This window comes from Hyperolius riggenbachi, chromosome 8 (assembly GCF_040937935.1).
Source record: "Hyperolius riggenbachi isolate aHypRig1 chromosome 8, aHypRig1.pri, whole genome shotgun sequence".
NCBI classification, from domain to species: domain Eukaryota; kingdom Metazoa; phylum Chordata; class Amphibia; order Anura; family Hyperoliidae; genus Hyperolius; species Hyperolius riggenbachi.
Window position 1 is genome coordinate 268,353,945 of NC_090653.1, and position 50,814 is coordinate 268,404,758.

General features: G+C 45.6%; 1 protein-coding gene across 1 annotated transcript; it reads left to right on the forward strand.

Annotated features, from left to right (window-relative positions):
• The first annotated feature begins 5,904 nt into the window (after positions 1 to 5,904).
• On the forward strand, positions 5,905 to 45,892 carry LOC137527486 (bile salt-activated lipase-like). The gene is made up of 12 exons (XM_068248002.1): positions 5,905 to 5,981; positions 6,917 to 7,004; positions 16,388 to 16,541; positions 18,109 to 18,231; positions 21,194 to 21,391; positions 23,339 to 23,469; positions 29,141 to 29,248; positions 31,580 to 31,697; positions 36,451 to 36,637; positions 41,723 to 41,929; positions 42,420 to 42,617; positions 45,693 to 45,892. Exons 1-12 carry the CDS (start codon positions 5,905 to 5,907, stop codon positions 45,865 to 45,867), a joined length of 1,764 nt encoding a protein of 587 aa, XP_068104103.1. The 3' UTR covers positions 45,868 to 45,892.
• The last annotated feature ends 4,922 nt before the right edge of the window (positions 45,893 to 50,814 follow it).

The window sequence follows — 50,814 nt, forward strand, 5'->3', positions numbered from 1 at the left end:
TGCACATACCCATGTCTATCTCATCATGTCACATCGGATGTGTTTTAAAGGACCATTATCTCAAAAATTGTAAAATTTAAAATACATGTAAACACATACAAATAAAAAGTATGTTTCTTCCAGAGTAAAATGAGCCATAAATTACTTTTCTTCTATGTTACTGTCACTCACAGTTGGTAGTAACAATCTGACAGAACCGACAGGTTTTGGATTAGTCCATTTCTTAATGGGGGATTCTCAGCAAAGCTTTTAATCTTTATAAAGACATTCCCTGAAAAGGATTTATACAATGATGCTGGCCAGCCTCCATGCTTGCTGCACACTTTTTTGGCAGTTGGGCAGAGCAACTGCCATTTGTTAAGTGCTTTTGAAACCAAACAAAACCATTAGAATCAGCAACATAGGAGAAAAGTAATTTATTCTCATTTTACTCTGAAAGAAACGTATTTCTTATTTGTATGTGTTTACATGCATTTAATTTTTTACGATTTCCGCGATAGTGGTCCTTTAACATGAAAATGAACCTGCATAAAAAATAGGCTTAGCGAGTTAAATCATCCGGCCGGCATAAATAAAGTTTTATTAAAGATATTCCACTCCTAGCCTTAGTATAGCATAAGAAAAAAAAAAGTGTTAAAATATCAGCAAAACCCTTTTGGGACCGTGCGGCTCTGTCCCCTTCAAAACCAGAGCCTTTTTGTTTTTTTCAGATTTTGTGCTGTGATCACTATGATTGGCTCACAGTTATCACATGACACGGAGCCAATTAAATCAGCTTTTGACCTGCACATGGAGCCCAGCTGTCATTCAGACAGCTGAGCAAGCGGGGTGTGGCAACGGGAACGGGTGAAATCTACGGGGCAGGGCTTCTTGGCGCAGCTGTAATTCGTGGTTCTGGCGATTGCCGGACCTTGAATTACTTCTCCCTTAAAGTTGCTATGACTTGGAGGGGGAATAGTAATTAACGCCGCATGGAATTTTACCAGCAGCAGTGTGAGCCATCATAGGGCAGATTGCCATGGATCATGAAATCAAATGTCCTGTCAGAGACTGACAGGCACAAACAGGACATAGATTTTACCTATGACGATACAGAAGGGGAAAAAGAGGCACTGTAATGACATATAGTAGACTGTACTACATTATTCCAGATACTCAAGAGGACCTTTCCTGCTGTCGAAAACTATAATATAGTGCACCACTGCTCTGCCTCATAGGGGTGAGAGGGGCATGGGGAGGGCCTGGAGCACTATATGAGACGAATCACTGAGTGGAGGGGACGGTGCCCTTGCCCAGAGCTCAGGCATTGGGAATCATGGGCCACTGTACACATGCTTGATTCTCGGCAGAGGTGGACATTGGCTTCCACGCCCAGTTTAATCATTTTTGCCGCTGGGACTTGAGCGTCACGTCCGCAGCGGCAGCTGCTACATCCGCAGAGACGGGATAGTCACGTCCCTGCAGCTTGGGGGGCTGTGTGGGCGATCGTGCGGGCAAATGCCCATGACCGCGATGTTGCCAGCATCAGGGGGGATTGGCTGCAGGGGACAAAAGTCCCCTGAGCCAATCCGTACATGTCCGCCGAGAATAAACACTGTTTTAGTTCAAAACCAGTGTTCATTCTTAAATAGAGCCGCTGCCCTTTCTACCGCTCGCAGATTTCCGTCACTTACTGCCGCCGAACGTTAGATTTATGAATGGGAACAAAATTCCCATTCATTAATCTCCCCTCCAGGCCACTGTGATCACAGGCATCTACTTCCCTAGTTACAATGTAGCAACACGTTATTTCCTATAGCGTACTTATTGTACGCTAATAGGAAGTACTGAGCGGTGACATCTTGTGGCAAAATAGTACAATCACACCTACTGACTTTAGGGAATACATTTTTTTTATATGTATGTCAAGAGGGCATATTATTGTTAAATTATGGGCAAAAATTAGTGATGAATGTTAAACTGAAAAAATGCACCTTTATTTCCAAATAAAATATTGTCACCATACATTATACTAGAGATATAATTTAAACGTTGCAATAACTAGGATAAATGGCCAAATAAAATGTGTGGATTTTAATTAGGGTAGCATGTTTTATTTTAAAACTATAATGGCTGAAAACTAAGAAATAATGGATTTTTTCAATTCTTTTCTTATTATTCCCATCATAATGCATTTAGAATAAAATAATTCTAAATTTAGGAGGTAATAATGTACCACCCAAAGAAAGTCTAATTGGTGGCGGAAAAAACAAGGTATACATCATTTTGTTGTGATAAGCAGTGATAAAGTTATTGGGGAATGAAAGGGAGGAGCGCTGAAATGTGAAAATTCCTCTTGTCCATAAGGTGAAAAATACCTGCAGGCTGAAATGGTTAATCTAAGGTGTGTACAGGATTTTAGGAACAAGGGTAAAATGGGGGTGAGCCATTGTGTTTAGGGGAACAAAACTGTCAGAAACTACCGCGTGCCTAGTTACCGGTGATAAAATAATCACACCTTGTTGCACAGGGGCGAAACTACAGAGGAGCAGCCCCTGCTACCGCAAGGGGGCCCAGAGCTGTATGGAGGAGGCCCAAATTACTACGGTACTTGACTTTCCCTGATAAAGGGTCCATCCTTTAGCTCAGGTGTGTTTGTGGCTACACCTTATATGGGTGTGAAGATTATGATGGCCACAGTTGTTTTATGGCCCTTGAAAGATGCACCCCAATGTTGTGAGGGTCATCTGACTAAGCAAGGGCCGGGGCGTAACTAGAAATCACTGGACCCCCTGCAAAACTTTGGATGGGGCCCCCAACCCCCCTGCTTCCTGCAAGCACTGCACACACTTTCTCTATCAATTAAATTAACTTCTGTGATAAAACATGCATGGTTTCACACAATCACAAACATGGTGTGCAGAAAACGCATACAAAAAAACGAGAGATGAATGTGCTCCCAGCCTGAGCTTATTACACTCACTCTGTCCATCTCTGATGGAGCAGAACTGGCTCTGAAGACTCCTCCGGCATCACTACATTATAGAGCACTTTGGGAGGGGGTAGAGAGATGGGGGCTGGGCGTTGAACACAAGAGCCACTGCACAGAGACTGAATAGGGATTGTCTACAAATCTTTGGCTACAAAACTTTGCATAATTCCTTATCAGTGGCTGAGCAGAGGCAGTCATTAGAACAATTGTGCAGAGAGCTTTTTTTTCTCTGTGCTCTTAGTTGTCTCTCAGGACAGGGAAAAGAAACATCTCCCCCCAGGGGCCCCCCTGTGGCTTCTGGGCCCCCCTGTGGCTGCATCCCTTGCTGGTGGCCCCATCAAACTCTCGGGGCCCAGTGATTTGTAGTTACACCACTGCCCTAGTGCACCCACGAAAGTGGCAGCAAGATGCCTGGGCTTCTGTAATCAGTCTGTGGGATGGTTAGGTGGCTAATACAAACAGACAGAGGAAATTACAAACAAACAGAAAGGGAATTCTTTTATTTTGAGAAAAAAACAGAAAGAGAGGGAATGGTGCCATATGCTGTGTATCCCAGACAGGTGGAAACAGAGCAGCTGCAGGAATCTGAGCTGTACGGGTGACATTGAACCTTCATCCACCCATAATCCATCTGGGCGAGATATCAGCTGCTTTGATACAGGAATGCACCAGTAACCTGTCCCTGGGCCGTTTTTAGTACTTATTGGTGCTCTACACAAGACAACCAGCAGCCTTATTTATCTCGCCCCTCGCCCGTGGCCAGAGCCAGATTCAATTCATACAGGGCCCCAGGCAGAGCAATGAATTTGGCCGCCCCCTTTCTAGCCTCTCAGTTTATCGGATAAAAGGGGGCTCGTGCAAGTTGGATGGTCTTGTGCCAACTAACAATGGGAGACTGCAGTTAATCAAAAGGAACCCGAGGTGAGACCTATGGAGGCTGCCATATTTATTTCCTGTTAAACAATACCAGTTGCCGCCTGGCAGCCCTGCTGAACATTCTGGTCAGTAGGGTCCAAGTTGCACTCTTGAAAAAAAACAAGCAGCTAATCTTGTCAGATTTGTCATATAGAAAAGGCGCTTACTGTAAATCTTGGCTCTTAACACAGTGAGGCTCTTGATTTGGCCTGAGGAAGTGGGCAAGGACCTCACGAAACGTGTTGCCAGTGCTATTAAAGTTCATTTTATATGACTTTGTCCTCATTAAGGAAAGCCATCTCAAACTTTACACTACATGTTGGTGACCACATAGCTGTTCAATAACCGTAGTGAAGCAGAAAAAAAGCCAAACTGCCTCTGTGGTAGTTTAAAGTGAACCTCCAGACTAAAAATCTACTCAGCAGCACTGAAAAGGCTTGGTGTTTCTTTAACAGTTTCACAGCATCAGAACTTTGTTTTTCTTACCCAAGCATCATTTTTAGCTGCACAGATGAAAATTGCCCGGGCATTTTTCCCCTGATGTTGTGCAAAGCATGATGGGATTTCTGATGTTCTACTTTTGCTGTTTTGGCGCAAATTTGTTTTTTAAATGTTGAATTTGAGATTTGAACCCTAGTGTGCGCAGCTGGGAGGGGTGATCAGGACACAGGACAGTTGGAACTGTCTCATGCTTCCTGTCACCTTTCAACCAAAAAGATGGCTGCCCCCATGAAAAAGATGGCTACCCCCATGAAATCACAAAAATTTGCCTGTTCTTTTAAAACAGGGTGGGCAAGAGATTAATTTACCTATTTATTTTAAAATACATAACTAATGTAACCTAATGACAGTATGTTTGTTTAGGCTGAAGTTCCCCTTTAAAGGGAACCCAAGGTAAGAGGGATATGGAGACTGACATGTTTATTTTCTTTTAAATAACGCACATTGCCTGGCTATCCAGAGGATTCTCTGCCTCTAATACTTTAAACCAAAGACCCTGAACAAGCATGCAGAACACATCTGATCTAGATGCTTGTTCAGGATCTGCATGCGGCAAATCTTGTCAGATTTGTCATATACCGTATTTTTCAGATTATAAAACGCTCCTGACTATAAGACTCACCTAGGTTTAGAGGGCAAAAAGCAGGGGAAAAAAATTATATACTACAATTGCGGAAATAAATATGGGTAGCGCTGAGAAACGGGAATACCCAATTAGCACTCAGGGATTCCTCTTGGTCCAGCCCTCATATAGAAATAATTTGTGTGATGTAGACCCAGGCTCTTTGATATGAATACTAGAAAAGAACATCCTATAGGTCACATCATGAAATCCTGAGGTTCATCAAGACTTTCTTCTGTATCTTCAATTCTTGGTCTCCCAGAATTGAAATGCATTCTGGGAGACCAAGTATTATTTCTACTGACTTCGGAACACACAGGTAAAGGAAACCTGGGAAATAAAAATATAAATATATACTGTATATATACCTAGGGCTCAGAACCGGGACAAGGTCCTCCAGCACCCAAGGCTGAGACACCAAAGTGCGCCCCTCCATCCCCCCTCCCCAGACATCACACACTGATTGCTATTAGACTAAGAGGCACCCCAGGGCCCCAACACCTTAATCTCTAGTTATCTGGCTTGCAGTCACTGCCAGGTATCCCTTTTTCTTGTTTGTCTTTGCTTAAAACATAAATGGGGAATGATAGCTGGGTGAGTTGTGCGACCCTCCTACACAGCGCCCTGATGCTGGAGCCTCTCTTGCCTCTGCCTCAGCCCGGCCCAGTTATGACTTCCTCCAGCCCCCTCCAGGCTTATTGTTCCCTCGCCATCTTCTTCCGCCTCCAGGTTCTACTGCACTTTGCCCCGCAACGTCCTGTGGTCCATGGCCAACTGAGCATGCATGGCTAAGCCGCGTGCGTTCATTGTCTGCACAGTTCTACTGCACAAGCACAGTGACGGGGAAAACACAAGGCTGGACTGTGACTGCGCCGACTAGACGATTTTCCGGGGCATGTTGCAGGCGAACCAGGCGGCGGAGGAGGGCGGTGATGGGGCGATAAGCCTGGAGGGGGCTGGAGGAAACCCCAGGTATGTACATGTTTTAAATTTTCCATCTCCGGTATACTTTAAACATTCCCTGTAATGCACTTGCCAATACTAATATGGAAAACTGGGGGGAAAAAGGAGGTGCCCCAAATGCGGCTTGATAGACAGAGCGGCACTTTACTTGGCCTGAGGAAGTGGGCTGGGTCCCACGAAACGCGTTGCCAGTGCTTAATTATTATTACATTTCTTTTTCTAAAGTGATTTGTGTAACAATCTGCTAGGGTGTGAGGGACACTAGCAGACAAACAGATATCTGATGCTCCCAGGAGGGGAAACGCCGTACAATAAAGACAGTGAACATTAGAAGGCAGCACTGACACTGCAATACAGATACTGAGAGTGGTCAGGAAAATCGAGTCAGCAACAGATCAGATAGGAGAGGTACAAAATCGGCAGGCAATATCAGAGTCATAAACCAGGCAGAGGTCGGCAACAAATCAGATTGGCAAAGGTACAGAATCGGTGGGCAAATCAGAGTGTGTAATAAGGCCAAGGTCGTCAACAGATCAGATTGGCAGAGGTACAGAATCAGTAGGCAAAAGGATAGTCGAGAACAGGCAGAAAGTAAATAATATCAATCACAAATAGTATTCAAGGCCTGAGCTAGTGTGTAATCCCCGGGGTCCTGCCGGATCAAAGCACACAAGGATCTGACTAAGGTCTGAAGCCTTCACAGTATGTGTTAGCTAGAGTAGACAACAAGCGAATGCCAGAACAGAGCTTAAGAAGCCCGGGATGAACAGATTGGCACGCCCCCAGCCTACCCAGCCAGTCAGAGTCCGGAGGTGGAGCAATGCGTGTCAGCTGACCAACAGTCAGCTGACACGTCTTCTCAGGGCATAAAAGGTGCGCCACTGACCGCGCGTGCGCCTGCCCTCATCTACAGCCCGCACACCACGTGACCGGCCCCCTGTCAGAGCGCCGCCGATCTCCTCCATAGCAACGTGGCTGAAGCCGCCGGAAGTCACAGATCCGTCGCCAGTAGCAGCGGCGGCCGCAGCAGAGGTAAGCTCTGCATTTCTGACAATTTGTCGTCTATGAGGTAAGCCACCTCCTCCTTTCGAATTTTATTGTTTTTAAAGTGTTTTATATACCTATTGGACGCCTCTTCACCTCCTGTTGCCAATACTAAAGATGTCACCACCTGTAATAAATTTAAGAATGTAAATCGGGGTGATGAAAGATTTAATCATTTTACAATGGGCAAATACTGACTAAAAATGTATAAAGTAATATTGTACAAGAAAGAACCAAAGTTTGAGGACCTAACCTGAAACATTCCAGTCTAATTAATCAAACTCCCAGTTAAATAATCAGAACTTAACTCTAATGAATAGGTGGTATAACCTACAGTTTTTTCAGCTTAGCGATTGGACTGATCCTCTCACTGATAAACATATAAAGAAATCTAATTTAGAGGATAGGATTTCTTTTAACCCACAACTACATATGGAATACAACTAAATGATTAATTTTCCCCATACCTATGTCCATAAGGCTACATCTATATTCCATTATTCTCCTATTTGAATTTGATTTTTGAACCTGAGATGAACAAAAGAAAAAAAAAGCTTCCTCCAGCCCCCATGGTCCTGACATCACACTGTGGGAGGGTTTTCACCACAATATCAGCTATATGATCTACTAGAGCAGGGATCTCAAATGCAATTTACCTGGGGGGCCGCAGGAGGCAAAGTCAGCATGAGGCTGGGCCGCATAAGGAATTTCACAATCGCGGCGCATCACCGCCTCTGCCTGCCCCTCTCACTCTTCCTTCACAGAGAGGGGCGGGGAGAGGCGGCGATCCGTGCGGCGATTGACGTCAGGAGGGGAAGAGTTGAAGCTGAAAGCTCTGCCCCTTCCAGGAAATGCCGGCTGATTGCCCCTTAGGCGATTTGGGGGCTCTGCAGCCCTCGTTTAGCGGCGGGGATGCGGCGGATTACTTGGGAGCACTGAAGCGAACTATAAGGAAGCTTTTGCCGGCGAGGGCCACAGAATATTGTATCGAGGGCCGCAACTGGCCCGCGGGCCGCGAGTTTGAGACCCCTGTACTAGAGGAAAGGTAAAGATTTGTCATGGGAAAGGGGGTAACTATCAGCTACTGATTGGGATGAAGTTCAATCCTTGGTTAGGATTACTCTTTAAAATTCTGATAATTGCAGAGCAGATCCTGTTAGTTGGTATTCGTTTGCCAAACAGAGATTTAGAGCTTGAGGTTGGACATTTGGCACTTCAAACTGTACTTGCTAAAGTAGTAAAGCAATCAGCATAAATTGTGTCTAGGATCACATGAATTGATTTTTATTCGCCACAGATAAGTGATGATTAAACTTTTATCAATTATGTATCAGCTATGTGGCCACTGCCAAATCTCACAAAGCAGCCCATGCTTTGTCAGATCTGGCAGTGGCCACATAGATGATAAAAGTTTAATCAAAACTTTGCTATGGGGCCTCATGGTTTCTGACTATGTAGGTAGAAACCAACATTTTGGCTGCCCCCTCCCCCCAAAAAAAGTTATAAGGCACCTTTGTGCTCCTCACTCGCATCCACACATACCAGTTTTAGCTTGCCAGGGGGCGTACAGCCGTACAAGAGAAATCGCCGCCGGGAGACTTGGGCGCAGGATACAGCCTATATTCGGCTTACCCTGCTCCTGCACAAGTCCCAGTGGCGTTAATTACTATTTCCCCTCCAGGTCCACGTGGATGGTAGGGAATGATGTAATTCAGCTTCCAGCTATTGCTGGCGGCTGAATTACAGTGTTTTAAAAGTAACTTCAGCTCCGTCTTCTGACGGCGCCGAAGTTACTCACTGTGTGCCGCTATAGCTGTAATTCCTATTACGCTCTATGCACACTGCGCCCAAATCTCTTGCGCTCTAATCGACGTGCTCGGCCAGAGGTGCCTCCCAGAATTGTGAAACCCCTTAGTATTGGTAGCCAGAGGTATCAGCTAATCAGCTATATTAAAGCGGTATTGTCACCATAAAAATCTAATTTCTACAGCAACTGGTCTGAGTGTATTAAGTGATAAAGATGCTAATCCTGCATTCAAAACTTTTTCTGCTGTTATGGTTTGTAGTTATCACATACTTTAGGAGCACTGGCCCTAGTGCCAAACAGTGCCAAAGAGTTGAATGCTGGGAGTTCTTTTTATCTATAATATATTCCTCCTCTTCCATTTATTTCCCTGCCTAGCTTTCTTATCTGAAACACCCTCTGATTACTTGTGTTTACAAGCAAGGCTGAGGTGACTCAGTGATTGGATGTGTAAATAAGACAGTGCAGTTGTTAGTATACACCTCAGTGGGAGTGTCTGAAGACTCTGGGAGGAGGGCAGCTATTGAATACACAATAAGCAAGAGAACGGAGGGGGGGGGGGGGGGGGAAGCAAGAGTCAGGGAGGATATGATGTCAGCATTAGCTTGGCAAAATGGCCACTGCCTAGAATAGGATTTTCTGCTTTTTCTTTATAAAATTCACAGGAATCATTACGTGGATAGCACAATACATCTGTTATGTAAGTAGAGGTAGTATTTATCTACTTATATATGTGTTTTTTATTTCTAGGTTAGCATGGGTGTCGCTTGTTCTTTAAATATCCAGCCAGAGGGGGCCCTCAGTATAAGATAGCCCACAGTATGGATGACTTCTCTACATTGCTCTGTTCACTATACTCTGCACCTGAGGCTCCAGGGGCTTACTGAGGACACCATTACCACTGTCAGCCATTACCACTGGGCCCCCTTGGCTATGGGCCGCATAGCAGCAGCTATGGCTGCTATGGTGATCCCTATGCCACTGTCACGAAGCGTGTTGTTTTCATCCCTGCCGTCCACTAAGGAGCAGTGCTGAGCAGATGGCCTTCAGATTAAACAACAACAACCAATCTATGATTAGGAATGTTATTTTATAAAAGCTGATATTGTTGACTAGTGCACATGGCCTGAAACAAAATGTAAATAGGATATATATATACAGTATATGCAGCTCAGGGCATGATTGATACGCTGTGTGTGCAGCTGTGAAGGCTCTCACAGTCTCCTAGAATGAGGTCTACATCACCCTAGACTAGAAGCTTCATAGATGACTATAGGGTGATTGGGCGGAGAGATCTCAGCTTAGGGCTGTAGGTAAGCATATATATAGAGGGCGTCACCCTTTGAGTTCGGACCCAGAGATGGCTCGCTGGTTAGCTCTTACCTTGGCCTTGGCCAGCCTCCTGGCAGCTGCCCATGCGGCATCGGTAAGACATTTTCAGAGCTTTCTAACATTCTTTGTACTTAACCACTTCAGGACCACAGGATTAAACCCTCCTAGTGACCAGGCTATTTTTTACAAATTGGTGCTCTGCAGCTTTAAGGGGTTGCTGCAGAGCCATCCAACTTAGCACACAAGTGATCCCCCCCCCCCCCTCCTTCTCTGCCCACCAACAGAACTTTCTGTTGGTGGGCTCTGATCGCTGCTACTACGTTTGTTTGTTTGTTTTTTTATTAACTTTATTGTGATTATTTTTAATTAAAAATTGACATTTTCTTTAAAGGGACTCAGAGCTCCCAAACAAATAAGGTTTATACGTACCTGGGGCTTCCTCCAGCCCCATCAGCTTGGATCGCTCCAACGCCGCCGTCCTCCAATGTCTACAGCGCCGGTACTGGGTCCCCGCACTTCCGTCAGTCGATCCCCAGCAAAACATTCCCCCAGGACTTGACGCCAATTGGCTTTAGGCAGTCCTGGGGAGCCCACCGGCGTGACACAGTCGTTAGGAGGTTAAAGGGTATCTGAACAGACATGGGACATGCTAAGGCCCCATTTACACTTAATCAATAATCAGTTGCACTCTGTTACAACTGAAAGGACAACTGATTTTCAAAGTAATGGCAATGTTTTCCTATGGCTTAGTTTACACTATATGGGTTTTAACTGAAAGATTTTTCATAATGATCTTCTATGAAGAAGAAAACAAAAACACGTAGAAACTGATTAAGTGTAAATGGGGCCTAAAGTACGGTGACCAGAGGTCCCGCTTTAACCGGGACGCGTCCCGGATTCAGGGTCCCTTGTCCCAGGCCGAGCGATGTCCCGGGAAACGTCCTGCTTTTAGCCGCGGGACGTCCCTGCCTTGGGACTCTGGCCACCGTCCGATTGCAACTGGCCACAGCGTCTAATAGAAGCCGCAGCAGTTCATAGCCTGCAGCCCCGCTCCAGCCTGCATAGTCTTCCGGCAGGCAGAGCAGGGCTACGGGAAGATGGCGTCCGAAGCCCTATACTGGAGATTATTTGTGTCTCCAGTACAGGTCTTCGGGCGCCATCTTCCCGTAGCCCTGCTATTCCATTCAGCGCGGGAGATATGCAGGAGCAAGATCGTCCGGGGAGCTGCGCGCCAGAGGCTGGCCGGGAGAGGAGACTTCTGCCAGGTGAGTAAATTATTTTTTTTGCAGGTGAAATGATGCCCACATTGCGTTATTTTCTGCTGAAATGTTGCCCACATTGCGTTATATACTTCTGAAATGTTGCCCACATTGCGTTATTTTCTGCTGAAATGTTGCCCACATTCCGTTATTTTCTGCTGAAATGTTGCCCACATTGCGTTATTTTCTGCTGAAATGTTGCCCACATTGCGTTATTTTCTGCTGAAATGCTGCCCACATTGCTTTATTTTCTGCTGAAATGTTGCCCACATTGCGTTATTTTCTGCTGAAATGTTGCCCACATTGCTTTATTTTCTGCTAAAATGTTGCCCACATTGCGTTATATTCTGCTGAAATGTTGTGCACATTGCGTTTATTTTCTGGTGAAATGCTGCCCACATTGAGTTATTTCCTGCTGAAATGTTGCCCACATTGTGTTATTTTCTGCTGAAATGTTGCCCACATTGCGTTATTTTCTGCTGAAATGTTGCCCACATTGCGTTTATTTTCTGGTGAAATGCTGCCCACATTGCGTTATTTCCTGCTGAAATGTTGCCCACATTGTGTTATTTTCTGCTGAAATGTTGCCCACATTGCGTTATTTTCTGCTGAAATGTTGCCCACATTGCGTTATTTTCTGCTGAAATTTTGCCCACATTGCGTTATTTTCTGCTGAAATTTTGCCCACATTGCGTTATTTTCTGCTGAAATTTTGCCCAAATTGCGTTTATTTTCTGGTGATAAACACCAGGTTGAACCCAGAAAAATCTAGGATCAATGTGAACATATGTTGATACAGTCCCAAGCCTACATAACACTAGGCTGTGTTGGTTAAGAATCCAGGGCTAGTACGGACTAATTCCACACTGCCCTGCATTGCTTTCTGCTCCCTGTCACATGTTACCTTAGATAGTGGGTGTGTCTGCTCCTCCTCTTCTCGTTGTGTCTCATTTACAGCTAGGACCACATTGCTGATATCCTTTTACCTGGTGGGTCCAAGATTTCATAGACTATTGATGTATGCTGCATGCATAGGCACACACCACCCAGCATTAAAGAGCAGTGCTGCTCATCCAATATTCGGGTATCCAAACTACCCAGGTAAACCGAACTTTTTTCACTATCCGAACTTTGAATAGGAATTTGGATATTTCATAAAATCCGAATAGCACTATCCGAGCAAACTTGTATGTTAAAATCCGAAATCCGGTCGGATAGTCAGTTTTAGTATCCGAGCAGAAGCCAAAATCACCTTCAATGGCAAAAATCCAAGAGAGAGAGAGAAAAAGAGAGAGAGAGAGAGAGAGAAAAGAGAGAGAGAGAGAGAGAGAGAGAGAGAGAGAGAGAGAGAGACAGAGAGAGAGAGAGAGAGAGAGAGAGAGAGAGAGCGTGAGAGAGAGCGTGTGAGAGGGAGAGAGAGAGAGAGCGTGAGAGAGAGAGAGAGAGAGAGAGAGAGAGAGAGAGAGAGAGAGAGAGAGAGAGAGAGAGAGAGAGAGAGAGGTTTGGAAGCAATTTAAGCCGTTTTCAGGCCACTTCCTGTTTTCTATCCGGATATCTGAATACGACCGGATATCTAGGATAATGGGTTCGGATATCCGATTTTACTCGGATACCAAAAAGTTTGGATCCGGATATCTGGGTCAATTTGGATTTTTAAAAGGGGTATCCGAGCAGCACTGTTAAACTTCTACTTTTAAAGGCAGAACCTCTCATGCAAAGATATGTCTTAATGCTGCAGTGCGAGGTGGTCTCAGGGCTAATAACTTAACCGCTCGCCTGTAATTCATTACACAGGTGAAGCTCCACCCCCTCCAGCAACAAAACAGCCGCAGCCATTTTTTCAGTGTCTTGTGAAACTCTGGCCCCCTCAAACTGTGTTTCCGTGGCCCGTCCCAGCTTGGCAACCACTAATTAGGCTGCGACTACTGAGCTGGAGGCAGGCTGCGGCAACGCAGGTTAGGGTGGCCAGAGCTTTGTCAGACCCCCGATCCTGGCAGCATTAAGACAGAACCTTACATAACAGGCTCTGTCTCTTACACAGGAAGTACTCCTTAATTTATGGGAGCTAGGACTGCTGGATGGTAATGATGCAGTCCTAGCTCCAGAAGGGTGAATGGGTGGATGCCTGTGAAAAGGGGAGGCTGCACAGTCCACTACCTATGGAAAGAGTGGTGACAAATTAAAGGGAAGTTGAAATGAGAAAAATACAGAGGCTTCATTTGGTTATATACAATACCGGTTGCTTGGCTGTCATGCTCAGCTTTTGGCTTTAGTTATTTTTGAGTCATACACCTGCAACAAGCATGCAGCCAGTGGAGCCACACCAGGGTCACAGCATCAGGTCTGCACGCTTATTCTGGGTTTGTGACTTACAGTATTTGAGGCAGAGCATCCGCTCAGAAGTCAAGCATTGTTTATTAGAGAATGAAGATGGCAGCCTCCCTATTCCTCTCATTTCAGGTTCCCTTTAAGGGTCATGCAGTGAGGCAATGAATTAGTCAGCAGTAACTCTGGTGTGCAAATGTTCATATGGTCTCAAAGAGTTGGAATCAACTAAATGAATGAGGAGGAGAGGAGAAGGAACTCTGATATAGATTTTTAAACAATATTTAAAGAGAATTTTTTTTGCTATATTTACCTTTTAATTAGCTTCAGAAGTCTCATCAGCGGTAAACCGCCGCATCCCCGACGAAACACGAGGGCTGCAGACCCCCCAAACCCCCGGGCAAACATCCACGACCAACTTGGTCGTGGATTGTGCTGCCCTGAGAGGCAGAGCTATGAGCTGTAGCTCTGCCTCTCCTGCCATCAATCGCCGCACGGATCTCCGCCTCTCCCCGCCTCTCTCTGTGAAGGAAGACTGAGAGAGGCGGGGAGAGGCGGCGATTGACATCAGAAGAGGCAGAGCTGCAGCAGAGAGCTCTGCCCCTTCCAGGAAGCGCCGGCCAGATTCCCCCCCGGGGATTTGGGGGGTCTGCTGTCTGCAGCCCTCGTTTTTCGGGGGGAATGCAGCGGTTTACTGCTAATGAGAGTACTGAAGCGAATTAAAAGGTAAATGTAGCAACAAATTTTCGCTTCAGACTCTCTTTAAAGAGACTCTGAAGCCTCTTTAAAAATAAGTTTTTACCTTTTATTTACTTTATGGATCCTTGCCAGACCTAAAACGCCGCATTCCCGCAGCCGAACGAGGGTTTTATCGCCCTCAAATCCTAGGGCAAAAATCAACGACTTTCCTGGTCGTGGGTTTTGCTGCCCAGGGAGGCAGAGCTTAGCGCTGTAGCTCTGCCTCTATTCGCGTCAATCCACCGCGGATCTCCGCCTCTCTTCCGCCCCTCTCAGTGGAAGAAGACTGAGAGGGGCGGGGATAGGCGGCGAGCAGTGGGGATTGGTGCGAGGAGAGGCAGAGCTACTGCAGAAAGCTCTGGCTCTACCAGAAAATGCTCCCCCGTTTTTGCCCCGAGGATTTGAGGTTGATAAAACCCTCGTTCGGCCGCGGGAATGCAGCGTTTTAGGTCTGGAAAGGATCCTTAAACTAAATACGAGGTAGAAACTAATTTTTAAAACGGCTTCAGACTTTCTTTAAAGAGAAACCATAACCAAGGAGGATTGAACTTCATCCCAATCAGTAGCTGATACCCCCTTTCCCATGAGAAATCTTTACCTCTTCTCAAGCGGATCATCAGGGGGCTCTGTATGGCTGATATTGTGGTGAAACCCCTTCCACAGTGTGATGTCAGGACCATGGTGCTGACATCACACTATGGGAGCCTTGTTGCATTGTGGGAAATAACTGTTTCCAACTGCCAAAAAAATCAAGCAGCAGCTACTTCCACTGACATCACCTACCAGTAGTAAAAATGTTGCCATGTGAAAATGTCAGAATGTAAATCAGGGAGAGGAAATAGGCAAACACTGATTATCTCATCATTGGGAGCGTTCTGCACACACAGGGCTGCTGGTGGGATCCATTTCGGTGATGGCTGGATAGCTGGCTGGTGGGATCCATTTGGGTGATGGCTGAATGTCTGGCAGATGGGGTCCATTTAGGTGATCAAAATCAAAATTTGTATGGCCAGCTTTAGATATTTGCCTACCTCAGGTGATAAAATGAAGGCAAGCAATTATAGAAACCACAATTATTAAGCAATGATACATACCACATGTAAACGTCACAAACAGAACTCAAAAGATTTTGAGCAGAGCAGGTTGTCCAAGCTATTAGGGAAGAAAAGTCACCTACACATGTACTTGGCTAGTTCGCTGGCATGTTTTAATCCTTACTTGCTAACAAGCTGCTCCTGCGTGGACAGATCACAGACAAATCATTTCAGCCCCCAGCCTGTGTATCACGACTCTACAAACAAGGTAGAGGGGGAGAGGCAGGAGGGAGTGAAACTCTGTGTGTCTAATTCCTTATCTCAGTAGCTAAGCATTGCTGGAGACCGGAGCTTGTATTTTACAAACAAGACGTTTTGACTCAGGAAAATACCATTTATTGGCTAATTTTAAATAAAACAATATGCTTTCAGCTTGTAAGCCTTCTTCAGAGAGATTTTTGTGCAAATAAGTGTCATCCAGATACATTAATTACAAGGGATCTTGCAAGGATTGTGAAGAATTTATGGCAAAATGGATAAGACCCTTGGTTTTAGGTAATGCCTACATAAACTCAGGCTGACATGGAGAGTTTTTTTACACACCCTATCCTGCTTGGTGTATGCTCCTGGAGCCTGGAAACAGTTAACTTTATGTTACTGAACCAGGGGGAGCACTCAGGGGGCCCAGTGCCCCAGTGTAGCAGCGCCACTATCTACTTTAAGCTTCTCAACACCTGGAGGAAAGGTTATTTTTTAGTTGGAGGGCTTTTTGGTCTTTTAGTTTTCTATACTTTCCTAGTGGTTCAGAGTCACCATGATTTGCTTGAGTATTCTGCATCAAATAGTGTGCATTTACATATATTTTTTTATTCCTTGCAGCTGGGAGTGGTGCGCACAGAAGGAGGATATGTGGAAGGAAACAACAAGAGAATTGGCATCATTAATCCAAGTTTCATCGATGTTTTCAAGGGCATCCCCTTTGCTGCTCAGCCTCGAATGCTTGAGAAAGCTCAGACTCACCCAGGATGGTCCGGTACGTCTTGTAGAGACTCTTCAGCCATTATTGTGTAATTCTGTCCAGACTCCCGCAGAAAGGAGCATATATAAGGGGCATCTAAGATCCAGAAAGATTTATGAAAGCAAACCTGACCCCCGGCAAAGCTACCTAAAGGTAAGCACATAGGTATGTAGTGTACATGCTGGAGCTGCATACCTCTGTGCGTTGTCCACTACTGCTCATTCACCCTTTCCTCCCAGGCCACCTGGATCCTCTGCTAGGCAGCCCAGTAATTCATCCAGTCGGCCCAGCCCGGCCATGCGCACTCCCCCATCCCAGAAAGTGCTCTGCACCTGCACAGTAGTACTGCACAGGCGTAGTACGCTCCCGGTGACGGGATCGTGATGGAGCGTGTGCGCAGAGGCGTATTTACAGGGGTGCAGGTATAGCATGTGCCATGGGCGCCTCTTACTGGGGGCGCTGCTCCCTAGCATCTTTGGTGTTCTCCATACAGATTCTAGTTATTATCTTGGGGAAAGGCTGCTACCTGGTTACACAACCAATTCAACCAAGACTATATGTAAAATTTTTGGAGGGGCAAGCCCCCTCTCTGGCGGTGAAGTTCAACGTTTGCCAAAGGCGCTGTTTTCCCTAGATACGCCTCTGCGTGTGCGGCCAGGCCATGCATGCACAGCTCTCCGCTGACTGAATGAATTACTGGGCCGCCTAGTGTAGGATCCAGGCAGCGTGGGACCAATGAGCCTGAAGGGGCTGGAGGAAGCCCTATGTAGGTATAATTTTTTTTCCCCGCAGTCTCAGGTTTCCTTTAAGGCCCACAGATATGCCGGTAATTGTAAATCATAGGGCCACATATAAAGAAAAAAATAGAAACTAAACATCTCTAGTTAGACAATGCGTGAGGTGGTTGCATGATCGCTGTCAATTTACAAAGATCAGGTTGTCACAGTGGCATGTGGCAGAGACTGAATGTGCATAGGGTCACCTGGTTGCTGAGCTGGTGTGACCACGGGGGTTGGGGGGATGGGTGTCTCCGATGATAATGTCCTCCATTATATTGCCTTAAATTTAGTCTCCTCCACTATTATGCACCCTATTATACTGCCTTCCATTATACTGTCCCCTGTTTTTGCATCTTCTATCATTATTCCCCCTTTACCCCCTCTATTTTGTAACAGTTTTTATTATTTTTATTTCACTTTGGCGCCTCTGAACCACATACATATGCATTTCTTATCTTATTGCTTTAACCTCCCTGGCGGTAATCCCAAGCTATGCTCAGGCTAGCTGCCGGGAGCTCTATGCAGAGTATAGCGCGCAGCGGGCATTTTTACCCACCTCCCGGGGAATCCAGACGTCAGTAGCTATTCGCCTTCCTGACTGTCCTCCGAGGCTCTGAATCACTCTGGTGAGATCGCCGTCATCGATCTCACCACAGAGTTACAGCGCCACCCGGGGGACAGAGGTAAAATTGCACTTATGGAAGAATCCATTGTGTAACATACTGTAGATGTCGACAAATTCTGCTAAATATGATCTTTTTCCCCTGAAATCTAAAATGTGATATTATCATTGGTCTCTGCAGGTACCCTGAAGGCCAAAGACTTTAAAGATCGCTGCCTGCAAGTCACCTTGACTCAGAAGGACACCCGTGGAAGCTTGGACTGCCTGTATCTGAACGTCTGGGTCCCCCATTCCGGCAAATCAGGTGAACACAGGGGCGTAGCAATAGGGGGTGCAGAGGTAGCGACCGCATCGGGGCCCTTGGGCCAGAGGGGCCCCGAAGGGCCCTCCCTTAACTACAGAATTAGCTCTCTATTGGTCCTATGCTCATAATAATGACTTCTGTAGATACTTTGAATAGTGGTAATCAATAACAAACTGTTCCCCATCCCCTTCTTGCACCTCTGACACTGTAGTTGCCATTGGCAGATTTTGGTGCGCCGTATAAATTGTTATGTATAGAGTGCTTGGGGGGCCCCATTTTAAAACTTGCATCGGGGCCCACAGCTCCTTAGCTATGCCACTGGGTGAACACATTGCATGGCTATTATTATGGAGGGCTGGCTATAACCAGGTACACAAAACCATACCTCCCAACATTTTGAGATAGGAAAGAGGGACACTTGAAGACACGCCCCTGCCACACCCCTACCCATGCCCCCACCACACCCCTCACCATGCATATCACAAAAAAAATCTGTAACTAGACTAAATAGGACCCCCCTCCAAAAATGACAGCATGGGGCCCCATTTGGAGTTTTCTGCTGTGAAGAAGCGCCTGGAAGCAGGAACAAATTACACACTTTCCTGCACACAGTTTTTGTGGACGAACAGGGAGGTTTCTTTGCTAATTGGCTGCACTTGCGGATACGGAGAGGGGGGAGGAGGAGGAGCCTCTGGGCCCCCCTGCAATGGCGGGGGTCACAGGGGTGATTGCTAAGCCCATGGATGAAGTTTTATCATTCAAACCACACTTGTCCTTTCTATCGTCATCAGTTTTGCTTCATTTTAACATTTGAAAATAAGAAATATATTCATTTAAATTATGGGAATAGAAAACAACATATTTAAATAGATCTGTACATTAGACCTGGAAAGGGGACAAATGAGGAAGAAAGAGAGATGGGTGGGGCACTTGGTTCCCAAAGAGGCACTGTTCCTCCGAAAGAGAGACAGTTGGAAGCTATGACAAAACCATCCCTGATGCATTTATGTCACTCCATTCGCTCATTTAACAAAGTTACTAATTTTTCCAGATAAAGCTGTCAAGGGGGGAATCAGGGTCTCTGCATTTAAAGGGACTCCGAGCACCTCTCATGGGCATGCCTTTAAGCCAGACGACTTCCACCAAAGTCGTGCTATGACCCCTCTGGAGGAGCCTCTTGCAATGGCCATGCGTGTCACTTCCTCTTCCTGCTTCATTCAGTGATGCACTTCTCTAACAGAGAAGACAGGGGTGACCCGTAACAAGTTATAACATAGCCAAGAAAGCAGCAGCGATTTTTAAATTGAAATCAAACGAAAACTATTTGGGGTAGAATGGCGATTCAGTTCAGGAGTGATTTTTGTGCTTTTTTTGTGCGAATTTTCCCATTGGAAAGAAAAATTAGTTTCCTTTGACCATATTGTGAAAGCACAATGTATTTTCACAAATATATTCTTAGAATCGAAAATAGTATTTTCAGTGTGAAAATGATTAGGCAAGAGCTCTCGGATTTTGAACAGTTCCGATTTTCACATCGGAATTTGGTAGTTCCTAGTAAAATCCGTTCTGTGGATGCGAAAATTGGCTTCGGAAAGAAGAATTTTCAGCAAACACGGGGTTAACTCACTGGCTAGGAAAGTGAAAATTGGCTTCTAAAACAAGAATTTTCTGCCCATAGTGATGTCAACAAAAATGGCCGCTGGGGATTCCCTGGTACCTAAATTTATAAAAATTATTTCTTGCCTGGGCTGCATCCCCACTCTCATTCCATGTGCAGCCCACTCCTGCAACCTCCATGCATAGCAGCCAATCTTTTTCATGTATATTTGCTACCTCCCTACTCCATTTTCAGTGTCTTTTTCAAGTCCAGCAGCCGGTTTGAGGACCAATCACTTTAGACCACAGGTCATAGTTTGGGAAGGAGCCACCATGTGGCCTTTACAGATATCAAGGCAATGTGCTGGCAATGACCATATACCTAGATCAGGGGTCTCAAACTCAATTTACCCGGGGGCCGCAGGAGGCAAAGTCAGGATGAGGCTGGGCCGCATAAGGGAGTTCACGTGTCCCCGCCGCAAAACGAGGGCTGCAGAGCCCCCAAATCGCCCCGGGGGGCAATCCGCCGGCATTTCCTGGAAGGGGCAGAGCTTTCAGCTTCAGCTCTGCCCCTCCTGACGTCAATCGCCGGATCGCCGCCTCTGCCCGCCCCTCTCACTCTTCCTTCACAGAGAGGGGCGGGGGAGAGGCGGCAATCCATTCGGCGATTGACGTCAGGAGGGGCAGAGCTGAAGCTGGAAGCTCTGCCCCTCAGCGCAGTCGTGGATGTTTGCGCGGGGAATTTGGGGGTCTGCAGCCCTTGTTTAGCGCTACCCTGGCCAAAGCGCTGTGGCTGCGTATGGACCCCCTGGAAACCCTGTCAGGAAATGTATTGCTCTTTCTTTTGATACATGTAAAATTACACTACCGTTAGGCTTGCTACTAAAAGTGACATTTACCGCATTTAAAAGTATACTATTTTCCTTTGAAACTTTAAAATCGATTTTCTCAAAAACGATAAGGTCTTTTTGAAAAATTGTTTTTTCCTTATTATTCCTAATGATCTCCTTAACATATCCTGCAAATTTAGGGTTTCTAGCATTTAAGGTGGATTTGCTATTAACCATTAAAGTCGGCGGGTTTTTAAATGTGTATTTTTTTCCTTTGCAACTTTAAAATCGATTTTCTCAAAAACTATAAGGCCGATTTGAAAACATTTTTTTTCCTCTTGTAGCCACTGGGGGCCCCTACAAGCTCTGGGGCCCTGGGGCCACAAAATATTGTATCGAGGGCCGCAAATGGCCCGCGGGCCGCGAGTTTGAGACCCCTGACCTAGATGAACACAACTGTGACTTCTAAGTGCCTATCACTTATGAATAGGAATGCACTACCACCTCAAACTGAAATGCTGTCCCCTTACCTGCAGTTTCCACAAACCTTCCTGTCATGGTATGGATCTATGGTGGAGCCTACCTGTTTGGCTCATCTGAGGGAGCCAACGTTCTTAACAACTACCTGTACGATGGTGAAGAGCTGGCCCTCCGGGGCAATGTCATCGTGGTGAGCTTCAACTACCGTGTTGGACCACTGGGGTTCCTCAGCACAGGAGACGCCAATGTTCCTGGTAAGTACTACAGGATTCAATTAACATTTACTGTATGACTGAACTCAAGTCAGATGTTTTTTGGTGTTGTTTCTGTTTTTGTTTTATACACAGTGGAGAATGCATTGCTTAAAAACTCTTGTCAGGTGTTCATTTCATGGCATGTAATCACAGCTGTAAAAGGGAAGAACATTTTTTAAGAAATATTTAAAGCTGAATCCTAAAAACATAGAGATCAATTAATGAAAAAATGAATTATCACCCTGACACATCTGTACAGCACTCAGCCCCAAACTGTCCCCCAATGGATCGAGTCCCTTTCCCCCTATTTCTTGGAAAACAAAAGTTAGCTTTCTTAAAACAGAAAGTATTTGCAATTATTCTGGTTGGAGTAAGCTCTGAGATGTCTCCCAGTGCATCACTGCTGAAATATACAAATTATCCATTGTTGTCCCTGTAAGCCAAACACACCTCCAGAACCGCTGGAATGAAATGATGTGTCATGTTTCTTTGATCCTTTGAGTGCATGGCATGGATTAATGTAGCTCTATGGAGTAGGACTTGAAACACCCAGTGGTACAGACTAACCAGCAAGCTCATGGTGAACTAGAACTCCTAGGAGTGTGTAAGGGGCTACAATGGAAAAAAAGCCCTCTTACTAGAATGCTATGGACAACAAAAGTTAGCCTGCTGGGTACTCTGTAACCCAAATTTCTTGTAAGCTATCACCACTCTTCAAATTGTGAATTGGGTTGCAGAGGGTCCTCTTTGCCTCCTGTGTCATAGTTTGCACTTGGTAGTGCAAAATTCTGCACTATATGTTGGCACTTTCTATATTTTTCTTACCTTAGATGAATCTTCACCTTTGCGAAAATCTATTGTTAAAGAAAACCTGAACTGAAAATTAAAAGTCAAAATAAGCATACACAAGTCATACTTACCTTCCATGTAGTCTACTCCTCAGTGTCTTTCTCCTGTCCTGCGTCCTGTTCGTTCACTGTGATCAAGGGAATTTTCCGTTCTCCATTTTGAAAATGGCCATTACACCATAACAGCTTCCTGGTCAGCACACAGTTAAACTGTAACATCACCCACTTGAGCCATAGGGAAACATGGACATTACCTGGTACATCAGTTTTCCACTCAGCTATAACTGACAGCAACTGATATTTTACTGACAGCAACTGATATATTTCAGATCTGACAAAATATTGTCAGAACTGGAAGGGATTATTGTCAGAAGAAAACTGTGAGCTTCCGAGAGGTACTGATGGCAAGGTAACTATGTAATGTTTATTTGAAGTTACCTCATGTGTTTATTTTAAATATTTTTACTCAGTACAGGTTCTCTTTAAGTGCAGGTGTCCCCCAACGTCACTGGCCTTTCCTTAAGTTATAGGACAAAATGGATCACTGCTGTTGTTATTCTGTTGTATTACCTTCCAGGGTAAACTTCTCAAGGCTCATAACCACCAGAAGAATTTTGTACTGAATCGTTAACACCAAAACGACCGTTTACTTTACACGATATCACATAACATCATTTAGCAAATATTCACTAAATGATGTTCAACAACGGCCGATTACACGCGTTAATGGTTTGCCTTGAACGACTGTCATACGGATCCAATTGTGGACGGGTGTTCCGATCTCCATTGACCTGCATGCTAATTAGCCCCAATCTTTCAACTTCATGTTCACTCTGCTAGTTTGTTCCCACAGTACACAGTTGTGGAAGAGAGATCAGGGGACAGACTTTTGTCGCCGCATATACCCGATCCATCTCCTGTGACTTTTGTGGTGGGTATTTAGCTTCACTCATCCTCTCCCTCCTTTCTCCAAAGAATAGAGAAAACTGCGCCCTACAGCACTCAGTCAAAACTGTCACCCGAAATGATCACTAATGACTTATCATTTAAAGTGAGTGCCTAGCTTAACTCTGTGATTCTGTAACTCTGTGCCTCGTAGGAAACTATGGTCTATGGGATCAGCATATGGCCATCTCCTGGGTGAAGAGAAACATTGCTGCCTTTGGAGGGGACGCCGACAATATCACCATCTTCGGAGAGTCTGCAGGAGGTGCCAGCGTCTCATTCCAGGTAACTGAATGGTATCGGACATCAAATGTGTAGCTAAACATCAGATGGCAATCCACCCAACCAGTTCATGGTGAATCTGTGTGTATGTGGACTCAGACGTCACAAGCGGTGCTGATAACAGCCGCACTGAAACTACCTCATCTACAAGATAAGCATAGCTGGACAGTGATGATTGTAATTAGCTAATTACGATTTTGCGAAATTTCGCGTACATTTTTCCATTGACACCTATACATAATTACAAATTGACTTCATATAAGCATTCGTAATTACGCATGAATTTACGCGTAATTTGGTGCTGACTTCGTCTGTGAACAGCAAAGCTCCCATACATGCCTATTGCTAAAAAAAAAATGTTTTCAAAAAGACCATGTAGTTTTTGAGAAAATTGAATTTTCATAATTGCAAAGAAAAATGGTTTTTAAACTCAGAAAAAAATACAGTTTAAAGGGAACCTGAAGCGAGGAAAAATATTTAAAATAAACACCAGATGTAGCTGCAAATGAATATTACATACTAACCTCACCGTCAGTTCCTCTCAGAGGCTCACCAGTTTCTTCTTACAGTGATCCCTTCCAGTTCTGACAAGATTTTGTCAGAACTGAAATATACCAGTTGCTGTCAGTTATATATCAGCAGCTGTCAGTAACAACTGAATGTGCAAGGTAATGTTCATGTTTCTCTATGGCTCAAGTGGGTGAAAGTACAGTTTAACAGTTTGCTGACCAGGAAGCTGTTAGGGGGTAATGGCCATTTTTAAAATGGAGGACAGAGAAATCCATTGATCATAGTGGACAAATGGGACGCAGGAGAGGAGAAAGAGCTTTAGTAGTAGACAGGGGTGAGCCTGGGGTGCCTGGCACCTGGGTGCAAGATTTTCTCTGGCGCCTTTGGGAGTGGTTAAATGAACCGCGCCCAACCACATAACCACACCCATGTCCTGCCTAATCACACCCACACCTTCCACCTCTTTACGCATGCATGTGATACCCCATTCCTACCCCTCTTCCATGGGCTTGCTCCTGGCTGGCTTTGGCTGCCTGCGAGTCTGCTAGTCTCTGGACTGACTCAGGCTGAGAGGCTCTGCGAGTGCGACGCAGTCACACACTGCGTATTTATGGCTGCCTGCGGCCACCCTACTCTCGCTCACTCTCGTCGGCTCCTCCCCCCGCCAAGCCCAAGCGTGAGGTGGGCTGCCTGTATCTTTCCCGTTGCGCCGCGCAGCCTGCCAGTGTCGCCAACCTTTCACGTTATTTTTTACTGACAAAAGATTATTTTTACTGACAAAATTTCCCTACTAAATGCACATAAGAGACAGCCTTTCATCAGAAAATGCACATAATGACAGACAGCCTTTCATCAGTAAATGCAGAGAATGACAGACAGCCTTTCATCAGTAAATGCACATAATGAGAGACAGCTTTTCCCCAGTAAATTCACATAATAAGAGACCGCTTTTCACCAGTAAATGCACATAATAAAAGACCGCTTTTCACCAGTAAATGCACATAATAAGAGACCGTTTTTCACCGGTAAATGCACATAATAAGAGACCGTTTTTCACCAGTAAATGCACATAATAAGAGACCGCTTTCCACCAGTAAATGCACATAATAAGAGACAGCTTTTCACTAGTAAATGCACATAATAAGAGACAGCTTTTCACCAGTAAATGCACATAATAAGAGACAGCTTTTCCCCAGTAAATGCACATAATAGGAGACTGCTTTTCACCAGTAAATGCACATAATAAGAGACAGCTTTTCACCAGTAAATGCACATAATGACAAACAGCCAGTGTCCCCAGTATATGTAGCCAGCCCTTTAGGCAGTGAGTGACAGGGAGCCCCTTTAGGCAGTGAGTGACAGGGAGCCCCTTTAGGCAGTGAGTGACAGGGAGCCCCTTTAGGCAGTGAGTGACAGGGAGCCCGTTTGAGTAGTGAGTGACAGGGAGCCCCTTTAGGCAGTGAGTGACAGGGAGCCCGTTTAAGTAGACCTCAGGATCAGTGGTGACCCGACCAGTACGAGCTGGCGCCGGACGCACCTGCTCTATATGCGGAAGTGATGTCACTTCCGCATATCAGTGCGGTGTGGTAGGTCCTAGCGCCCGCACAACTGGTCGCCACCTGATCGAGGTCTGAGCAGTGATGCGGCGGCTAGAGGGAGGGAGGGAGCCGCGGCCACAGGCAGGGAGGGAGCCGCGGCCAGAGGGGGTGAGCGGCGGCCGGGCGGCGCCTGTCAGAGAGACAGGTGCTTGGGTGCAATGCACCCGCAGCACCCGCCCAGGCTCAGCCCTGGTAGTAGAATACACAGGAGGTAAGTATGACCTGTGTATGATTATTTTGACTTTTTATTTTCAGTTCAGGTTCTCTTTAAAAAACATTGTTCGTTGTATTTTTAAAATGCATTTTCTCAAAGACTCTTTTTGAAAAATTATTTTATTCATTTATACCCACTATTTTCCTTAACATTAGAGATGGCACGAACGGTTCGCATTCGAACGTGTACACGCGAACTTCGGTTGAGTTCGACCCGCCCCCTATACTACATCATTAGGATCAACTTTGACCCTCTACATCACAGTCAGCAGGCACAGGGTAGCCAATCAGGCTACACTCCCTCCTGGAGCCCCTCCCGCCCCCTTATAAAATGCAGGCAGCGTCAGCCAATTCACTCACTCGTGTGGCTGCAGTAATTAGAGAAGAGAGAGAACCTTGCTGCTGCTGACATAGGGAAAGCTTAGTTAGGCTCTTGTGTCAGGCTTGTTAGGTTGCTCCTTCTTGCTGATCTTATTGCTAAAGCACTTCTCATCCTCAACAGCTTTTTTGCGAGGTAATGTTGCTCTTGTGATGTATTTTTGTGTGTGTGTGTGTGTGTGTGTGTGTCAGCTGCACATTTGTAATACCTATCACTGCATACCCACCTGTTGTTTAGTGCACCTACCTAACTACGTGAGCGCACGCAGTGTTATATACCACCAGTCACTGCACCTGTTCACGGTACCTGTGTGTATGTGACAGCTGCAAATTTGTAATACCAGTCATTGCATAATTGTTCACAGTACCTGTGTGACCGCACGCTGTGTAATATACCACTCCGTGCATACCTGTTAACTGCACCTGTGTGACTACACATTGTATCAGTCAAGTCAGTGCATAACTTTCACTTCATCCCCCCGATATGGACAAAACAGGTAGAGGCAGAGGCATAGTTAGACCCAGAGGCAGGCCACCCGGCAGGTCTGTTCAAGGTCGTGCTGACGTGATTTCGTGCGGCCCTCGACCAAAGTACAGTGTTCAGAAGAAAGCACGTGCCATCAACTCCCAATATTGTCAGGACGTAGTTGACTATTTAACACAGAACACCTCATCTTTCTCAGCTTACGCACGGAAGCGTGACATATCTTCCTCCTCCTACTCTGATTCTTGAACCCAACTTAACAGTCCGTCGGCAGCCATCCCCAAAGTGTCATCATCACAGGGCTCAGCGGTGTGGGAATTTTTGTGTGTGTCTGCCTCAGATGAGAGCAGTGTCTCGAGGGAGTGGGGGGGCGTGGGGGGCACACCCAAGATAATAAGGTTGTTGCTTCATTGTGGACAGACCAAATTCGATCAGCTGGACAGTCACTGTTGTTCTTTCATTGAGCTACCACACCCCGGCGACCATATGGGCTTAAAAACCGCCATGGCCTGCACTCTCGCCATGGTGCGCACCAGTCCAGCACGGCCGTCACTACACAGACAGCTGTTTGCGGTGCGTTAAACAGTGAGTTTGGTCTGTCAGTGTGAAGCAGTACTCTAATTACACTCCCTGATTGATGTATACACATGCTAGATGTTTTAAAGCACTTTAGGCCTCCAATTTAGCATTCAATGTGATTTCTGCCCTGAAAACGCTGCTGTGCGTCAAATCCAGGTTTTTCCCCAGGACTTTTGGCGTGTATCCCACTCCGCCATGAAAAAACTCAGATGTTAGACCCCTTGAAACATCTTTGCCATCACTTTTCTGTTGGCAAAAAGGAAAAAGAAAAACATCCGGCACTGCAGTATGCATATGATGTAACATTTAATGCTGTTCAGACTGTAGTCATACAGTCTGAACAGTGGGCGTGTGGCAGCGGGTGCAGGGTGCAAAATGGGCTGCCCATTTTGCACCCTGCACCTCCTGCCACACGCCCACAGTAGGACTGTATTGTTCACATAATGAATTTTGCTGACAAGTTGTTGCACGCATCTGTATGACTACAGTCTGAACAGCATTAAATGTTACATCATACGCATACTGGAGTGCCGGATGTTTTTCTTTTTCCTTTTTGCCAACGTGACTACTCTGTGTATATATCCTGAGCACGCAGTGCGTCACCGTGGGCTTGTCTGTATTAGAAGAGACTTCTGCCGACCAATACAGAGAACTCAGTGTGTAGTGCCGACCTCCTTTGAACTTTTTTCTTTTGGGACATGTTCCATCACTTTTGTGGCCAGCATAAATGTTTCTAGTTTTCAAAGTTCGCCTCCCAATTGAAGTCTATTGTGGTTCGCGAAAGTTCGTGCAAACTGAACTTTTGCGGAAGTTCTTGTTCGAGGTTCGCGAACCGAAAATTGGAGGTTTGAGCCATCTCTACTTAATATATGTAGTAATTTTGGTAGCAATAGAGTGTACAGGGGCTTTGCTATGCACCGGCTTTTCTGCACGAAATGACACCTAAATTACGCACAAATTCATGCATAATTGTGCAAGCTTAGAACTGAATACGAAATTGATTGTTTTCCCCGAAATTTTGCATTACGATGCGTAAATGTGAATTTCAGTGCGTAATTATGCATATGCGTAATTTCTGCTCATCCCTAGCTGGACCCCACTGCCTTGCTGAAGCATCAGGCGCTGTGGATACATGGCAGTCACTGCAAAGCGGTCATCTGGGGACAGTCACTAATGATATTTCTGAATGACAGTAACTGATACTCTGTACATAGTTTAACCCTCTCCAATCCTCTGTTGGACTATGTGTGATGGGGAACTTTCCCTGTGACGGGAGCATGATGTGGCATGCGCGCATGACTGGACATGCACAGTACGCGCCGACTAGTGGAATTACCGGGCCGCAGTGTTGGCAACTCCTCCGTAAGGAAAGTAGCTGTTGGCTGTCCTAGAAGTCGCTAGAAGTCGCTGGATGACGTCATCACGTAATTTGCATAACAGCTCCGCCCCCAACCCCGCCCTAGATGACGTCATTGCGTATTTTGCATAGCGGCTCCACCCCCGTCTCTCTCTTACTCTAGCAGCAGCGCCGATCAGCACCTCTTACAGCTCCACCCCACACATCATGATCCCACACCTGACGTCACTCACCGCCCCGCTCACACCAGCAGCTTGCAAGAGCGCCTGCAATGGAAGCAGGAAGGGGCTACTGTGAGTGACGTCCCTGGCAACTTAGTCTCCACCAGCAGGAGATAAAAAGTCGCCAGATTTGTAGCTAGTAGCTTTTTTTAAAAACTGTCGCTAAGGGGGTGTCAAAAGTCGCTAAATATAGCGACAAAGCAGCTAAGTTGGCAACACTGCCGGGCCGAATTGCAGACGATCCGGGCGGTGGAGGCCTAACTGACATTTCTGTCCACTGACCCGAGTGTGCCACTGCTTCTTGTTATAAACCTTACTGTTACTCTGTTTCTAGACACTGTCCCCCCACAATGTCGGACTGATCAAGCGGGCCATCAGCCAGAGTGGCGTCGCAATGTCCCCATGGGCTCTCCAGAGGGATCCTCTTTTCTGGGCTAAACAGGTAAGAGGGGATATTTTGGTTTATTGGATAAATTACAGCTTTGCCTTAAAATGTTGTGACAATGGGTACCCAGTCTAAAACTAACACGCCCTTCTTCCCAAAATAGCATTAATAAGGGTGAAAATTGTCGCCTCCAACTCCTATATGGCAGCATTAGGATAGCCTCTGTTAACCCCATGCAGTAGTATTAGGATAATTTCTGTAGCGTACATGAAAAAGAAGTGCAGGGAAATTTGGGCGACCAATTTCGTCAAGTAGAATATTCGCAAATTTACTGATATTCTGCATTTTAAAACTGTAAATTATCATAGTAAAATACTGGTAAATAATACCGATATTTTACTACTACAACTGAAACCCTCCCTCTAGCGATAGCTAACCCTACCCCCCATGCCTAACCTTTAAGTATTTGGGTAGGTTGTCAGAACCGGGCCAAGACAGAGGCTCGAGAGGCAGCAGCCTCTGGACACAGGACTGCAAGTATGCAGCACACTTTCTGGTGATTGCTGTAGCCCCCTCCCCCAGCGCGGTAATGGTGGAGTCGCAAAACCAGTGTGATAGAGATTTTACTCACCTCTTACCACTGCATTCTCTCTTCAGCCACCTTACCTCTTTGGCTCTTCCAGCGGCACCTCACAATACGTGACGCTGTTGGAGGAGTTAAAGAGAGGGACACTGTGACACGGCTGAAGAGAGATCTCGGTGCTGAGAGGGGAGTAAACTCTCTATCCCACTCTGCTAGTGACTCTGCAGATTGCACGGGGGGGGGGGGGGGGGCAACCTAATACTAGGAGCACATCTGCTATTTATACTTGGGTGGGTGGGTACCTAATACTGGGGCAAATCTGGCTACCTATTCTGAGGATGGAGGCAACTTAATACTGGAAGCACATCTGGCTACCTATACTGGGAAGGAATCCACCTAATACTGGGAGCACATCTGGTTACCTATAATGAGGATAAGGGGCTACCTAATACTGGGGGCACACTTGGCTACCTATACTGGGAGGGAATCCAACTAATATTGGGAGCATATCTGGCTACCTATGCTAAGAGGGAATCCACCTAATAATGGGGGCAGATCTGACTAGTGACTACCTCTACTGGGAGGGAATCCACCTAGTACTGAGGACGCATCGAGCTACATATACTGAGGATGAGGGGCTACCTAATACTGGGGCTCATCTGGCTACCTATTCTGGGTGGAGGAACCTACTAAGTACATGGCACATCTGCTATTTACACTAGGGTGGGGGGTGGCTACACTGGGGAACCTACCTAATACTACCTAATACTAGGGGCACATCTAACTACCTATACTGGGTGGGGGTGGAGGTCTACCGAATACTGTGGGCACATATGGAAGACTATACTGAGGGGGGCACACTTAATACTGGGGGCACATCTCCTACCTATGCTGCGGGGGACTTAATTGGTGGTGGTGGTGGTGGGCTGGGAGACACATTGGAATGTCTGCTTCTGGTACTGCTGATTAAACTATGCTCTATTTATGCTGTGTCCCTGTTTGTGGGGGAGATTTCCCATCATCTCATGACATAACAGGTGATATGGGAATTTTTGTGCATCATGGAAACAAGCAGCCATGTAAACCTTACAGAAGTTCTTGGGTACACTTACTGCTTAGAGGGCTGTATGCAGAGCTGGGCCGAGGCAGAGGCGAGAGAGGCTCCAGCATCAGGGCACAGTATAGGAGGGGTGCACAACTCACTCAGCTATCATTCCCCTATTGGGCTTGATTCACAAAGTAATGCTAACAGTTAGCACGCTTGTGAAAAGCCCCATATCACGCCATAAATCAGTTAGGTCGCTCTAATTAGCGCCCGCGCGCAAAGTTCGGTGCGCGCGAAACAACAGCGCACCCGATGCGCCTATAATCTCGCTTTGGATGGACGTTAAGGTCGCACCGGACGTTTCGCGCACAAAGTTTTGCGCGCAGCACTTTGCGCACGATCTGATTTACAACTTCGGTGCTAACCTACTTAGCACCCTAGTTAACACTTCCAAAGCGTTTAGGCGTGCTAACTAGGTTAGCACCGCTTTGTGAATCAGGCCCCTTGTGTTTGAAGCAAAGAGAAACAAGAAAAGGGGATACATGGCAGTGACTGCAAGCCAGATAACCAGAGATTAAGTTGTTGGGGGCCCTGGGGTGCCTCTTAGGCTAACAGCCATCAGTGTGTGACAGCTGGGGTGGGAGGGATGGAGGGGCACACTTGGGTGTCTCAGCCTTGGGTGCTGGAGGACCTTGTCCCGGCTCTGGCTGTATGTGACAAAATGTGTTTTGTAATGATGTTTTTCCTTTTTTTCCATTAGGTGGGCACAAAGGTTGGCTGTCCTGTACAAGACACAGCTGTCCTGGCCAACTGTTTGAGGGCCACCGACCCAATTCAAATTACCCTGGCCTACACAATTGACCTGTCACAGCTTGACTGTAAGATTCTGCTTGTGGGAGGGTTACCCACTATCTCTCAACATATATAACACATTTGTCAAGCATTTACATGTGTCATAGGGCTGCAAGAGAGGCAAACGTGTATTTGTCAGCACGTTGCTACTCGTCGCACCGCGATGCAACGTTGCGCGCAGGACTTTGCCCACTATCACCAGCTGCCAGTCCTGGAGCATCCTACCACCCGCCCCAAAACAAAAAATGGCAGGGATTATATTGTAGTCTCCTCTGAGGACAGTTAGTAAAGTGATGGCAGCGATTACATTATAAGATCCTCTGAGGACAGTTAGTGACATGATGGCTGGGATAACATTATAATTTACTAGTAAAAAGGCCCACCCGTTAAAAAACGGGCGCTAGGACACAGCTACTACCCCCCCGCAATGCGCATACGTACGCGTCCCTCTTGCTCGTACCCCACCACTGTCTGAAGTGTATGCACACAGGGAGCTGCTTGCTTGGCAGTTGGAAAAAGCTGTTATTTCCCACAATGCAATGAGAACCTCTGTGAACCACACACAGCAAACTGTCAGATCCGGCCCTGTGTCCTAACTGCCCTGGCTGCGCACATGCTCAGTACAAAAAAGCCAGGGACATACGACCATTCAGTTGATGACGCAGGGACACTCACATTTTATTGTATAGGATAAGCTCTTCTGAGGACAGTTAGTGACATGAGGACAGGGATTAGATTATATGATCCTCTGCAGTTAGTGAAGTGATGGCAGGGATTAGATTGTAGGTTTCTCTGAGGACAGCTAGTGAAGTGATGGCAGGGATTACATTATAAACTCCTCTGAGGACAGTTAGTGACATGATGGCAGGGATTAGATTGTAAATTCCTTGGCGAGCGGCACACAGTGGCGTAGCTAAGGAGCTGTGGGCCCCGGTGCAAGTTTTACATGGGGCCCCCCAGGCACTCTATACATAACAATTGATACAATGCTCCAAAACCCGCCAAGGACAACCACAGTGTCAGAGGTGCAAGGAGGGGATGGGGGACAGTTTGTTAATGATTACCACTATTCAAAGCATCTATAGAAGTGATTATTACCAGCACAGGACCAATAGAGAGCTAATACTGTGATTGAGGGAGGGTCCCTGTGGCCCAAGGGCCCCGATGCGGTCGCTACCTCTGCACCCCCTATTGCTACACCACTGGTGGCACATCTGGTGAATGACAGGCAACGCAGAGAACATTGTAAGTACCAGTTCACCCCCCCTTCATCCCCTGAGTGCCAGATACGGCTGTTGGTAGCCGCCCAACGCTATGCTGGGCCGGGCTGAGGCATAGGCTGGAGAGGCTCCAGCCTCAGGGCGCAGTGTAGGAGGGGGCGCACAATTCATTCAGCTGTCATTCCTAATTGTGTATGAAGCAGAAAGAAATAAGAAAAGGGGATACATAGCAGTGACTGCAAGCCAAATAACTAGAGATTAAAGGGGTTCTGTTAGGGGTTTCTGAGAAGAAAAACAGACCCTTACCTTGGGCTTCTATCAGCCCCGTGCAGCAGTAATGTCCCACGCCGTCCTCCTCCCATCTGCTGTTCTCCGCCGCCGGCCCCGGTCTAAGCGGCATGGGATCCAACTGCGGCTGCGCTACAGTGGCCGCGCACCCGCTCGCTTCCGTCTGCGTCATCGGAAGCTTACTGCGCAAGCGCAGTACAAGGCTCCGTTGTACTGCGCCTGCGCAGTAAGCCTCAGATGACGCGAGCGGAGGCACGGCAACGCGCATTATTCGTCTGTGTGACAGCCGAATAATAGCCCGGTGCCAGCTGCAGGGAACGGCAGATGGGAGCAGGACGGCGTGGGACATTACCACTGCAGGTGGCTGATAGAAGCCCAAGGTAAGTGGCAGTTTTTCTCCTCAGGAACCCCCACAGAACCCCTTTAAGGTGTTGGGGAGGTTGTGGGCCCTGTGTCCCTCTTAGTCTAATAGCAATCAGTGTGTGACGGCTGGGGTGGGAGGGATGGAGGGGCACACTTTGGTGTCTCAGCCTTGGGTGCTGGATGATCTTGTCCCTGCTCTGCCGCTATGTGTAAACTCTGTGTAGCAGGACGAATGTACGGCAGGCTAACTGCTACTGCCACACTGCTGCCCACAGCCCGCCCCTTGCTTTCCTGGGGACCTAGGCCATGGCCTTGTGGCCTTGCCTGAAATCCGGCCATGCTTATAACTGATTAGAGCAGATAAAACCCTGTGTGGCTAAGAAACCTCTCTCAGTGCAGGGAATAGATACAGCTCATCGGTTCAAAATCTCCCTGTGTGGGATTTTAGATAAAAAGTAAGACTAAGGATTTTCAGGAAAGTCAGGTTATTTTCATGTCCGTTTATTTTCATGTCAGGGTTGATTTAAAACTTTTGGCGTTCCTGAAAAGTTTGTTTGAGTTTAAATATTCTTCCAGAAGGTGTTTGTAGAGAGCCCCTGTTATGTCAACACTGCTGTGACTATTATCTTTGGAGCTGTGAATCAGTCTGTGGGCCATATCCTAATCAAGGTGATAACAAATAGCTTGCAGATGCAAGATATCACCTTGCCATCGCACGAGGATTACCAGCAAATCCTATTGCTGGTTTTCGCCGATCGCTAGGGAGCATTACTCAGAAGAAAGCCTGAGTGATGCTCCCATGTCCCCGGCAATGGGGAGTGAGGTTTTATGATGTGGTGCTGTCCTTCACACCACGGCACTGCTCCCTCGTTCCCCTGGAGATGTACCTGACTCGCTGAACATCCGCCATTATCTTCCGCCGCTGCATCTGGGGGTCTCCTTTAATAAGGAGACCCCCAGAGCTCCCAATCAGGCCGCCGCAGATTGCCAAAGCCCCCCCCCCCCCTCCTCTTCCCCGTCACTGCGCCGTCACGCCTAATCAATTTAACTACCGCCACTGGTTATCTGCTGCCGCTCGCCGCAAGTGCCGGTGCTGTAATTTCAGTGTAGCTCTCACACTGCATCTTTGAAGCTCCTGCCGTGGCTCCCCATTGGTCCACTGTCTGGACCAATGAAAATAACATAACTAATACATTTGCTTATTTTTTTACTATATTCATTTATAATTATTTTTAGTCAGTGTTTGCCACTTGTCAAATCATTCCCCTCATTTACATTCTGATTTGTATCACAGATAGCTACATCCTTAAAGGGGAGCTGTTAGAGCTATACAGAGGCTGCCATATTATTATTATTAATTTATAAAGCGCCAACATATTCCGTGGCGCTGTACAATGTAAGAAAACAAACAAGGGATACATAATGATACAGACAATGATATACATCAAATATGAACACTGATACAAGATACAGCACTGCTGATTACAATTTGATTTAACATGATGACTAAAATGTATAAATTTCTAACAGTGTGCAAGCAATTAAATTAATAACATTCCATGACACAAAAGGGTGAGATCCCTGCCCTTGCAAGCTTACAATCTAAAGGATGTATTTTCTTTTGTATATGTATTTTCTTTTAATCAATACCAGTTGCCTGGCAGCCCTGCTGGTCTATTTCTCTGCAGTAGTATCTGAATAACACCAGAAACAAGCATGCAGCTAGTCTTGTCAGATCTGACGTTAAAGTCTGAAACACCTGATCTGCTGCATGCTTGTTCAGGGGCTATGGCTAATAGTATTAGAGGCAGAGGATCAGCAGGGCTGCCAGGCAACTGGTATTGCTTAAAAGGAAATAAACATGGCAGCCTCCATATACCTCTCTCTTCAGTTCCCCTTTATTCCTGTCAGGTGTAGTCCTGCAGAATGTTTGTTTCTGAGAATTCCCAAACAAGTGAAAATAATGCCTGATCAGTCCCAGAATGCTCTGGGAGGAGAATTCTGCATAGCTAAACAGCCTAGGTTAAGCATCACTGGAAGCACAGGGCTACATACCAATATACTGCAATATATAGATAGAGGAAGAGTTTCTGAAGCTAAAAACAGGAAAATTGCCATAACAATTGGTATAATTTGGAATAATTTACTGCATTCTACTGTACTTAATTTTCAGGGATTAGTTAGACTGTTGACTTAAACAGGAACTGCAGCAAAAATAACATTATGAATAAAATTGCTTATGGTTTACAATATTCCTTTATAAAGTATTTAGTCGGTGTTTGCCCATTGTAAAATCTTCCCTCTCCCTGATTTTTATTCTGAAATTTATCACTGGTGGTGACATCTTTAGTTCTGCCAGGTGATCTGTACGGAATGTTCATTACTGAGAGTTTTATTCTCAGAGGGAGATACTGCTTGCTTGGCACTGCAGTTGGAAACAGCTGTTATTTCCCACAATGCAACGAGGTTCACAGACAGCAAACTGTCAGGACCATGGTTGTGACATCACACTGTGGGAGGGGTTTCACCACAATATCACACATAGAGACCCTTCGGCTGATCTATTCAAGAAAAGGTAAAGATTTCTCATGGGAAAGGGGGCATCAGCTACTGATTGGGATAAAGTTCAATCCTTGGTTAAAGTTCCTTTTTAAGTGCAGAAACGGAAGAAATATTCAGTGATAATGATACCTTTTGAAGCGCAAAAAAAGTAATAGAGGCAAATTAAAAATCGTATTCCTTTTTACTGTCCAATCAAATGTCAATGTATGGAATTCTGCCATTTTAATTGAAAGGTTTGTCTGCGTAGTCTTGGCCAGTTACAGCATTTCTAGTGCTGCACATAATACAACAGAATAAACACTAATCATATTTCCTAAGGTTCTCGCCTCTTCTTTCCTTATGTCAGACCCCGTGGTAAATTACATGGGATTGGCAGCCGTCATTGATGGAGATTTCCTCCCTGACGAACCATACAACCTGTTCTCCAACGCCGCTGATGTGGACTACATGGCTGGAGCCAATAACATGGATGGACATCTGTTCGCTGGCATGGACCTGTCTGTCATCAACGAGCCTCTCCATAAGATATCTAAGTAAGTCTGCGATCTCAGACTGGCACATCTTTGCCTTAAGAAAACAGAATAGACGTGTTCAAAGTGGAGCATCCAGTGGAGTAGCTAAAGCGCTGTGGGCTGCAGTGTAAGTTTTAGATTGGTCCCCCACAAGCACTCTACTCATTTTCCTTTGCTATTACTCCTAGAGCCACCTCCTACCACTTACATGCTTCAGGGGGCCGCTCTCCCCCCTCTCCCTTCCCCCCATGTCGCTGTGAGTCTGCTTGACATCATTGTGCATGGTATGCTCTGAGGCAGCCACAGAGCCGGGACAAGATCCTCCAGCCCCCAAGGCTGAGACACCAAAGTGCGCCCCCCCATCCCTCCCACCCCAGCCATCATACACTGATTGCTATTAGACTGAGAGGCGCCCCAGGGCCCACAACACCTTAATCTCTAGTTATCTGGCTTGCAGTCTCTGCCATGTATCCCTTTTTCTTATTTCTCTGCTTCAAACACAATAGTGGAATGATAGCTGAGTGAATTGTGCACTGCGCCCTGAGGCTGGAGCCTCTCTCGCCTCTACCTCAGCCCGGCCCTGGGCAGCCATTTTTGTGGGCACATACACACACAATGCAGGAATAGGGAGGCGATTGGGGGGATTAGCATTACACAGGCGGTGGGTTTGCTGTGCTTTTCCCCCCCTAGGCTACCCAAGGCTTGCTGTGATTTACTATCGACATTTTGCTAACTTGCCAGTGGGCCAGCCTTGAAAATAATTTAGAGAATTCTCCATTTTATTTGTAACCAGTAGAGTAAGGGAAGAATCAGTGTGGCAATAGCAGGGTTAGTTTGTAAACGGCCTGGCTGTGGTGTTCTGCACCAGCTGTATGCAAAAACACAATTCTATACTCAAAAGGAGCAATAACTGCATGCACACCAGGTTTCAGGCAAGCCTTTATTTGGAAGGAAAGTTCGTATTTAGAAGGCAAGTCCTTATTGGAAAGGTAGGCCTTCATTTGGAAGGCAGGTCCTTATTTGGAAGACAAGCCCTAATTTGCAAGGCAGATCCTTTTTTAGAGGGCAGGTGTTTATTAAAAATACAGGTCCTAATTTTGAAGGCAGGTCCTTATTACGAGGGTAGGTCGTCATTTAGGGTGCAGATCTTTATTCGGAAGTCCAATGTACAGTGCACTGCAGTAGTTGGCTGATGGTGTAATGGTTAAGGGCTCTGCCTCTGACACGGGAGACCAGGGTTCGAATCTCGGCTCTGCCTGTTCAGTAAGCCAGCACTAATTCAGTAGGAGACCTTTGGCAAGTCTCCCTTACACTGCTACTGCCAAAAGAGCGCGCCCTAGTGGCTGCTGCTCTTGCTCTGGCGCTTTGAGTCCGCAAGGAGAAAAGCGCAATATAAATGTTATTTGTCTTGTCTTGTCTTGTTTAGTTCTGCTATGTTGTAATGAAAGTGTGATCTAAGGCTGGCAGATCTTCTGGAAGGCATGCGGTCTTTAACCATTTCAGCCCGCGGGGCAGCTTCTTTTTTTCCACCACCAATTAGTCTTTCTTTGGGTGGCACATTTTGCTTAGAATTATTTTTTTTTCTAAATGCATTTTAACAGCAATATTAAAGGATACCCAAACTAACATGTGACATGATGAGATAGACATGTGTATGTACAGTGCCTAGCACACAAATAACTATGCTGTGTTCCTTTTTTCTTTCTCTGCCTGAAAGAGTTAAATATCAGGTATGCAAGTGGCTGACTCAGTCCTGACTCAGACAGGAAGTGACTACAGTGTGACCCTCACTGGTAAGAAATTCCAACTATAAAAAACTTTCCTAGCAGAAAATGGCTTCTGAGAGCAAGAAAGAGGTAAAAAAGGGGAATTTCGTATCAGTGAGGGTCACACTGTAGTCACTTCCTGTCTGAGCCAGGACTGAGTCAGCCACTTGCATACCTGATATTTAACTCTTTCAGGCAGAGAAAGAAAAAAAGGAACACAGCATAGTTATTTGTGTGCTAGGCACTGTACATACACATGTCTATCTCATCATGTCACATGTCACCTCGGGTATCATTTAAGAAAAAAATGGAAAAAAATATGTATTTCTCAGTTTTCAACCATTATAGCTTTAAAATAATACATTGTATGGAAGTAGGAAGAAAAAAAACGAGAGCCCAATATAGTGTAGTATGTATTGGATCAAAAAGGGGGAAAAAATAGGTAGGTAAGTATTATACTCACAAACATGGGTTACCGCTCAGGTAACCACTGTGTAGGAAGGTGGGGAGATTACACCTGTCCCCACTCAGGATTAAGATGTCGCTCTCTGAAGAAGGAAAAAAAAGGGTTTGGTCACCCTTCCACCAAGGGTGGAGAATCTTGATTTAGTAGATATACAGAGGCGCCAAAAGAGTAAAAATGTATAAAACGATTAAAATATTTTGGTGGCGGTGGTGGACCGGCCACTCAAAAAAGGACTTGAAACTGTCGCTTGAGATACAAACAGTTTATTCACATACTCCACGAACAATATTGCAACGCGTTTCACGGGCAAGAACCCGCTTCATCAGGCATTCAAACACGGGAGTAATACACCAGCGTAGGTCCACTATATGCTTGGCACCTCTGTGCCAAGCATATAGTGCCCGTGAAACGCGTTGCAATATTGTTCGTGGAGTATGTGAATAAACTGTTTGTATCTCAAGCGACAGTTTCAAGTCCTTTTTTGAGTGGCCGGTCCACCACCGCCACCAAAATATTTTGATCGTTTTATACATTTTTACTCTTTTGGCGCCTCTGTATATCTACTAAGTTAAAATAATACATCCTACCATACTTAAAACCTGTGTATTTTATTTGCCATTTGTCCTGTTTATTACACCATTTAAATTTTCTCCCTATCACAATGTATGGCGCCAATATTTTATTTGGAAATAAAGGTGCATTTTTTCAGTTTTGCATCCATCACGTACAAGCTTATAATTTAAAAAATGTTCGTAATATACCCTCTTCACATACATATTAAAAAGGTTCAGACCCTTAGGTAACTATTTATGTTTTTTTTTTATTGTAATTTTTTTTTTCATAAAAAAATGTATTTGGGTAATTTTTGGTGTGGGAGGTAGACAGTAATATTTTAAATGTAATAATGTGAGTTTATTTTATTAAAAAATGTATGTAGATGTAGATTTACCATTTGGCCACAAGATGGCCACAGTGAGTTTTTTTTTTCTAGCCCTGGAAGCAAAGTGCTCACTTCTACAAAGAATAAGGAGGACGGGAAACTTTTTTTTGTCAGAAAGACCGCGGCCTCTGATAAGAAGCTGTCGTTTTTACTGCCGGGGACTTAAATCAATGAAAGGGAACTAGGTTCCCATTCATAGATCTTCGGGCTACCGGGGGGCGGCATGGGAGCGTGCGCAGGAGCGCGCAGAAGCACGGAAGCAGCCACCTGGACGTGACAATCACGTCCAGACGGCTTAAATGGTTCATCTTTACAATAAATATAATTTATCTGTTCAGTGGTGGCCAGGAATGATCCAATCTTTTTCATCCAATTTTACCAAATCTATGCATTATAAGGGTAAACTCAGTAAATACAGTATATTCTGGTGTATAATGCTGGGAATACACGTTTCGTTTTTGCCTTCGTTTTAGCCTTCGTTTCGATTGTGCCTTTTGTCCTTTTCGTTCCCGAAATAATCGAACGTACAGTTAAAGTCACCACCCACGGTTTCGTTTTTTTTTCCGATTCTGATGGTTTCGTTTTTCCAATAATCGAAGGCTGCAAAGAAACGAAACGAAAATCCCTTTTTACAGGGACGGACTAACATAAACGAACATATAATCGATCTGAACAGCCATCAAGCCTACCAATGGCTCGATTAGATGGATAAAGAGAGATGATATCAAACATGTTCGATCACTAGTCGTTCGTTTTTGGGGTCTATTAATCGAAACTATAATGAGATTATGACTATTTTCACATACGTTTTCAACACTCGATTCGTTTACTGAACGAAACGAAGGCTAAAACGAAGGCAAAAACGAAACGTGTATTCCCAGCATAAGACTACTTTTTAACCCTTGAAAATCTTCTGAAAAGTCAGGGCTCGTCTTATATGCAGGGTATCATTGATGCCGGGTGACACGCCCTATCCTGTTACCGACTCTCAGATCTCGCTGATTAGGACTGTAGTGAAGCAGCGCAGGCGCACATGTGTGAGATCTGAGAGGCAGAGAAGGAGTGAAAGAGGCATGTTTTATGGGCACAGCACAATCTAATCTTCCATAACACTCTGATAAACAGGTAGACAAGGAGAGCTGACCAATCTGCTTAGGGAGAGTTGACCAATTTAACCAGTCAATTGCCTATATACTGGGTACCACATATAGGGCTTGATTCACAAAAGAGTGCTAACTGTTAGCACGGGCGTTTTCGCATGAATTTTCGCATAGTGCGCGCTCGCGAATTTTCGCGTGAAACTATAACGTTTGCGCGCGCAAATGCGAATTTTAGCGCGAAATCAATATTGTTTTCGCGCGAAAATTCGCATTTGCGCACGAAAACGTTATCGTTTCGCACGAAAATTCGCGATTGCGCGCAATGCGAAAATTCACGCGAAAACGCCCGTGCTAACAGTTAGCACTCTTTTGTGAATCAAGCCCATAGTACAGCACCAGTATCTGTTCATAAATAGCACCAATATGTGATTTTTTTTTTTTTAATTTTTATTTGGTGTGCGTTGGAAGAGGGGTAGTCTTATACGGCAAGTATATCCGAAACTCCGCCGGAATATAATTTAGGTAGTTCCGTTATGTTACAAAGAAATGGTAAGATTGGATGAAAATGATTGGATCATTAGTGGACATCACAAGCCTGATTAACATTTCCTGGCTCTCCCATTTGATGACATAAACAATGTTTTGACATTATTGACTCTATATCACCTGTAAGTGTTACTCCAGGTGCTACTCTGGAAAGATTGTCACAAGCTCATTAGGACAGCAAGTCAAGTATTTATTTTGAAAAGGAATGGAGACAGGTTTCAGCAAAGGTGGCTTCCATATTCTTTGCATTTAGATATTGTTTAAGCTGGACTTTGTTGTCTCTTATAGGGCTGAGGTGCAGAAGCTAGTCGCAGACCTAACACTCCCTGCAGGCTCACCCGCAGCCACAAGCTATGCTGTGGATCTGTACACATCCACCTGGGGACCTGATCCTTCTCAGGAGCAAATGAAGAGAACAGTTATTGATGCAGAGACTGATTACATGTTCCTGGTGCCAACTCAGGAGGCTTTGGCCTACCATAACATGTTTGCCAGGTAAGCCTCACCAAGCCTACAGATGGTCTCAGTCTACAGTCTAATTTGCCCATCTTTACTCTTGAGGGACACTCCTATCAGAAATATTAAAGCCCAGTCCAGTAATATCTTGAAAAAGGGTTGGAAGCTTTTGGAGGGTTTTATTGTTGTCTGTCCAGGCACATGACTACAAATCATGGGACCCATCATGGCCCAGTTGAACATTCACTCCCCTTTCCCTCATCTCCCTTGGCCATTCTCACTGCCCTGGGAACATCGTCCATTGGTCTTATGTTGCCATCATGATCCCCCCACCCATAATAAGTGTGGCCACAACAACACCAAATCTCGAGGACGGACTACCGTATTGGAAAAGGGTAGAGTAAGTAGTTGGGACCTCTTACAGCTCTACGTGCCCTACAGTTATGCCTGTGTCTGTGTCCCTACTGGAGAGATATCCTTTTGCATTAAGAAACTTTAATTAAACTCAAATATTTTTCTGTCCCTACAGGTCTGGCAGGACCTACAGCTACCTGTTCTCTCACCCCTCCCGTATGCCTGTATACCCCAGCTGGGTGGGTGCCGATCATGCTGACGATCTTCAGTATGTTTTTGGAAAGCCATTTACTAGCACACTGGGTTACAGACCTCAAGACAGAGACGTGTCTGGCAACATGATTGCTTATTGGTCCAACTTTGCAGCTACTGGGTGAGTAGGAGGTTTTTATGTTTATGGACACCTACCCAATGTTTTTCTACCTTGTCCCTCAGCCCACCATTAGTATAAGGTAACTAAAGCTTGAGAGAAAAAATAATAATAGTATAGGAGGAGGCACCAAAATACAAAAAAATAAATAATAAGAATCTAGTAAAAAGGTTAAAAGAAGGAAGACTGGTGGACTTGCCTCCTCTAAGGAAGACCACAACTAGATCAAAAATAGAGTTATTTTTTTAACTAGTTGTGGTTATTCTTGGAGGAGGCTAGTTTACCACTCTTTCCCCTTTTAACCTGTTTTCAGGTGTTTTATATTGTCTTAGCATCTCCTCATATGCTTTTATAGTTAGTCCAACTCATCGTCGTCTGTTTTTTTTTTTTTTCTTATTCTTCTTTATCGTTTGGAATGCAACTTCCTGTGACATCTCCTGCACAGACCCCAGTGTGGATTGTGATCCATATCTGCCTTTTGGTTTGTTGTTTCTGAGGCCACTTCTCCACATTCGTGCTGCGGGATATGCAAGTGCCATTGCAACCCACAGCACTTGCATTTCTATTCAATTTGTCCCGATGGGGTTGTGACTTCCATTCATAATAATGCATGAAAATCACAATGTGTTTGGAGGAGTTTGTTGGCAAACATGCATTGTGATTTCACAATGATTCGCAATGCAAGGATGGGGACATCAGACAGGGCAGTTTATGCACTTCTGACGTCCCCGCAGAGCTGGTCACATCATCGCGTTGCCGAAAACAGACAGACAGCTTAACTTTGTGAGTATTTCGAGAGATGCAACGGCGGAGAGGTGAGACTTTTACACACTGCACAGAGGGAAGGGAGGCATTTTACACTTGGGAGGAAACCGGCAGGAGATCCTACCACAATATCTAACCCCGTTACCGCTATGCACCCAAGCACTTGCGACTGATATTTTCCAGCATGTCCGACCAAAGCTTTTGACCATTTTTGCTCTGAAATCAATCAACACTCCGATCAAATCTTTATCTTCTGGCACAGATTTTCCTCTGATTAGATAAACTTATCGAACTGTTAGGTCGGTCAGCCTGATGTCTGTCTACCTTTAATTATTCAAATAGGTGAGTTGGTCAACTGGCTAGAGAGTGTTGAAAATTACACAGCTGATACCTTATTAACCTCCTAAGCGGTAACCACAAACTACACTTGGGGTGGAAAACCTCAGCTCAGAGCGGTAACCCCGAGCTACACTCAAGGTAACTGCCGGGAGGTCCATGCAGAGCATTGCACGCAACGGGCCTTCTCACTCACCTCCCGGGCGATCCAGAAGCTGGTGGCCATTCCTCTTCCTATCCATGGAGGCTCTGCATCTCCCTGGTGAGATCTCACTATAAGGTTACAGCACCACCAGGAGGATGGAGGGAGAACTGCAGCGCTGGATCCCAGGGAGGTGGGTTAGTGCAGAAGCTGCTCCAAGCTCTCTCGCGGCATGATTTTTTTCTTGCTTTTAGGGTCTAAAAGCACATGAAAAAATGGTACCGCTTTTAGACCCTAAAATCTGGAAGGATTTTTGCAAGGGAGGTTAAAGGATGTCCAAGGCAACGGATACAGACTAGTTTTACTTATCAGGGCAGAGGCGTAACTAGAAATCACTGGGCTCCCCTGCAATACAGAAATTGGAAAGGCAGGGCAGGGAGATAAAAACAGACAGCAGTGAAGCACTGCACGCATTTTCTCTATCAAATACACTAGCTTCATTAGCTACAGACAATCGCACACAGAGAACTGACAGATGAGTGTGCTCCCAGTCCTAGCTTCTTTGTACACTCACTCTGTCCTCTGATGGAGCAGAATTGACTCTGCAGACTCCTCCAGCATCAATACAGTACAGAGCACTTGGGGATGGGGTGGAGAGGCTGGGGACTGGGCCACTATACACAAAAACTTGATGCACACTGAATAGGGACTGTCTAAAAATCTTTGTCTACAAAACTTTGTATCATTCCCTATCAGTGGCTGAGCAGACAGTCATTAGAACAACTGTGCAGAGAGCAGAAAACTTTTTCTCTCCCTGCTCTTAGTTGACAGTCTCTCAGGACAGTCTCTCTCCCCCCATGCCCCCCCCCCCCCCCCCCGTGACTTCTCCCCCCACGCCCCCTGATAGCTCGATTTCATCGGCGGCAGCTACAAGATGATTTAGCAGATCCCAGATCTGCAACCCAGGTTAAATTTCTTCCCCTTCTAAGTGAATAGTCTCTCTCCAGCTGGGAGATACAGAAACCACAACACTGAAGTTGGTGGAACAGCATCTAAAGTCTTTATTTACAACTGAATCTTATAAACACACTGATGATGGGGGAAAACCAGGTTGAACCGGAGTGACCATGTGACTTATTTGAAACAATAATACAGACAGCAGACAATAGGGTTTGTTTTTCTGTACACACTGGCAGAGGTAGAATTTGTTACATGTGTTAATTTTCAACACCCCAGGACAGGTCCTTCTAAATCTTCAGATCTCTGTTAAAGAGCTTTTATGGTAATATACCAAGTGGGTGTTCAAATACAGGTTTGTCTCCTGTATGGCACAAGAATGTGTTTCTGGCCAGACAGGAGACAAAATGAAAATTTTATGTGCTGTATATCTTTTAATATCAGGATGGTTCAAGTAGCACATTGATACAACCTTTCATCCCCCCCCCCCCTGCGGCTGCATACCTTGCAGAGGCTATTGCTACGCCCTTTTATCTGGGACTTCTTCCAGTCCCTAGAAGTCATGTGTGTCCCTCGCAGCAGCTCCAGTCTTTTTCTGGGTCCCGCTGGCAGCCTCTGAAGTCATCTGGAGCGGGGCAGGTCACTCCCGATGGTGTTGGCAAGAGAAGGCGAGAGTTGCGGCAAGGGACACAAGTTACTTCTAAGGGCTGGAAAAAGCCCCAGGTAAGTGCAGATAGTTTTTATCCATCGCTTTGGATTTCCTTTAAGAGTATAAATCACAAATGTTGTTCCTGTTTAGTGAAAGAGGAAGAGGCTGGACTTGCATGCAACAATATTATACCTCTAATACATTTTGTTGTTTCTCTTTTATCACACAGAGACCCCAACCAAGGCCCAACTAAAGTCCCCACTGCCTGGATGAACTATGACAATTATAACGGACGGTACCTGGAGATCGACAAAGACATCACCTACAAGTCCTTGAAACAGGGACTGAGGACATCTTATGTCCGGTTCTGGGCCCACGCCTTCCGCAGCGCATCTACCTTGTAAATAAATACATCAATGATCAATAAAATCTGATAACTAAACTACAGCCTTTCTTATATTACGGAAAAATCAAGGGATCAAAACTTGCAGCTTTAGTAAAGCGCAACCTACACTTTTGCAAAACATACAATGAAAACACAGAGTTGCTAAGAATTTAACTCTGTGTGTGTTTAGAGTAGAAATGCTTTTTAGGGGACGTATGATGGACACCTAAGTATATTGTGTGACATGGGGGGGATTGGATTGTGCCTGGAAGCCGGCTCAAGCGTCTTGGGGGTGACTTGGTTGTGCAATTGGGGTGGGCGGGGGGCAAAGTTACTTTTACCCCAGGGCCCCATTGTAGCTAGGACCAGTCCTGGGGCTGTCGACTGTGTGCGCCCTTATTCTGTGCTAATATGTAAACACTGAAGCCCCTTTTACACATCCCATGTTAGGTCACCATGTGGTACACTCCCCTCGTTGCAAGGGCAATGAAAGTCTATGGAGAATTTCTTTGTTTTTGTTTTTTTTTACATGTTTTATTGGTTTTTGTATTTTTTACAACATGACAAGTTATAAGAACAGCCAAGTACTCAATCACAATTCTGGGAATACCGGCGTCACTTGCAGATAACAGATTAATGAGAAAGCAGAGATCGAGTCCTTGGGGGATGCTGGAACACGTACGTTAGAAAAAGCTGAAAGGCATTGACTTATGAAGCGAGTTAGTTGTAAGAGGATAACATATGTTCAATCTGAAGAGAACCCATCCCTCCCTCCCCCCTATGACCAACAAAAGAAATCAACCCAGAAAACAACCCTCCCCAATTGCTCTCTCTGTATGGGACTGATACGAGTTATTGATTGTTTGAAGCGCCTAAGGAGGGTGAAAGTGAAAGTCAGGTAGGCAATTCCAATGGGCCCAGTGTTCCAAGAAGTTGCTCGGTGCAAGATCCGGAGGTAGATTTGAAAGGATGCATAACGTGATATACTTCATCTTTGGTGATTACCTCTTTTATGAATGGTTCCCAACCTTCAAAGAAACGCTTAGTGATTTTTTTCTTAGTAGACTTATAGTTACAGGCAGCACCCAACCATCTAGATGCGACGTGCTATTGGTCATTGTCCCTCTGTCTTCAGGAACAGCAAGTAGAAACTCCAAGAGAAGAGACCCAGCACCGTCTTCAAGTGTATTATAAGCTCTTTATCTCAAGCTGACAAGCCCTCTGAATACATGAAACACAATCAGCCTTAAATAGTCCTTGCTCCACTAGGGACTCATCAACCAATTAGGTTAAATTCCTGTTTGTAGGCTTGTCAGCTTGAGAAAGAGAGGAGTCGCCTCTCGAAACGTTGCACAGACTAGCCCTTTTTGTCTTTCTGATGCTTTAAATAAATAAAAGAGCTTATAATACACTTGAAGACGGTGCTGGGTCTCTTCTCTTGGAGTTATGATTTTTTTCTTATGCACGAAGGAATCAGTTTCATCCATGACAATATGGAGACTTTCATACTCATGCAATACGTTGCACAATCCATAGTCCTCCATGCACCGCATGAGCCGTGCCTACCGCACTGATTATGCAGTAATGCAAGTCTAGGGCAAGGTAGTGTAAACGGCAGAGGGTGGTGCGACGCGGCGCGCATTGTGCAGACCATCGGGAATCCTGGTGACATACTTCCTGTCCAGTAGGGAGTACATCTTTACTGAATGACTCCTCACTCCTTGCTCCCTCTCTGGAAGCAGAAGTGCAAAGAAGCTTTTAAGAGTTTCAGTTTCTGCTCTAAATTATTTGCCACAGCATGATAACCTATGTGGACCAAAAATGTCTTCACTACTATTTATGGAAATCCTAAAAACCCTGAAGTTCCACTTTGCAGGGAGAAGTGAAGAAGTTAAGCCTCAGTGTTTACTGCATGGAGAGGAAGCAGCAGTGGTCATTAGTGATGGGCGAACATCCAGATGTTCGGGTTCGGGGGGGTTCGGCCGAACATGCCCCCGATATTCGGCATGTTCGGGCCGAACCCCGAACTCAACCCGAACATGTCCCTTTGGGACCCCTATAGGGTCCCAGCATAAAGGGAGAGCATGCCCCAAGCGCGGGGGGGGGGGGGGGTCGGAAATGCCCCCCACCCCTCCCCGCTAAGCTCTCCCTTCTGCTGGACCCTATAAAATTAAATCTAAGTCCCCCGAAGGTACCTTGCAGGCTGGCAGGAGGAGGGCAGGAAGCGGGCAGCCGGAGAGCATAGGCGCTAGTACCATCTGGTACTTCCGCCCTCTCTCTGACGCACTTCCTGTTTACATTTGTAAGTCACGTCAAGAGAGAGCAGAAGTACCGCGATGACGCGTACAAGGGTATGCGTCATCTACATGATGACACGTACCCTCGTACGCGTCATCGCGGTACTCCTGCTGTCTCTTGACGCGACTTACAAAAGTAAACAGGAAGTGCATCAGAGAGAGGGCGGAAGTACCAGATGGTACTAGCGCCTATGCTCTCCGGCTGCCCGCTTCCTGCCCGCTTCCTGCCCTCCTCCTGCCAGCCTGCAAGGTACCTTCGGGGGACTTAGATTTAATTTTATAGGGTCCAGCAGAATTATTTATATTGCTTTTCAATACACAGACGCTAACGTCAGTTTGTTTTTTCCGCTCCCCTATTATTCAGCCATACACAGAAATGGAACCCGAGTCTCTGAAGAGACGCTACGATTGTGTTGTTGCTAGCTAGACAGAATAGAGTGTGTTTAACCGTTTTATTTGTAGATCTAGACAGTCAGTGAGTTCCTCTGTCTCAGGAAACAGAGGTGGTGGCAGTTATACCCAGAATTAGTGTGTAATATGTAATTACCATAACTCGCAGGCTCCCCTTCTAGTCAGGCTGCTGCCCAAATTCTGTCGGTTTCTGCGCGACCACATCTTTCATGGTCTGCGTGCTGAAACCGATTGGAAGGCAATTTGCGGTCTGGCCACGAGGGGTCCTGTGACAGGTGGACCTTGTGTTTGACACCTGTGCTCTAGATGATCCAGAACCTTCTTGGGATCCTCCTCCACCTCACTGCTGCTCGCTAGGATCCTCTGTCACACGCCCTCTAGTGTCCAGACCGCACAATGTCTTCCAATCAGTTCCAGCACACAGACCATGCAATCTGTGGTCACAATCGGTGCGCAGAAACCACTGTAATTTTGGCAGCAGACAGGCTAGATGGGAGCTTGTGAGTTACAGTAACACAAATTACACACTATTTCAGGGTATAAAACTGCCACCACTTCTGCAGAAGGGCAGGAGACCTAACCTCACTGATACTAATACCTGCAAATAAAACGGTTAAAACACACTCTATTTTATCTATCTATCAACAGTAGTAGAGACTCTTCGGAAGGCCAGGATTCGTTTTGTGTTCCTGAATAGTAGGCGTAGGCAAAAAATACATGACTTTTAGAAGTCTTTTACTATAAATGCAATATAAATAATTATATACAGGAAATCATTAAAATCAACAATTATGGAGACAGTAGTAGCGCAGTATAAAAATAAAAAGGGAAGAAAATACGAATACTTAGGTTCAGGTGAAAATATGTCCTTTCTGAGAAAACACGTGAAGTTCTTTGTTTCCAGAGCAAAGTTCAAGCAAATATGGCCGCTGCTAAGTCCTCAGAGCAACAGCATGCTTTCGTGATGATGGAATTTGGAAGACTCAAGGCAGGAGTCCCTGTCAAGTTTTTTTGAATGACCCACATTTTTGGGTGGGGTCTCAGAATCAGCCCAGGGGCTGGACAGAGTGCGGTTAACCTTCTGGGTGGGTTTCTTGTGTCCACCAAATATGACATTTTCCATATCTCAGCTTACGCTTCCCGCACACAGTAACAGTCACAGATTCAGAATCCTCAGAATATGACAGTACATATGACATCAAACGTGGTTGGTGTCGCAGGTTCTGCCACGAAGTAGCGGAATACCTCAGGTTCTGGGTATGTCAGTGGCATCAATTTAATATTAAAATATTTACCAGATCCGGACCAGCAGAAGCTATAACTTTTATACCTCTCATATTCCTTAAACAGGCTGAAATCATAGCATTTCCCTTTGCCTCCAACGGAGTCGAGAAGTCTGATCTCCTGCTAGGTTTATCCTGTCTTTTTAGGAAGGCAGCAACACTTTGGCCATTTGGGCTTACTGCTGGGAAGCTTTCACACCTAGGTGTCAGTCAGAGACAAAAGGGGACTTCATGAAAAGAGTTCTTCTAGCAGCTGAGATGGCCAGATTCCCAAACTAAGACCCCCCCAAGGCTCGACTGCCTGTTATCCCTACACATAAGATTTTGATCTGGGTTGGTAACGACAATCGGTGCAGGTAACCAATTGCAATTGCGTTTTCTGGCCTCACTGCTCTTCCGTGACACCCTCTTCTTCTTCATGAGCCTGCTTTAATTTGTGAATGAGCACAGCTGCACTGCACAAGCACAAATACATCCGGCGCCTGCGCAGTAGCACAAAACTGCTTGTGCATGGAGTAAAAAGTTGTGCTTGAGCGGCTCCATGCTACTGCACAGCCAAGCCATACTTGCGGCACACATGGACGGAAGTGTGGCCATAAGAATATATTCGAGAATGCTTATGGGAATATGTTCAGAGGCTTTCTGCACTGGAATAGCAAGGTTGAGAGAATTAGAAAGCCTCTGGACTATCTATTTTTACTTTAAAAAAAAAAATTACACTTTTTAAAGAGAACCCGAGACAGCTATTTTAAATCTTAGGAGGACACAGAGGCTTGTTCTGTGCATCATAATCACATGCCTCTGTGTCTCCCTGTTGCTGCCTCTAGTCCCCCCAGGGGTCTGCTGTGCCCCCCTAAAAAAAGTGACAGGCTAGCAACAATCTGCTTGTCGCTAGCCTTCTATTTACCTGCAGGGTGTAATTTATTCTGTGCTCCCCTGCCTCTGTCCCCGCCGCTGCCCGCCTTCGTGAGCTTC

Bases quoted from the DNA above. Each gene is read 5' to 3' on its own strand.
- LOC137527486 (XM_068248002.1), top strand. From the start codon at position 5,905: ATGTTGCAGGCGAACCAGGCGGCGGAGGAGGGCGGTGATGGGGCGATA. The intron at 23,470-29,140 runs GTAACTGAATGG...CTCTGTTTCTAG, and splicing joins GTGCCAGCGTCTCATTCCAG to ACACTGTCCCCCCACAATGT. The intron at 29,249-31,579 runs GTAAGAGGGGAT...TTTTTCCATTAG, and splicing joins CTCTTTTCTGGGCTAAACAG to GTGGGCACAAAGGTTGGCTG.